Source organism: Magnolia sinica, chromosome 6 (assembly GCF_029962835.1).
Source record: "Magnolia sinica isolate HGM2019 chromosome 6, MsV1, whole genome shotgun sequence".
NCBI lineage: Eukaryota > Viridiplantae > Streptophyta > Magnoliopsida > Magnoliales > Magnoliaceae > Magnolia > Magnolia sinica.
The window spans coordinates 34049441-34121529 of NC_080578.1; the positions used below are offsets into that span (position 1 = coordinate 34049441).

General features: G+C 40.8%; 1 protein-coding gene across 2 annotated transcripts; it reads right to left on the reverse strand.

Annotated features, from left to right (window-relative positions):
* Positions 1-25162: 25162 nt before the first annotated feature.
* Positions 25163-52732, reverse strand: LOC131248639 (polyadenylate-binding protein-interacting protein 11-like). 2 transcript variants are annotated; one of them, XM_058249005.1, is made up of 11 exons: positions 52518-52730; positions 51806-52382; positions 51608-51718; positions 50422-50466; positions 50230-50302; positions 50013-50125; positions 49813-49872; positions 49687-49734; positions 49516-49584; positions 26028-26089; positions 25163-25711 (listed from the first exon to the last, which is right to left on the reverse strand). In XM_058249005.1, the coding sequence occupies exons 2-11, from the start codon at positions 52340-52342 to the stop codon at positions 25651-25653; spliced, it is 1179 nt and encodes a 392-aa protein (XP_058104988.1). In that variant the 5' UTR covers positions 52343-52382; positions 52518-52730; the 3' UTR covers positions 25163-25650. The 2 variants fall into 2 exon arrangements, with proteins under 2 accessions (XP_058104988.1, XP_058104989.1); XM_058249006.1 differs by lacking the exons at positions 25163-25711; positions 26028-26089 and adding an exon at positions 47524-47571 and having other exon boundaries at positions 52518-52732.
* Between the last annotated feature and the right edge of the window lie 19357 nt (positions 52733-72089).

Here is a 72089-nt window from a genome sequence, read left to right on the forward strand (position 1 = left end):
ACCGTGACATGGGTAGCAGTCCCTTAATGTGTGGCACCCACTACAGCGGGTTCAAATAGGATCCCAAATCCTTATGGTCAATCAAGGCCAAACACTTGTTACCGTTGTGACCAACCAAGCCACTTATAAACACCAGCCCTCAATGCCCTACATTCCATTTGGCCATTAACGAAGGGGGAACCGAAGGTGATGTAGTAGAAGAAGGCCCTTAATTTGATGAAGATGAATAAGCCGCTAAGGAAAGAGCTGATGATGAAGAATCATTAGCCATGGTAAATCCTTGGTCATGAGGTGACTATTATATACTCTAAGGAAGGAGATGCACCCACAGCGACACAATATATTATGTATGTGGTGTACCGTAAATGGTAAAGTCTGTAATGAAGTATAGACAGCGGCAGTAGCGAGAACATTGTCTCAAAGCTGATGGTGAACAAGTTGCGACTACCTATGACAAAACATCCTTTGTCGTACTCAATTGGCTAGATAAAAAAGGTATGAGACCAAGGTAACCGAATAATGCACTGTCTCATTTTTTATTAATAAAAATTATAAGGATTAAGTACTTTGTGACTTGGTCGACATGAAAGCATCTCATATGTTACTCAATCGACCATGGCAATCAGACCGTGATATGATCCACCGAGGACGAGACAATGTTTACGTCTTAAGGATGGTCGCAAGATGATTCTTGTCCCTATGGTACTAGAGAACCACCCTGAAGCTTCTAAAGTTAAGGGGAGCTCCATCTTGACCATTCGAGATTTCGTGGAGGAATCCAAGGAAACTAGCGAGGTGTATGTCGTGGTGGTAAAGGGCGAGGGATCATAGCCCTTAGACATTCCTCCAATTTTAAGGACATTGTTTAATGAATTCAAAAAAAATCTAGTCTGAATATTTACCCGATGGATGGATTACCCCCCATCAGGGACATCCAACATCACATAGCCTTGTCCCTGGGGCTAGCTTGCCCAACCACCCTCATTATCGAATGAATCCGAAACAGTGTGAGATACTTCAGGGACAAGTAGAGGAATTGATATGTAAGGGTCTTTTAAGAGAGAGCATGAGCCCATGTGTTGTGCTAGCATTTTTAACGCCTAAGAAAGATGAGAGCTGACGCATGTATGTTGACAGCCGAAAAATTAACAAGATTACCATCAAATATCGATTTTCAATTCCGCGGTTGGACGACATGCTTGATATGTTAAAAGGTGCCAATGTGTTCTCTAAACTAGATTTAAGGAGCGGGTACCATCAGATTCGTATTCGACTCGATGATGAGTGAAAAACAGCATTCAAGACCAAGGAATGGTTGTATGAGTAGCTAGTCATTCCCTTTGGTCTATCGAACGCACCAAGCACTTTTATCCGTTTGATGAATTAAGTGTTGAAGTCGTTAATTGGCCAATTTGCGGTAGTATATTTTGATGACATCCTGATATATAAATAGGGTGAGATGGAGCACATGGAACATCTCAAGCAAGTGTTACATGTCTTGTAAGTTAATAAGGTGTACCTCAACTTAAAGAAGTTCAGTTTTTAACGAACAGCCTATTATTCTTAGGATTTATTGTGACGCCCATGGGCATCCGTTTAGACGATGAAAAGGTGTGAGCCACTAGGGAGTGGTCGATCCCGATGAACATTTATAAAGTATGGAGTTTCCATAAGTTGGCAACCTTCTATTATTGATTCGTGCAAAATTTTAGCACGATAGTCGCACCTATTAAAGATTGCATGAAAGTGTGTCGTTTTAGTGGATCGATAATGCTGACAAGAGCTTTGCTGAAATCAAGCAGTAATTGTCCACAACAACGATCTTAGTTCTTCCCAATTTCGACAAGATATTTAAGGTTGAGTGTGACGCCTCATATGTTAGAATTGAAGGAGTCTTATCACAGGAAAGTAGACCGGTAGCCTTCTATAACAAAAAGTTTAGCGAAGCCTGAAAGAAGTGATCAACATATGAGCTTGAGCTATACGTAATTGTTCAAGTGCTACAATATTGGCGGCATTATCTTATTAAGAAAGAGTTTGTTCTCTACATTGACCATCAAGTCTCAAAGTTTATTAATAGTCAGCCTAACGTGAATCGTGTGTATGCTAGATAGGTTACATTTTTGCAAGAATTCATATTCTTTATGAAGCACAATTTAGGACAGCAGAACAAGGCGGTTGAGGCACTTACACGTCGTGCATCACTACTTATTACAATGAGCAATGAGGTGGTCATCTTCGATTGTCTCAAGAAGTTATATGTCAAAGACGAGGACTTCAAGGATGCATGGATGAGGTGTCAAGAAGGTCATCCTAGTGACCTACATATGCAAGAGGTTTCTTCTTCAAAGAGAATCGACCATACATCCCCCAAAGTTCTCTGAGGGAATATTTTATTCAAGAGCTACATGGAGGTGGCCTTGGTGGACACCTTGGGCGAGACAAGTCACGGACTCTTGTGGAGGAGTGGTGTTACTAGCCACAATTGGTACGTTACGTGGATAAAGCAGTGTAATGCTGTCATGTTTTTCAGACCTCTAAGGGGAAGTCTTAGAATATAAGCCTCTACATCCTGTTATATGTGCTTGATGACCCTTGAGATGATTTATCTATGGACTTTGTACTTGATCTCCCACAAACACAACAAGGCATGTATTTAGTGTTTGTAGTGGTAGATCATTTCACAAACATGGCGCACTTTATCCCATGCAAGAAGACTCTTAACGCAACACACATGGTAAACCTATTCTTCAAAGAGGTCGTGCGGCTACACGGGGTTTCTAAGACCATTACTTCTAACCATAACATGAAGTTCATTAGCCACTTTTGGTAGACTTTGTAGAGACGGTTTGGTATACAACTTCAGTTTAGCAACACCTACCACCCACAGACCGATGGATAAATTAATTATAACACCCCATACTTTTCCGTACTCGGGTGTTACCAGGTAAATCAAATTTAGCACGAGCGTGTGTGAGAACACATATAATCTATAACTAACACATCACTTAATCTCTCACGATTCACCCATCTTAACCTGCTCATTCGAGATCAATCTACCCTAGATCGACTCTTGACTTCTCAACGTGGGATTACACCATCAATAATTATTCAACTCACAATCGAGGCGTGTGATATCGCACCTAAACACCTCAGATCAATTTTAGCCCTAAATCAACATGAACAATCTTCATTATAACCATGAAATAAGGCCAACCATGTAATCAACGTCACGATCAGTCTATAAACCTAATCATGCATCAATCTAACCATCAAGAACACTTTTCATCCATAGGTCAAGTCATCCAATAGATTGATTTTCAAGATGGATCCCCACATTAACGGTGAAACCTACTTTCAGATTTTCATCTCCTTGATAGATAAATCTAATCATTCATCTTAGATTTAGAAGTCTGAACCACGAGATCCACCATTCATTAAATCCACAATGTTTCATTGATCATTCCAACACTTGATTTCCCTAATTCAACCATCGGGTTTATAAAATCAACTTTTAGGTTTCAATTACATAACCCTAGAAATCATTAAAACCGTTCAATGTGAACTATGGAAGGCCCTGACCTTAAATCACCTTAAAATTGGGATTCAATTCACCAAATCCACCGTTTATCAGGCCTACAACACTCAAGCTCACGACCCACTATTTGATCATCCTTATCCCATACTAAATATATCATTGAAACTCACTTTAATAGGCCCTGAGACCCTTTGGATATGAGTGGATTAAGATCAGAGGAAATTCAACCGTTAAGTCATTAGAAAATGCTCTTTATCACACAAATCAAGTTGTGGGCCCACCTGGGATATGGATTTGCCTCATCTTTGGTTAGAGGCCCTGACTGAAACCATAAAAGTGAATGGATGGAGTGGATTTCTTTAAACATCTCGATGGATCCCACATCTGGGCAGTGTATGCATAAATTTTACATGCACCCGCTCTGCACCAGACTAGGAATTGGGTCAAATAGGGTTTGACCCAAACTCTTTTAGAAAAAGAAAGATTTCTCTCTTGTTCATTCTGTTTTCCCACCAGTGGACAGACAACGTCTATTTATTTGAAATCAAGTCCACCTCCTTCGACCATCCAGATGATCAGAACCATCCATCTCATTAACCACTCAAACCCGACTAAGACCCGAAAAGAGAGAGAGAGAGAGAGAGAGAGAGAGAGAGATTTCTCTCTCTTTCTCCCTTTTTTCCAATGCACATTGTTTAAACGGGTAGCACCCATTTGGGTTGATTGAGGCCCACCATCTAGAGTCGTCGAGGAGATCCAAACTATTCATCTTGTAGAGAATCAAAATCCAACCAAACCCCACCTAGTTCTGCACTATGGAACACGTGTGCATGCACACATTTCTGCAAGCAAGTGTTGTGCACGGTTGAAATTCTGAAAATAGAAACTATTTCGGTTCCACACTTGCAGTCTGCGTGCTCTCTCACCTTTCCATCTTAACCATCCACCTCGACACATCACAACCCTCAATTTTAGGGTTCCCACAGCTAAAGATAGGCACAAAAAGAATCTTTCTATTTCATTCGCTAACTTGATCCCAGCCGTTAGTGTGCTTCTAAAAACTCCTCCAAATCAATCTAGATCATCTGAAATAGGATATTTTATCTATGAAAATCCCAAAACCCTAGCTTCGAGGAGAGAACTCGTAGGGGTTGTTGTTCCTTCCCGATTTTATGAAATCTGATGTTTTCCTTCAACTCACGAAACCACTAAGAATTGCTCATCCGAGCTTCGATTTTGGGTTCCCACAAGCTTTAAAGGATTCATCCTCACCATCCAATAGCTTTGGTTCGGAGAAATCTCCCTCGGATCGTAATATGTCATTATCGGAGATCTTCATCCTCGTTAAGCTACACCAGCTGCTGATCTCAATTCGGTCATCAGTCTCACATCTAAAACACTAATCAGGTGGCCCAATCTCAGCAATCCAATCCTCGTTGTATCAAGATTCTGAAAAGAGAGGAGAGTTAGGGAGAGAGACCAGTTGCAGTGGCCGTTTAGTTAATTTGTCTCACACCATGCCGTGCAACTCGATTCGAGTTAGGACAAGTCTATCATCCATTGCTGGACCAGCCAAATCAAAATCAAAAGTAAGAAAAGAAAAAGAAGGGAAGAAGGAAGATAGAGAGATAAAGAGGCCAAGAGAGAGTAAGAGAGAGATCTGTCCGTCCTGCATCGGGTCGTTGGGAATTAGTTCGTTGACTCGGTCCAAGTTGAATGAGTAGCTGACCAGCTGACTCTTTTAGTTTGGAATTTGGTAGAGTCCAGCAAGCAGCTGGTCGCAACTGTGTTGAGGAAAGAAAGAAAAAGGAAAGAAGAGTAGAAGGTAGAAGAAGTGGAGGAAGACGTATCACTAGGTTGCAGCCGAGTTTTCAGGCAAGTCAACTCAGTCCTCAATAGTCGGATTCAACCCGGGCTAGCTCAAGCATAATTCTAGCCCAGTCAGATAGGTCGAATCGACCTTTTTCAGCACCAGCGGTTTGAGTCAAAAAGCTAATGGGTTGCGATCGAGTTCGTGGCTAAGTGGATCAAGTTGTGTGATGGGATGCTGAGTTAACTCAGTAGATACACTGAGATGGTTGTCACGCCCCAAAATCGGAAAACAGGCTCACAAAATTCTCGGTCCCCAAATCCGGCATCGACAGCCTCCATAGTGCCCCATTCTCGGCTCCCGGCACTCATATGCAAGATTCTGATCCTGGGATCCTACAAGGAGGATTTTCAATAAGAATTTTTTTTTGTAATGGAGCATAACGAAGTCACAAAACAACATCACCACAATCCACTATATCAAAAACTTTTAAGTGGAATGTGAAAAGAGAAATACAAGGTGATCAAAAGGCTTCAAAATAAACTGATGCGCACTCCTGCCTCAGCGCTGCTGCAATCCAACGTCACGTACACGCAACGGTCATGCATACGCTTACAAAAGCTTAGAGGGTAGTGTAAGTGTATGCGCAAGGCAAGTACCAAGTATGCAGTATCAGAATAACGTGAAAATATGCTGGTAAGTCTATGAATACTATCGGTCGTACCAAGGCTATGCGATGTAAGACATGAATGTTATTGGCCATACCAAGGCCATGCGATGCAAGGCCTACGTAGCCGAATGTGATATGCGAGATGTAATACAAGCATATCAGTCCTCATCAAGTACATATATCAGTATAGTTCCCCTCTGGGATATCACTGAAGTCTAATATACTCCACACTGACTGCCGCCTCCCTAGCCGCACAGCCCACCAAGTGGAAGAGACCACACTATCCGCCTGACCAGTAGTCTGCCAATACCTACCCGGCTCATTGATAATGGACTCATTTGCGAGCTGGTCAAACTCAGCCTAGCTTACAACCCCCTTACTCGGGTGGATAAGGCCAAACTCCCTTCCAACCAACCACGATACAGTGGGAGACGCGGCCTACTGGTATTCAGCACTCGTGCGCTCGTATATCCACTTAGTCTAGATATTGGAGCATCTCCTGCTACCAAAAAGGTTCTGAGATTTTCACCCAAGGACATCCTATGTGCCCACAGTACTAGAGCCAATATTTTCGGTATCCAATCTGGCCATCGACGATGTGCCTGTGGAGGCCACAGCCCTAAAGTTGTTAGGGCGTACAATGATCATGTCACACATATGCGAGATGCATGAGTCACACCCTCAGTCATGTGGTAATCTTGCGTGTACCACGCACTCATGTGGGTAACTCCTATCAACGAGTCTCATAAATAATCTGCCCAATGGCATGTGCTATAATCAGTCACTACTCATATCAAGCATACATATGATGCGTATGGCATGAGTCATGGAATTATACTAAGCATGTTATAAAGTGATGAACTATCCTCACAATGAAGATGGGCCTAAACGGCCTACTCACAACAAGTATGGGCCTATCAATGGGCCCTAGGGAGAGTTACAATGCAGACATTTAACCAATATAATACTTATAATGTGGACGTCAAACCATCATTGCTCCTAAGGTATGGCCCGCCATAAACATCATTACATAAACCATTGTGGAATCACACATTACAATGGACCTGATATACATCTCATTGGGCCTCAACCCATGGGCCTCATATATCACATCGGACCTTATCAAATGGGCCTAATCAAATGGGCCAAGTTGAATGGGCTAAGTTGAATGGGCCAAGTCGAATAGGCCGAGTTGAATGGGTCAATTCAAATAGGTCGAACCCAACTCATCTATTTTTAGAAATCAATATACATACATACATACATATATATATATATATAATGAATCATATCAAAAGATCAACTGGACCATACCATATCTAACCGTGGTGATAATGATTTCCACGGTAAAATCCCAGTGGGCCCCATCATAGGGTTTATTTCCCATCCAGCTTATTCACAAGGTTACAAAGACCTAGATTTAGAGGAAAAATAAATATCATATTGGTCCAAACTTTGAAGCCCAAGGGTTTAATGTTAGATGTTCAAATCCACTGTTTCCTGTAATGTGGTCCACCTGATCCTAGATCTGTCTCATTTTTCTTTTATCACAAGCCTTAAAATTATCTTTAAAAATGGTTGGACGGTTTGGATGCAACACCTGCATCAGCGGGCCCTATAAAGATAGACGGCATAGATAAAGCACATACCTCATGGTGGGGTCCACACATGTGGAATACAATATATACATCAGTGGGTCCCATGTGGTGCCCACCATAACGTTGATCTTCCATCCAATCTGTTGATAGGGTCACACAGACTCATCAAAATAAATAAATTTATATTCATCCAAAACCTCTGGGAATCCAAGGGATTTCAATGACAGATGTTCAATCCCTCACTGTTTCCTATGACGTGGGCCACTTAAGCTGCCACGTGAGGCAGATCATTAGGGGGCTCACTGCCCTAAAGGGGGCCCACCAAATGCATGGTGTTATGTCCACACACATCACGATGGGGCCCATGGTTGGGACCCATGGTCCCTGCCTCCAGTGCCCTACGCAGCAAGATGCTGTTGCAATGTCCTCTGGACGCCAGCAGCAGCAGCGTCTGCTACTTATATTATTTTTTTATTTTTTTCTTGGGGTTTTTCCTAGGTGGGGCCTGCATCAGATGGATCCACTCCACCTATTGGATTCTATGGCTCAAGACAATCCAAACGAGCCCAATATTCGGCATGTTTTGGCATGTAGAAACATCAAGGTGACCCTAATAGATTACAATGGTAGAAATCACTGTTTTCTATGCTATGGCCCGCCAGAAAATCGGATTAGCTTCATTTTTCAGCTCAACACCTAAAATGGGCTGAGAAATAGGATGGACAACATGGATTAGATTCATACATCAAAGTGAGGCCTGTATGAGCAGCCCACCCAAAGCCATTGAATCAAATTAATATATTTCTTTGTTAGCTGGTCAGTTCACGCTTCACTGTGTGGCCATGTCCAGTGTCCCTGGACACTGGACGGTTTGGATACAACACATATTTAAGGTGGGCCCCACCTACAGACATGCTACTAGGGGGTGGGCCCTGCCCAGGTGGGCCACCAAATGGCTAGATGGTGTGGATAAGACATACATCAAGGTGGGGTCCATCTGGGTGGGCCACACGACCACATCATCATAAAAAAGATGAAAGAGAGGGAGAGAGAGAGAGAGAAAGAAAGAGACACGTGCGATGGAGGGCTCCGCCACTATGAGCCCTCCCTTCCATGTATTCAATCATACATCAAGTGGGTCCCAATACATGTGGGCCCACCAAATTAAAAATCAATAGTGGAGATTCCTTCTCCACCAAAATGGAAGGTCTAGATGACCTCTTTCAAACTTAGAAAAGTAAACATCATGATGGGGTCCATGGAGAATGGCCCCATCATGGAATGATCATGTGAATCATGGAAGGCCATCGGCCACATCTAGGGTCCAAAGTGAGATCTATACCATCAATCGGTAGGCCCCACTTAGCCCATCATTAAAACATGAAATCTAGGCATATAAAACACCCACCGTTCGATCTTCTTGGTCCAATGGAATGCCAAACTCCTTATATCTCACTTTGATGGAAGATGATGAGAAATGAAGGGCTAGAATGATGGATCTTGGGATAGGGAGTGGGCCATATACAACACACTCTTTTTCTCTCCTTAGAAGTGCTTGGACGTGCACCTCTTTTTTTTCTATGTTGCTTGGAAATTGTGAAGAGAGAGAGAGAGAGAGAAAGGGTGGTTGTAAGAGAGGTGATGGGTGTGAGTGATGGATGTAAGTGATAGATGTACTTGACTTGAGAGTTGACTTAGGGTAGGTTGCTTGACTTGGAGAGAAAGAAAGCATGGGTTGTGTACTTTGATTGATTGATTGATTGATGGGATGGATTGTAGAGATTCTCTTAGGTTTGCAAAAGTGCGGCATTTTTCTTTGAGATAAATGCGGGCCCACATCTCCTGGCCAAGGTATCGAATCGGTGTGCAAGATGCGGCGTTGGAACCGCTACGACGGAGCGGTCGTAATGGTACAAGTCTCAGATTGAGCCGACTCGGATTTATGGGATACGACTTAGGGTCGCAGGCAAACATCGATTATAGGTCGCGGATTGCTAAAATTCGACGGTGAGGATCGCGGGAGTCTACGGAACGGTATGGATTAAGATATAGGCCTTATAATAGTAGTGGGTTAGATTTAGTTTAGGGTGCTCCATTCCTACAGGTAGCAAGTGAAAATTGTTTTGATCTAGTTGCAACAGATCGGTGTGTTTTAGTTAGTCAAGTGAGCTCGAGATCATGAACTAAGGTTACGTCATCCACTTCTGAGTTGTCGGGCTAGGTCTATCACTCTCAGGTCACCTGGTTACGTCTAGACCCTATTGAGCATCCCGAGCAGCGAAGGGGGAGAAAAGTCGAGCCCCTCTTCAACGGAAGTAGTCCGCTTACCTAGTCTAAGTCATGCGCAATCGAGTTAGGCATGACTCATCGCATCTAGTGGTTCTAGTTAAGTCCAAACTCCTCATGAGTTAAGCATAAAGAGAGAAGGAAAAAAGGGGGAAGAGGAAGTGATGATGCTGAGTTAACTCAATGAGTTCAACCAAGTTCAACTTAGTCCACCCAAGTTCAGCTTAGCCCAGCCAAGACCAACCGATTTCAGATTAGTCCAGCTGAGTTCAGCTAAGTCCAACTGAATTTAGCCAAGATCAACCAAGTTTAACTGAGTTCGGTCGAGTCAAGATCAGGTTAAGTCCCAAGTCGGATCGACTCGAGTGATCAAGGTATATTACTCTATTTGGAATTGTCACGCTTATTGATCTTTAGTGTTTGAGTTGTTATAATGAGGGAGATTGACAACTCTTAACCATCAGGTCTAGATTCACCACACTTGGACCTCATGCTGAGTCGAATTGGAAGTCAAGTCAACTTGAGGTCAACTATCTCTCTACCCTCTTATTTGGAAGCTTAAATTCGATTATATTACTTAGGTGTTATAGCTATGGAACTTATATTTCCCAAAACCCTAACCTTAGGTTAGATTGCAGGTCAAAGTTTACTAGATTACATAATTAAGACCCTACCATTGATCCTAACCATAGATTTTTTTTAGAACTTTGATCTACCCGTATAATTTCATAATTCATAGTAAGATTCGACTCTAAGGGCGCACACATTTCATAACAACATTGGTAGGCGATTCGACTCGTAAGGTGATGACTTTTTTCCGTTGCGCTTTCTTCTTTCATGTTAGCTTAAGTGATAGTTTCTATTTTAATTCTTAATTGACAAATTGATATCCTTATTTCATGATTACTTGTATTGCTATTGGAATAGATTCTTAAATTTTATGCCCAATATTTATCTTGTATAAACGCCTACATGTTGCACTTGAATATATTCTCATACTTGTGGATTGTTTGTGGAACTTGAATTGCTATATCTATTACTGAAAAACTCTACTTATATATGTACATCCAAACTTAGAATGTAACTTGATTGATTGTGATTATAATGGACCCTCGATCTAGTGGCCATTTCTGCTTAATAGATTAATTGGACTTTTACTGTGGACTTACTATCTTATGGATCATTTGTGCCTATGTGGCTTTTAGGGATAATCCATTTTTTTTTGCATCCTTAAATAGACTATTTTCCCTACATAGCTTTGATGAAATATTTTCCCTATGTGGCTTTGATGGATTATTTTCGTATAACCCTGCGATGATAAGTTCTACTTGTTAAACTATGATTGGTCACTAGTAGATGAGGTTACTATTAAACATTCTAATATTGGAGTCTTATGAGTTAGGGATGGTGGCATGGGACATTATATGCAAATTGTCGACCTGTGCTGGGTAACGAGCCCCCCATAGTGAATGATCGCTACATCCACTAAAGCTTTAACTTATAAAGCTTCATTGATATCTTTGTTACGATTTATGTCTTCAAAGAGATAAGTTTTTCAGTTTAGTAAATTACTTTCAATGTAAATTTGTTGAAACTGCCGGAAAATCTCATCTAGTTGACGAGTGATAATGTCACGCCCCAAAATCGGAAACTGAGGTCACAAAATTTTCGATTGTCGAATCCGGCGCGACAGCCTTCACAGTACCCCATTCTTGGCTCCCGGCACCCATACACCAGGTTCCGATCCTGGGATCCTACAAGGAGGATTTTTAACATCAATCTGATTTGTAATGAGCATAACCATAAGCATAACCCACAAACAATAACCACAAGAACACCATCACAAAATCCACTATGATCAAAAACTTTAAGTACAATGCGTCTAAAGGGAAAATATAAGATAATGCAAATAACAAAAACTCCTGAAGCTCAACTGAACGCTCCTACTGCAGCGAGGTTACGGCTGCGTCCTGGCATCACCTACACGCATCAATCGTGCATAAGCTTATAGAAAACTTAGAAGGTGGTGTAAGTGTGTGCGCAATATAAGCGTACTCAGAATGCAAGGTCAGAGAAAGCAGAATCATGCTGATGAGTACATGAATGCAATTAGCCGTACCAAGGCTATATGGTGCAAGATATGAATGTTATCGGCCATATTGAGACCATGCGATGCGAGATGCAACTCAAACATGCCAATCCTCATCCAAATCCTCATACAGCTCATCAGATATCAGTACAGTTCTCATTCTAAATAATCACCGGGGTTTAGTACACTCCAAATGGCACTGCCCCTCTCCCAGCCGCACACTCCAAGTGAGCGTAAGAAACCTCACTATCCGCCTGGCCAATAGTTTGTCAATACCTATCCGGCACGTCGATAGCGGACCCATTCACGAGCTGGTCAAACTCAGCCTAGTAATGCCTCCTACCCTCGGGCAAGTAAGGCCACACCCCTTTCCAACCGACTACGACATAGTGGGAGACATGGCCTCCTGGTATTCGGCTCTCCTATGCTCATATATCCACTCAGTCTCGACGTTGGAGTCATCCTCTAGTACCATTGGGTTTAGGGATTTTCACCCGGGGACATCTATGGCGCCCCGATGCTTAGTAACAATATTTTCGATGTCCGATCCTACCATTCACGATGTGTTTATGGAGGTCATAGCCCTGATGTTTCTAGGGCATAAAGAAATCATGTCATACAAATGTGAAGTGCATGAACCACACTATCAATCATGCAATAATCCTGCGCATACCGCGCGCTCATGAAGGGCAATTCCGCCTATTAGAGAGCCCATAAACAATCTGTCCGAAGGCATATGCTATGATCAGTCACTCCTTATATCAAGCATACATATGATGTGTATGAGCATGAATTATGGATCTATACTAAACATGTTATATAGTGCTGGGCTCTGTTCATAACGAAGATGGGCCTACACGGCCTACACAATACAAGTATAGGCCTATCAATGGGCCCTAAGGAGACTGACAATGTGGACATTTAACCAACATCATCCTTACAATGTGGACATCAAACCATAATTGCTCCCAAGGCATGGCCACCAAAAACATCATTACATAAACCATAGTGGAATCACACATTGCAATGGGCCTTTTGTACATCCCGTTGGGCCTTGACCTATGTGCCTTAGGTACATCAAATGGGCCGCATCACATGGGCCTCATTTATATCAAGGTGGGCCTCAACAATGTGTCTCATATATTACATCGGGCCTAGTCAAATGGGCCGAACCAATGGGCCGAATCATCTGGGTCAAATCAAATAGGCCGACCAAATCGGCCGAGTCAAATGGGCCAATTCACATCACCATTCATCTATTGTTAGACATCATGTTAGAGCATTATTACAAAAAAAAAAATGAATCATATCCAATGGATCATCTGGACCATACCACAAACAACATTGGTGATGATGATAAACATATCATTTGGACCGCATCACAATTAGCAGTGGAGATAGTGATTTTCATTGTTAGAAATTTCATAGAGGCCACCGTAACATTTTATTTTCTATGCAGACTATTCATACGGTCATGAAGACCTGAATAGGAGGAAAGACAAATTTCATATTGGTCCAAAACTTCTATGACCCAAAAGGCTCTAGTGCTGGACGTTCAATCCCCACTGTTATGGCAGTGTGGTCCACTTGATAGTTAGATCAGTCTTATTTTTGTCTCAAGCCTTAAAATTATCTTTCAAAGTGGTTGGACAGTTTGGGTGCAACACGTGCACATGGTGGGTCCCATAAGGATGGACGGCATGGGTAAAGTACATACCTCATGGTGAGATCCACACTAATGGAAGGTGTGGATTACATACATCAGTAGGTCCCACGTGGGCCCACCATAACATTTACTTACCATCAAATCTGTTAATAAGGTCATGGGGACCTGAATGGAGAGGAAAAACAAATTTCATATTGATTCAAAACTTCTGACCCAAAAGGGTTTCAATGACAGACGTGCAATCTTCACTGTTTATTGTAGTGTGGGCCACCTAAGTTTCAGGTATGGCTGATTTTTGTGGCAGCCCACAGCTAGAAGGAGGATCCACAAAATGCACAGTGTAGATGTTCTACACACATCACGGTGGGGCCCACAGCTAGGACCGTGGGTCCCTGCCTCTAGCGTCCACGCAGCAGCAGGACGCTGCTACGTCCTTTAGTGTTAGCGACAGTAGCCCTGTTGCATGCAATGTTTGTATTTTTTTATTTTTTTTAAAAATTGTTTCTTTTTGTGGTTTTTCCCAGGTGGGGCCCGCATCAGGGTGATCTAACCCATTAGTTGGGTCTCATGGCTCATGACGGACCAAACGAGCCCAATATGCAGCATATTTTGTGGGTAAAAACATCAAGGTGGATTTCAATGGTGAAATCCACTATTTTCTATACTATGGCTCACCAGATACTCGGATTAGCTCCATTCTTCAGCTCAACGCCTAAAACAAGCTAAGAAATATGATAAATGGTGTGGATTATATACATGCATCAAGGTGGGGCCTGTAGGAGCGGCCCACCCAAAACCTTTATATATATATATATATATATATATATATATATATATATATATATATATATATATATATATATATATATATATATATATATATATATATATTGTCGTTGCCTGCCTGCACACAACACCGTCAGTTCACACATTACTGTGGGGCCACGTCCAACGTCCAGGTGTGGGAATAACATGAGCATCATGGTGGGACCCACATGGACGTGGCCCACCATGCATGTATATATATATATATATATATATTAATTGATATAATATATTATATGTCATTTAGTCCAACAAGTGGGACCTCCCACCGTCCCAACAATGGACAGTGGATCTCGCCTCAAATGTGGTGGGCCACACCATCTGATGGATGGAGTAGGTTTAACACAAATGGGTGGGGCTCACTTCATTCAAGGGGGAGAATAGAGAGAGAGAGAGAGAGAGAGAGAGAGAGAGAGAGAAAAGATAACACATGAAGGGGAGGGACCCCGCCACTATTGGTCCCTCCCAAATGCAATGCATATATCAAGTGGGTCCCACAATAAATGGGCCCTTAGGAATTGAAAACAATGATGAATCACCCACCTATTGCACTCATCCTTGATCCCTTGGACTCTTATGCTCCTTGCTTTCACTTTTAATGGTGGTTAATGGAGTTTTAATGGTGGGGATGAGAGATGAGAGGGTGGGCCACACTTGAGTTGCTCTTGGAAACTTGGGGAGTTTGGACGTTAGATTGTTTTGTTGCTTGGTAGAGTGTTTTGAGAGATGAGAGAAAGAAGAAAATAATGAATAAAATGGATGGATGGAATGTGGGTGTAAGGAAAGGAGATGTGAGGTATGGGTGAGTTTGATTTTTTTGTAAAAAGAGGGATGGTTAGGGGAGAGAGGTTGACTTTGTGGAGAAAGAGGGATGAGTTGTTATACTTGGGGTATGGCTTGCACTTGACATTGATTGATTGATTGATTGATGGGACATGTTGTAGAGATTTTCTCAAAATTTGCAATGCGAGGCGTTTTTTCGAAATGAACGCGGGCCCACATCTCCTGGCCTGGGTATCGGTTCGATGCGTGAGTCACGGCGTTGGAACCGCGGCGACGGCGAGGTCGCTAAGGTGCAAATTTTGAGTCGAGCCGACTTTGGTAGTAGGACTTGGCTTAGGTTCGTGCGCAAACGTTGGATACATGTCGAGGGTTGCCAGAATTCGACCGGAAGGATCACAGAGGCTTACGAAATGGTACGGTCTAGGATACGTGTCTTACAGATAAGCTTATGAAAATTACTTGAAATTTTGTTGTGATTAGCCTATGAAAATTACATAAACTGTAAGATGTTATTGAGATTACCCTATGAAAATCTTAAAAATAGTGGAAAGCTAAAATTATGTGGAGTAGTAAGGTTAGGAGTGGATTAAATGTATGTTAAACATCGAACCATTATAACTTTATATATTGTGGTGCTTGATAATCTTATTCTTGTTTTTATTGTCTTGAAATAAAGTTGTCTCACTTAGATTTTAGTTGAAGGTTGTCTTATAACTCAATTGAAATCAAGATTTCAATAGTAATTATTGTTGTGAATTTATTTTCCGCCATTGATTATCAAAAATTGGTTAAGTCCAACCCCCCCCCCCCCCCCCCCCAGCTCAACTTACAATAAAGAATCGCGTGAATCTGATTAATTAGTCGTAGGAAGCTAACGAATCAGCCCAATCACTTAAACCTTGAGTCTAACCTCGTGATTTATTTATCTAATGCGCCAAATCTAGCTGACCTATCACTAACTAATCAAGACAGTCGTAACTAAATAAAGACCTACCTAAAGCTGAGATAATTAGGGGTCAGATCTTAATTAACAAACTAAACTGACCCGGTTACTCTTTTAACCTAAGAACCAATAGTTTAGGGTTATTCGAATTGGATCTCCATTTTTGCTAGTTGCGAATAGGCCACACAATAAACTTAGCAAATCCAAACCCTAATCATCACACACAAGAAATCTCGCTACCTAAATTATTTCAAAAATGCCCTGATTATCGGAACACGCTCAAGATCACTCGTTAGTGAGTCATTAAACCCGAGACTATAGAAAGACATTCGTCTTAGCGAGCTTGACGTCCATCATGGGACATCGAGTCGAGATCACGTCTCGAATCACTCAACTTAGACTTACAATGTCAGTGTAATGCCCTGAAAATCGAGGATCGAGTAGAAGTCCAATTCCCGAGTTCCAATGCATCACTTATGCAACATATTTAATGATGATTAAATGTTGTCTGTATTAGTGCATAAAACATGAATAAGATTAAGCCAAATCAGCAAAACATAATCCAGGGACAGTTGTAATATGCAAGTGGAAGACTGAAACGAATATGTATAACTTTATAAACCAGTATAAGTCCCCAAAGTATGTATGCATTGTCAGTTCAATAATTACATATGTTGTTTCAAATTACAAAATGTCAAAAATGTAATAGTCCACTACAAGTGCGACCCTGAAGCCCCGCAAATTAGAGCGGTCTATGTAAATCTGCCTGAATACTATATATATGAGAAAGCGTCCTCATTGTCTACGAAGTCCGCCTCTGCCTCATCAATCGGGTCTCCATCTACAGCTAAGACAAAGTATGACAGGTATTTAAAACATTGTCCCATAACGTGGGAGTGAGTGATCAACTCAGTGAAACAATAAAGCAAAGGTTAACATGTTATCAATTCAATCAAGCAGTAATGATAAAGTAATATAATCAAACATCCCTAAGTACTCTAATTAATGCAGGAATGGTATGTATAAATGATGCATGCCCTCGCCTGCACTCCATCTGCGATCTTCATCTAACGGTCATGTATGTCAGTCACTTCCTTAGTGCTCTGCCCAACGCCAAACGGCACATGCAGTGCGGTGCATGATCATGATTACCAAGTTCTTATTAGTTCTTTTCATACAGCAGGATTGGGAAGCCAAGGTACCTCTCTTATACCAATTCTCAAACGATGATCCATTCTAGGGTCGTCAATCCTAGTAAATCTCATACGATGTTACGGTTCTAGGTCACTGCAAAGGGCTCGTCACCTTATCAATACAGGTCTAGTATGTACTCTTGTTGCTACGTAAGGGCTCGTCGCCTCTACGCAGTCTTAGCGTACGCTCGAGGTCACTACAAAGAGTTCATCACCTTATCAGTGTAGGCCGACAGCTCGAATACAGTGTTTCATACCACCGTATTTGGCTCACGAGGCTGTGTTGCTCACTAGACACTACGGGGAGGCTCGTCACCCCAGTGTAGGCCGACAGCTCGACCACGGTGTCCCATACCACCATGCCCGGCTCATGAGTCTTAGCGGATCGAGGTACCAAGGTTAAAGGGATTTTCACTGGTGAATTTGGTACCCTAGATTCAAGCAGTAGCGTCCATACATGGTGAACATACATCGGGTCAATCGGGTTACTTGACGAGCTCGACTAGTATGAGCGCACATTGAGTTGACCGACATGAAGTGCGTAAGCACTCCGTGTGGCCTGACCACTGCCGACATCCCAAGTACGGCTCGAATTCATCGATCACGTCCTATGTGGTGAAACAACCTCAGCCACCTATTCAGTGCCTATTACCAATTGCCTAGACTATTCCGTAGTCCCAAACATATTCAATTATAACAGATAATCATACAAGATAATTATAACAGTAATGGATCAACAATTCTAATCATACAAGCATGTGAGCATTTGATGGATTTCAACTTAAACATAAATTCCAACATATGCAGTCCCTAAATAAAACAGACAAATAATGTAAGTTACATGGAGGAAATCATACACATCATTAAGGTAGTTGAGAATCTCATCTCAACACCCACTGCCTGAGGTGGTACTTGGGTCTTTGTACGGATTTTTTCGAGACGTTACAGTCAGTGTATGAGATGTATGAATATTCATAAAATTAATCAAAAACTTAAGTTAATTGTCTGTATCCGGTCTTTACCAAAGTTGTCGCTTTCGGATCGTTAGATCATAACCAAATTTAAGACAACAATATAAGTTAATACCTTGCACATATCCATATAGTCGCAGCCCTGATTGACCATCAGTGACCGTCAAACTGACTTCTAATTATACCCATCGATCGGTGCATCTAAATGGCGGATCGATTGTATCCATACATGAATCATCAGTAGGGCCAACTATCGTATGGTATATATCGACCCATATACCCTATAGTGGACCCCAAAGGTTAAAAACACCCTCCCATATGGTTGGTATAATGAAAACCTAGCCCTTAGGGCCATTTACACCATTTCTGATAGTATAATTAGGACATTTTAGGGTAACCCTTGCTCCCATCTGATTTTTTCCATAGAAAATGAGAGAATGAGAAAAAGGAGAAGAGAAAGAGCAAGTAAGGGGGAGATTAGTGTCTCCTTCATTGAATATTTCAATCAAAGCCCTAGCCTTGACCATTGTCCTCTGTCGAATCCATCTCACTCGCGATTGAGTGGTAAGAAATGAACCATACTTCCCAACCTAAGTTTTTCTAGGATAAATTGCATGAATATTACATAATTCCTTTGAATTTAGTGTAGGAAATATTTTTTTTTTCAAAATCTTAACCCTAAGAGCTCAAAAAATTAAAAATTCTTTCTTAAAGTGTGGACCATTATTCCTAGGTTACTATTAGCAACCTTGAGGGTCTCAATTAATGATCATTGTTGTAAATGGCTTGGAGTATGCTACTATGTTCATATTTTGATTTTGGTTGCAATGTATATTATTACTTGTTTATTGGTGCTCACATGTTCGATGAAATGCCTAAGTGATTCCGTTGTATTATTGATGATCACATGTTTGATGAAATGCATGAGTGGTTGTGTTGTTTTATTGATGCTCACATGTTCAATGAAATGCCTAAGTGATGATATTGTGTTATTGATGCTCACATGTTCGATGAAATGCTTAAGTGATTATGTTGTTAAATTTAAGCTTCATATGAAATCTTGTTATGATTGCCTAATGAATTATTAGCCCCTATTGATATTTAGAATTGCTTACGATGTTGGATTAGTCAGTAAATTGTTGAACTAAAGGGTGGTATGAGTTAGGTTAGCCATCCTAGGCTTGTTAGACCAATCTGGATTGAACACAAATGACCGACAGTAACTGAACTACACGGGATGCTTGCACCCAATGTCAGTTGTGCCGGAGTTCTCCCAAGTCGATCAAATTAGTCTAACGGCCGACTGATCATGTATGTTTATCATGTATAGTACGACCAAATTGAATCTAGGATACCCCATTCCCATGAATAAGTTCATTCATAACCGTTAGTACGTTACAATCCCAAAAAGACACATGAACCAAGCATGGTGATATGGGACACCGTGTCTAATTTATCAGCCTATGCCAGGGTGACGAGCATCTCCGTAATGACCACTAAGCACTGATAAAGGTGAAAGATTGTTGTTCGAACACCCCCCATCAAATATCTGGCCAATAGTTTCATATAAGAGTACCGTTCGAACAACTCGTGCGTGAATGGAATTGGGTGACGAGCCATTTCCTTTGTGTTAATTCAATTTTTATGTGACAATCTTGCACCTCTGAACTAAGTGGTCATACTTTGTATTTGGGTGATGACCCATCCCAGGTTGATCAACATACCTTTGGATATCATGTTGTACCTTTGGAATTATTGATTTGTGAGATATATTAGGTGATACCTAAATTTGTATCAAAGGACACTGGTGAGGAGTCGTTACATGCCGCAACGAGGCACGTGATCTGAATAAAGACCCGTGATATAATATTGGTATCCTAACTTCGTAAATCTTCTATATGAACAAATTGGAATTAATAACCACTATGCTAATTATACATATCAATCATATTGCATTAGATTAGATTGTTGTGATTTAACGTTAGAGTCGTGTAATGAGAGAGTGTTAGCATTTACAAAATAGGCGTTGAAGTCGCTTACGAGGGAGTATTGGATTGTAAGGCACATGCATTATTTCATAATCTTATTCGTGCATTTAACAAGAGTATTTAGAAAATATTTGTTTACCTACTTTATCATTATCTGTGCTAATTGAGTTGATAATATGTGTAACTTAGAATTAATGGAGCCGCTGAGTTAGCTACTTACTCCCACCTGGAAGGGTGTTTTAAAACACCAAATAGAAGATATAATTGATGCAGAGACTATCGAAATCTCAAATGGATAGGCTTAAATCGGCTTGCACCACCGCCATTATGTTTTGGAGGATTGGGCGAAAACTAAAAACTTTACACTTTAATTGTTTTTGGTATTTATATTGTGGCTTGTGTAGCTCCCATTTGGGCGAACACAATCTTTGTAACTATACATTTTGAATACTAACCATATATTTCTAAGTTTAATTATCTCTTTTTAACTTTTGATGCCATTGACTTAAAGCTACTCTAATTATTAATCATGTGTTAATATTAACCAAACTATGCAGGCACATGAGAACTCGCCCACATGCATTTTCACTAGGTTCACACCTGGGAACTCAGGATTAGAGTCTCTGTACTCGGGTGTCAATTTTCAGGGTATGACATTTTGTCTCTAAATTCATGAAAATATTCACAGCGGCATAGCTGGAGTAACTATAAAGGACCTCTAACCAAACTAAGACCTTCAGAAGAAAAAGTGTAAAAACCACGATATAACTATGAGAAAAGGAATGGAGCAAGTGCCACTTGTTCATTGGATGCGAGAAGATCTACTAGACAGACATATTCCTTAATTATTTTTCTACCTTAATACAAAGCAGAAACCGACAAATCCACATCAATAGGAAAGCACAATCGTCCTAATAGGTAACTTCTCCCTTTGTTTTGTGTTCTTGTCATAAAAAAAAAAAAAAAAGCATTATACAACTTTCAAACATCATAAATATTGAATGAAGGATTGTTGAAAATACACCCTTTGACATCTTGAGGAAAGAAGGGACGTCAAGGCATAAACATCCATAATGGTCGGATGCATTGGAAATGAAATGAATTAGTCGAGTGACTCTAAAAACAAGTTGTAGCGATAATAAGAGCTAGATTGGGCTCTATCTCGCAAGCTAAATAAATGTATACATTCAACAATCCCAATCTCAGTCCAACGAATGGAGAATCGACTCTTGATGCGTTGATACCATTCGACCCAATCCCGAGGAGGTTTCAGCCATAATCAAAGAGTTTTCCCTGGTTCTCAATATTTTCAATCAAAAGATTCACCACTAATTAAAAAGCTTTCTTCATAGTTGGCCGGTAAGAATGGTGTAATATCAAAAAGATTGAGAGAAGTAGGTTGGAAGGTGGGCCCAAGATACAAAATAAGGTCAAATTTGTCAAAATTAGGTGAAAAAATTACCTCTGTGGAAACATGAGGAAAAAGCGGCTCCAATAGTGTTTAAAGAAGAGGTCGGAGATGTTGGAAGATTAAAAAGCTTCGATTTCTTCGGTGCCATGGCGATAGGTAGTAGATAAAGACTTGAGTTTAAGAGAGCAAAAACGAAGAATCAATGAGTAAAAGAGATGAGATAACATATATGAGGCCACCGCATGTGCAACATTAAGTGCCGTGTGATGATTTGAATGAATTCCAAGGTAAAAGTTGTTTTAGAGATATGGATGTAAGTTCTCCGTGTGACACATGGCAAGTATACGGCAAAAAGAATAGAAGACATAGAAGCCGTTTAATTTTTAGGAAGCGAAGAGCACCGCGTGGCCACCTCATTAATGCGTTATCACATTTCTAACTTTTCTTTATCGAATAGCTAAAAATGTGAGGGCGGTATTTGTACCAAAATCCATCCGGATCAAGTAAATAGTGCAGATTAAGCCATGTGGCATAAAAGATATTTGAAAAGCATGTGCAAAGATTTGAAGAACAGGTCATCTCTTTAGGGTTGAGTAAACAATTGTTCTACCCACATCAGCCCTAGAGGACGTTCCGGATGTCCAACAAAGATAATCATAGTCAATGAATGTAACCGTTCTTTCCCAACTAGTTACACATGAAAGCACCGTGTGGATGTTTGGTTGACCCCTCATCTCTTCCTCAAAGCTATAAATAGCATAAGCAGATCCAGAGTAAATAACCCCTCTGAATCCAAAACCCGCATACAAATCTAGCGCAACGTTGTTTATTTAGGTTTAGTTCTCCCATGCTTTGTAGTAGCGAACCCTTAATGTAGATCTAGTTCCATTCTGTCTGTGTGTATGCACGGGACCGACTCTTAGCTATCATCAAGTTGCTAAAATTTCCTTCCATCTGTGCCTACGAGCGAGATCTAAAAGAAGACTTTAGCTTATGAATCTGTCCGCTACACTCAAACGATGGTCTGACCTTAGATAATCTCATGCATTGTCCTTTGCATCACTCATCAGCACGCTGCTGAGTGTAGAATCAATATTTTCTCATGTTAGTGTGGGCCACACATGTAGCTTGAATTTGGATTGTCTGTTGCACTTCTTTTCTTGCCGCCCATATATTTCTCACACAAGTTTGACCTGTAAGACTGGTGTGATCAGCAGCAGGGCAGTCAACAAGCTGGGCCTGGGGTTCGCTTCTGCTGGTCAGCGCTTAATCAAAATGCTATTTTTTATTTTTATTTTTACTTGGCCCATTAACAGCCCTTTAGCGGACCAGCATTATTTTTTGGTGCATCGCATGTTCAGTGCTGCATTTAAACTAATCATCATCAAAGCACCTAGCTACTGACAGGCTGGAGTAGCGAGACTCACTACTGAAGTGACGTCACCAAGTTCTGTGGGGCCTGCCATGATGTACGTTTTGTATCCATACCGTCCATCCATTTAGAGAGATTATATTAAGGCATGAACCAAAGAATGAGTCAGATCCAACGCTCAAGTGGACCCCACCACAGAAAACAGCGTGGAGAGAGACCCCCACCATTAAAAACTTCTAAGGGCCACAAAAGTTTTCTCGATCAAGCTGATATTTGTGTTTTCCCTTCTTTCATGTGTGCGTTAACGCATGAACAGGTTGGATCTCAAATAAACATCATGGTGGACCTTGAAGAAGAGATATTTGTGTTTTCCCTTCTTAGGAAGGTTCCAATGGTGGGCGTCATTCTCCCCACTGTTTTCTGTGGTGGGTCCACTTTAGCTTTGGATCTGCCTCATTGGATCATGCCCTAACATGATATCTCCAGATAGATGAACGGTGTGGATATAACACATACATCATAGTGGGCCCCACAACGTCTTATCTAGTAGAAAGGTGGACGTGCACCTAGAATGGTCAGCCATCCATCATCATCTACACGTGAATGCATCAACAAATAAAGCATATGGACATGCCAACGAGAGCCACATTCCAAAATCATGATCAGCGGATTACCATGTCATGTCAAGAGCGTTCTCAACCATCCATTCAACGGTAACCAAATCAGACCCATATGATGAACAATGCCGATCGCCTAGGTTCACATCCTATGTTACAAAGTGTGGATATAGGATTTTTAGGATTTGCGGACTTTTCAAGAAGAATTTTTTATTGAAAATAAAAAAAACAACAAAATAAAATATTCATGTGCTCTTTGTTCAAGATGGTGAGCTATTCACCAACAATTCAGGTAGAATTGACTTCTTTTTTTTCTTCTCTTTTGCATATACAAGTTGCAAGCAAGGATTGAAGCATCAGCGGAAGCCAGTTCGTATTAAAAAATGACGCGGCTGTATCAGAGCCCAAAAGAGGACCAAAACAGACCAACACAGGGCGATAGGACCCAGTTTCGGTTTTCAATCTTTGGTGGCAGGTAACGCGTAAGTCGGGCATTATTCAAATTTTTGCATAATAGACGGAGAATTTCTTTTTTTTCTCTCTGAAAAACATTCACGAATAATTCACGATTTTCCCAAATACTCGTTTTATAACAAGTGGCAGATGGGACTAATAGTAGACTGCCTCAAAATCATCTTAGGGATCGCATTTGGGAGCATGTGATCAGTGGTAATTGGTGCATTTAGGAGAACCTGCTTGACGTGAATAGAAATTCAATTCACATCAAATACACCAAAAGAGCATGTTTTTCAAACCATGGCAAATGTAATTTCATTTCACATTAATTCCAATTACCACCAATTCACAAATCACAATCCTCTCTCACTCTATTTCCCCTTATGCATTCCAAATGCAGGCTTGGCAAATACATTTATATGGATTCTAAATTCTGATTACAAGCTGCCAAAGGCAACTGTCAATTCCAATTCACATGAAGTCCATGGTAATTGCCGATACATATCAAATACCAATATCCAAACCATCCCTTGAATTCAAGTATTCCATTTTCGGAGATGATTTCAAGGGAAGGAGTCTTTGTTAGTTTTGTACCATTTATAATAAAATAAAAAATGGCAGCGACTCTTCAACAGTACACATGGTGCAGTTGTACCTAGATGGTAAAAACCACTGCCAACTGTGCATGGAGCCTAACCAAAAACATTGCACCCAGAAGATAATATTGACCATCGAAATTTTCACCTTGTGCATAGAACATTCACTTTTTTACTTTCAACCATCCGTTTGATAGAGACTAGCAGGATGGATAGGAACAACTGCTCGATTAATATGCTCCATCCAAAATAGGACCCACAATTTGGATGGTCTGTAGTATCAATGGCAATGTGATGAGGATGAGTCACACAAGGACAGCACAATTTTAAAAAATGATGCTAAACTAACATAGTAGTCTAACCCAATTTTCAAATTTCAAAACAAATTAGAGTAGAATGGCAAATAAGTCATTGCATAGCAAAGGACTCCTAACTGAAATATACACAGCCATTGATCTATTAAACTCAAAACCAAAATGAGTGCATGATAAAAACAACCGACCAACGATTGGATTAGTCGCCGAAATTAACTTAGTAAATGAAAACAGCATCCAAACAGTTGTTTGTTTTCTGTTCTTTCCCGTCCCCTCCAGTTCTCTTCAGACATCCCCAAACAAGTTCATCTGATGAACTTGCACTAGAAGATGAACTTCCAAAGCCTCAAAGTTCCAACCAACTCTACATGTTTCCGCCTAGCTTTCAGGACTCACCCCATGATGATGCAACCAAAAACTAAAATGCAATGGCTAGACCAGAAGAAATATGCCTTAAAATCTATGTGCATATATATGTATATAGAGGGAGATAAACATTAGCAGCCTCACATGACCAGCAAGATTTAATGCATGGGTGGCGGGCGGGGCGCACGTGGGCGGACTGGTGTCTTTGATGGGCTTACCCTGTATGCATTGCCAACAAAAAGAAATTTCAAAACAGATGGCTGATAAGCTGGAATATTGTCCACCCTACAGGAATTTGCTAGAAGCATAGCTATGTTTGGCATAACCCGCTCCATGCAGATAGCAGGAGGGCTAAACACCCACATCCGTTAAATCCACCCCAACACAAGAATGTGACGAGCAGGTTCGATCAGTTATCACGCATTTTCATTAGGAGCGGTGGAAATGCCCCTGTACACATTTCAGGGGACCATTCCTAACAGGCCCTACACAATTAGGAATTCTAGAAAGATGTAGATCCTGTCTAACAACATACCTTATCGGCAAGGATCCCAGAATCGCACCGCTACAGTTGAGAGCAGCAATTGCACTTTCAGCCTGCAAGAAGATATTCCACTTGAGATTCAGAAGATCAGGATATATATAAATATAAATAAGCATATAAACATAGAGGAGAAAATGTTTTAACTGCCCTTCCCTTCATATGTGTGCATCTGTGTCAAAAACAAGGGAAAGCAAGTGACTTCAGAATTCTTCCATCGGTCTCTCAAAGCAAGTGATTTCATAATTTGATGAGATTGAAATTGCACCAGAAAGTAATGTTCCAAACCACAACATACCCACTTTCCTAATAACAATCCTTGCCAGGCCTAATTCGCACAGAAAAACAAAAGATGAGAGAAAGGATCTGCAAGAAGCTCATCTCCAATCCAGATATTTTCCCAGAATGACACCATCACCAACTTAGTACTCCATTTTCCACAACATTGCCAACCCAGCGAGGGATATTCAGATTATCATCTCCATATCATTGCCCCATTTGCTAATTGCTTTTCATAGTCAAAAGCACCACCATGCCCATTCAAATGCTCCATACTAGCTAGCTATAACATTCACCAGAAGCATGTCTAGCTCCTCTCTGAACCTTTACCATCATTTGCTAAGCACCACCCAGTTTCTTTTACAATATTTCCAATTCTCTCCTCTTTTTTTTACTTTCTAACCTCCTCCCAACTAATGATATGGAACTTGTGCATATCGTCATTGCCACAAGAAGTTGCCTTGAATGCTCAATCTTGCTAGCCCCCATCACCGTCGAATTAAAGAGAAATAAACCGTACCACAGAATTCATTATTTGATCAACGTAATTCCATCACCAAAAGAAAGGGACCTTCTCTTCCAAGCCGCTAACTATTTTCCATTTGCTATGGAACCAGATCCCAAAGGATGCCACAATTGCATTTCCCCCCGGTCCCAACCGAAAGTATAGTCGCATAAAGCATGAAAAAAGCGGCAACAAATTCAGGTGTGAAAGTGGGGAAGAATATTTTCTTCAAAAGGTTTGAAAATATAAACGGTTGGAGAGTGAGAGTAGGAGCATGAGTCCGAAGCGTGATTCGAAGTAAGAGGGTCAGCTAGGTGGAAGGTCACGTGCAACTAGGATTGGAAAAGCAAGATATTTAAAAAGGAATCGCCATTCTTTTGCAGCCTATCCAATCATCCAAAACCAGCACTTCTCCATCCATTGTTGCTATTCCAACCATCGTAATTCTGACAACACTAACCCTTCGACCAGATATTGCTTCGAAACACTAGAGAATATCATTGAGGTACTTCACTTTCACAATTGAGTAGGGCTGTTAATGGGTCGGGTTCAGGTGGGTTGGGCCCTATAGTTCTGCATGGCTGTACCCATTTTGATCGGGTTCAGATCATGCCAGGTTCAGGTCTCTTTTTCGAGGACCTAGATCCAATCAGGTTAGGGTTAGGTTTGGGTCAAATATGAGCATTTAACACCCAGCAACCAATGAATGGATCAGATTACACATACGTATGTACCTTTCAAAAAAGATTACACACACCGTGTGCCGCTTTGACACATGCATGGTGTGTGAATGGGCTCTTTCACATGCGTATTGGCTTAGCAAACCTTATTCCATTACTAGAATATATAATACATGTTTATTGTTATCTATATATATATATATATATATATATATATATATATAGAAGATGAGGCATGCTCCAATGGTACCAGTACCACCCTAAGCTACAGTGTTACAGGAAAAATGTGGGACCCACGCGATGCATTCACAAAATATGACCATCCATCGGATGAGTCGTCTCACATTACCCCATGGTCCCAAAATCAGCCCAACAAAACCTCAGGTGGGTCACAGAACAAGGGACAAGTTGAGAGGGGATGTAATGCAGGGGCATTTTCACACCGGGCTTGAGTGGGGTCGCTTGTGGGATGCAGGGGCAAACTCGGAGTGGGTGCGGCCTACGGAGGAGGTATCGTGTTCGAGACTCCTCACCAGGGGTGATTAATGCGCATTTCACACCAGACTCGAGTGGGGTGCCCGTGAGATGCGGGGACACACTCGGGGTGGGCGGCCCATGTGATTTGGGGCCCACGTAGGGGGTTCGGCCAAGGTCCTAACCCATGCGAAGTGGGGCTTGGGCTATGAGATAAATGGATTAATTCGCCATACTCTAACAGTTCGAGCTTTTAGAGTAAATGGTTAATTATCCTGCATCAAATTGGTATCAGAGCAGGAGGTCTCGTGTTCGAGACTCCTCACTGGAGGTGATTAATGCAGGGGCATTTTCACACCGGGCTTGAGTGGGGTCGTTTGTGGGATGCAGGGGCACACTCGGAGTGGGTGCCGCCTACGGAGGAGGTATCGTGTTCGAGACTCCTCACCAGGGGTGATTAATGCGCATTTCACACCAGACTCGTGTAGTAGCCCGTGAGATGCGGGGACACACTCGGGGTGGCGGCCCATGTGATTTGGGGCCCACGTAGGGGGTTCGGCCGAGGTCCTAACCCATGCGATGTGGGGCCTGGGCTATGAGATAAATGGATTAATTCGCCATACTCTAACAGTTCGAGCTTTTAGAGCAAGTGGTTAATTGTCCTGCATCAGGAAGCCCACCGTTGATTCGAGTGGAAGGCCCACCATGTTGTTTACTGGGGATCCAGGACCTTCATCTGCCCTGGATGAAGAGTGAGGACAAAAATCAGGTTGTTCTTCAACTCAGCTGGACCATGGTGAAAATCAGTGGTGTGTCCACTCCCACCTTGTTCCCTATGTTATGGCCCACCAAAGTTTTGGATCGAAATGATTTTCAAAACCTAGAGGTAACATGTGGGGATGCATCTGATGGACAATGTTGGATGTGATACATTGACTACATGGCAAGGTATTTTGTAATGATAATAGTGGCCGTAACGGCCACCACCGTTACCTTTAGAATATGGGCCGTAACGGCCATTACGGGTCTCTTTTTTATTGTATTTAAAATAAAATAAATAAATAAAACCTTGTATCAGCCTCGTAATGGACCGTTATGGCATTTACAGCCATTATGACTAGCATGCACAGAAAGACCAATGAGTCACAAAAACGAAGCCTGCGAAAGAAGGATGACCAACCAAAAAGCCCAATGAGAGCCAGATCCGAAGCCCACAAAAGATTGAAGTTAAGGCTTTCAGAAACCAGCGAGGAAACGAATGGCAAAGAATCACCTTGTCTCAAGCCCTTGTGCCTCTTAAAGAATCTAGGCAGACACCAATTCACTAGAATTGAGTTTTCTAAAGCCTTTGTGCCTCTTAAAGAATCCAACCAGAGACAAATTCACAAGAATCACTCTCTCAAACCCCCTAGCTGCATTTTCCCATACCTCCGATAAAATTTTATCATTGATCACCTCTGATTTTGATCCTACAACTTTAAACCTACTCTTCTTCTATACAAAAGGTCTCTAATAGCGTCTCCTATCAAGATCCACACGACCCTGCATGTTCCACCTTTCAGTGCTCTAAGGTCTCAACATCCCAAGCATGGGGCGCACCCCCAAATCTTAAGCCATAAATTGTACTTAAAAATCTCAATTTCTATCCCCATCGACAATCTCAAACAATAAGCCTTCTCCAACGTCTCAACTTCATGAAGCACTCAATCTACCTCCACTTCTTATGGGAGCATTAACAGCACTTAGAATTTCTCACCCCATCTAGAATAGCCATTCCACACTTTTAATTCACCCATCTGGCAATTCTTTAACTAATTGAGAGAATATATCAGCAATAGTGCCATGCTAACCAAGTAGACCTTTAACAACTCCTTTTTCTCAAGGACCATGGCATCATTCACTATAACCCTCTCCATTCTAAAGTTCTTTCCAAGACAAAGCTTTCCTTGCCAATCAACATTGAGGCCTCCCAGTAAGGACACCCAAGCCCAAAGAATACTCTAGGATTTCCTTACTTCATATCAAAACCTTGGTGAGCATCCATCAAGTTCCTTCCCACTTGTCCCCTTCCATATTTTGCAAGTGGACTATATATCAAATTCCACATTTTGGCCATCCAACACACCAGTGGACTTTCAAGCCATGTGTTCATACCATCATTAAACAAAACTAACCTCCGCAACTCACCTGTCTCTATTTCTCGAAATCACAAATTTCTCAAGTCTTTCGTACTTGAAAATGGTCACAACAAAACCAGCTCCCCATTCTTTTAATATTGAACAAGGTAAATCCTTCTTCAGGCCCTTCCTCGCCCACCGTCCTCATATTTCTTTGAGAGGTTACCATAGTCCAACCTCCTCCACCTGCAATCCAAAAATGGATTTATAGAACATGTATGTGAGAGCTTCCATCTCCCCACAATTTTCCCCATTATACACAAAGACCTATTCTAGCATTCCAACTCTATAAAGATCATACATTGTGACATCAGAAAACTCCTTACGCAGCAACACAACACATGATATGATGGGGATTTGATCCTCCAAGACCAACAATATTCTTGGTTATATCACTTAAAGGCACAATATTTCCCATAACCTTAATATCCAACTTGCCATAAACAACCAGAGGCATACATGAATCAGTACCAAAATACGGCGAGAATCCCAGGTTAACCATTTAAAGGAGCAATGAAAGGTGATTGGTTTATAACAAATGAATAAATGGCACATCTAGCCAAGAACCAAAGACATGCATGTTAAAGGGGATTCAATCATAACAGTTCTCCTTCCTCCCTCTCCCCAATCCTAAGAGGCCTTGGGATCGGCCTCAACTAGTAATAGATATCATTAGCCCTTAACTGCAACCAACCATTGAAGAAAATGGGATCATGTCCGCCTTCTCTGGTACCATTTCCAAAGAATATACATCCTATCTAGAATAATTAACAACTCTAACAAGGACCAAAATAAGAGGCCCAAGAATAGCCTACAACTTCTAATAGAAATAATTCAACCAACATGTTGAAGATGGTATAATAAAATGCTACTCCAGTCCCATTTTCAAACCCTACAACCATTAGCATTTTTTGGAAGGTTTTTTTAATGTTTGGCTGAAGGTAGAACTGTTATGAATGGGACCAATCGCCTCCATCAGGCTCCTATACTTAGCATATTTAATAAGGATCAATTGACTCGATCAAACTCCTAAACTTCACACCCCATATAGGATCCAACCAAAAGTATCAAAAAGAATTCCTTGGCACTAACAATTTGAATTGATGGTACCCTCCAAAGCACAAGCGAAAAATTAAGCACCACCACTTAAGATTCTGCCCAAACCTGATCCTAGTTGCCTCATTTTCCCCATCAATTCGCTTTATACAATAACAAATGGGATTTTTTTTCAGAAGTTCATTAGATTATGCATCTAAAGAAAACATATATCATTAAGATTTTTAGGTCTTTAACAAGTACGAATGACACTAGGAACTCCTTTTACTTTTAGAATTTCTTTTCCGTAGTTGAGCAGACAAATTATCTATAGCCAAAACTGATGGATCATAAAACTATTTGATTATCACACACATGCATGTACACATATATAAAAGAAATGGTCACACAACTAGTACGTCCAACTAATTCACCCAACTTAGGGATTAATTCATGTTAATAAATGTTCGGAGAGGAGTTATTTCACGTCACTTTGGAAAAGGGGTCGGTAGCTTGGGTGGGCCCCACTGCGGTGTTAATGTGAAATCCACCCTAACCATCGGGTGCATCACCCCATGTTAGACCCAGGGCTAAAAAATTAGCCCCATCCGTGGTTCAAGTGGACGGCACAATTGGAAACAGTATGCCGGGAAAAGATCACCCTCCAAACCATATCCCTTAGTGTGGCCCATTTAGATCACGTATGGGCCTGTTTTTGGGCCCCATGCCTAACTTTGGATGTAGCATCTAATGGTTGGAGTGGATTTCACATACTCATCATGGTGGGCCCTATAAAAATCAAGGGTTGATGTCTCTCTCCCAACTGTTTCCATGGGCGTGGCCCACCTAAATCATAGGTCAACCTGATTTTTTTGGCTCTTGGCCCAGCATGGGATTACACATCTAATGGTCAGAGTGGATCTCACATACACATCACGGTGGCCCCATCGAAAATCAAGGATGGACGTTCGTCTCCCACGCGTTCCCAAAAAATAATGATATATCCTAAAAAGAGTTCTTAAGTCCAATTCGTTGGACCACAAACCACAGTCCACCCATATGATAACTTCTAAAGTATTAAGTGCATGAGACATCCAGCCCTTCCAACAAGTTGGCCCCACCACAAGGATCACCTAATACAATGGTCAATAGTATTCACACATCAAGTGGTCCAAACCATATAAAACAACATTTAGCCAATGGTAAACACACAAGTCTAGTCCACTCAATGAGTGGTTATTGCGGAGTTTTCCAAAAGGTGATGCTCCTGATCGACCAACCTATTGGAGGGGTTGGATGTCTTATACACACGAAAGGTTGGAAATTATTTGTAGGTTGGATCTTAACCTATAGTCTAGCCCATTGGACTTAAGACCTCATTAAAAATAATAATAATAATAATAATAATAATAATAATAATAATAAAAAATAAAAATCCTACCGAATGCCCGCCCTTGATTTTTTATTGCTACCCCCCATGTGTATGTGAGATCCACTTTGATCATTAGATGTGTAATCACATGTTGGGCCCAGAGCCCAAAAATCGGGCTGACCTCTGTGATTCAAGCAGGCCGCACCAAGGGAAATAGTTGGAAGAGAGCAAGGCCCATGGTGATGATTATATGAAATCCACTCCAACCATTGGCGGGCACACTAAAACTTAGGCTTGAGGCCCAAAAGTCAGGCCCATCCGTGATTCAAGTGGACTACACCAAGGGAAACAATTTAGAGAATGAGCTTTCACTTGTACACTATTTCCAATCATGAGGTCCACCTAAATCACGGATGGGGCTGATTTTTGGGCCCCGACTCTAACATAGGGTGATGCACCTGATGGTCTAGGTGGATTTAACATTAACAACACAGTGGGGCCCACCCAAGTTGTCCGCCTCTTTTACAAAGTGACCTTAAATAACTCCTTTCCAAACATTTTTTTAAGATTGAAATTTTATTAAAGAAAAATGTCAAGGCAAAGAAAATGCACAAAAATACATACAGGAAAAACAAAAGAAAGAAGCAAAACTAAAAAAGCAAGACAGCAATCACACACAAGAACCAAAGCCCAAACAAGCCAGGCATACTACAACCGAAAGATAGAAGAAAGAATACAACGATCCAAGATTGAAAAACATAACGACCACTCCAAGACGTCCCTAGAAATCAAGGCCGCCACCCTAGGGATTGAGGGGGTATTCCAGAAACAATGGTCATTCCTCTCTCTCTAGATGGCGCAAAGAACCACAACGATAGTCAAGCGCCAAATCAATTTGAGATCCTTTCTAACGCCCTCACTATGCCAAGAAAAGAATAGATCCACCGCACTAGGAGGCATGATCCAAGGAGTGTTGAAGAAGGCTAAGACAACAAACCACATCCCATGAGCAAAGGGGCAATGGAGGAAGAAACGGTTGATAAATTCTGCATTGTCCATACAAAGCAAGCAAAAGTTCAGCAAAAACCATCCCTTGCTTTCAAAGATTGTCAATGGTGAGGATTCTCACCCTAGCGAGAAGCCAAACAAATGTAGCTACTTTCAAGGGAGCTCCATAAGACCAAAGCGAAGAAGGGGAAGGACCTCCTACTGGCCGAGGGGGAGGCATTGAGGTGCCTAAATAACGAGCAAATCAAGAATCTATTAGAACTATTCAGGGACCAAGATAGTGAAACGTCGACCCTCAGGAATGGCCGAACACCTTGCAAGAGTTACAAAAGACTGAGGAAGTCCCCCATCTCCGAATTAGATAGATTTCTTCTACAATGAGGGCACAAAATTCCAAAACCCACATCAGAGACAATTGACAATAGAAATGAACCCATCCACAACAACTTGAGCCAAGCTAGGAAAGAGAGTGGAGAAACCTATCTGAGATCCAACAATCCAACAAGAAACGTATGCAGGATCCATTGCCAAGAGAAAAGGATAGCCCTTCCTGCACTTGAGGCCCGAGATAGCTATAGCCTTTCACACACCAAAGGCTCCATAGAGGGAGGAATATTTGGAAAAACCAACCACCATCATGAATACCATACTTACTAGTAATGATATCTCTCCACTAGCATCTTGGCTCTAAACCAAATTGCTAGATCCAATTGCCAAGAAGGGTTGAGTTTATCACAGCCGAGTCCTGGATACCAACAACCCCTTCCACAAAAGGCTTACAAACCTCGGCAACTCAAAAGGTGGAATTTACGGATATCAGAGGACCTATTTTAGAGAAAATCTAAACTAAGTCTATCAAGCCTAATCAAAACCAACTTCAGGCAATAAAAACAGGGAGAGGAAGTAGGAGGGGAGGTTTGAAAGAGTTGCTTCGATAGGGTCAAACAACCCCTATAGAGAGTGTGCAACACTTCCAGGAGGCCAACTTCCTCTCGACACACTCAATGACTACATCCCACAAATATTTGGCAAGCTTCCCAATGCAAAGAGAACGACCACAAAATGACGGGAAGGTGCATGCTTTGCAATCGAAAATATCTGCGAAACAACACAAGGTAGGGGAGGAAATATTGATACCAAGCATCTCGCTTTTAAAGACATTAATCTTAAGGCTAGAGATAACCTCAAAGCAGTGGACAATTTTTTAAAGGTTTTCAATGGACTCCTCAACCTCGCAAAAGAAAAGAGTATCATTCAAGAACTATGGGCAAAATTTTGCCACCTCAAACCCATTGAAAAGACCGGCCAACTAACCTTTACCCAGCATCCTACTAAGCCCTCTAGCAACGACGACGAACAAGAAAGGAGATAGTGGGCCACCCTACCTCAATCCTCTAGAAGAAGGGAAACAGCCTTTGGGAGAAGAAAACCATTAACTAGAATAGAGAACTTAACGGAGAAAATGCAAACATGAATCCAAGTGTGTCATCTCGACCCAAAGCCAAGACAACCTAGCATATAATCCAAATAATTCCAATCAACATGGTCAAAAGTTTCCTCCATGTCAAGCTTACAGACAACCCTGCTACTACCCGACCAATGGACATACATTTATTAACATTAATTAATCCCTATATTAGGCGAACTAGTTGGATGTACAAGTAGTTGTGAGAGAGTGAGACTCTCTCTCTCTCTCTCTCTCTCTCTCTCTCTCTCTCTCTCTCATATGTGTGTGTGTGGGTTGGGCAAGCCATGAGGATCATCATTTTGTGCAAAAATCAGCCCTATCCATTCATCAGGTGGATTGTGCCATAGAAAACAATTTCTAACCATTGATGAATAACAAAATACAAGTGTGGTCCACACATTGAGTGGATGTGGCTCATTTTTATGCAAGTTGATCCTCATGGCCAGCACAACCTACTGGAAGGGTTGGATGTCACATGCACATGATAGAATAGAAGTTATGCTGGATGGACTATAAATTGTAGTCCAACCAGTTGGATGTCACATGCACATGATAGAATAGAAGTTATTTGCTGGGTGGACTAAAATTTATGGTCCAACCACTTAGATGTCGCATGCACATGATAGAATCAAAGTTATTTGTTGGGTAGACAATAAATTGTAGACCAATCGGTTGGACTTGAGACATATATATATATATATAGGGAAATGGTACTATGAGGTCGAGCTGTGTGGGCCCCACCATGATGTGTATCGAACATCAACCCCATCAGTCAAATACATCATTCCATGGTGGGCCATGGGCTTAAAAATCAAGTAAATCCATGACTTGGGTGGGCCACACCACATATAACAGTTGAGAGAGGTTACCCTCCTATTAAAACATTCATGATCATTTATTGGGCCCACCAAGATGTGGTTCACAAATCCAGCCCATCCATTATGTGTGTTCCACTTGGATGAGGGGTCAGACCAAGTTTCAGTTGCATCCAAAACTCAGATGGACCCCACCAGGTGCTTTGATATGTTTTAGGCATGTCTTCACATGATTTTAGATGATGTCCTACTTGAGTTCTATATACGGCTGATTTTTGGGATATCCCATAACCTTAAGGGGACCCATCAAATTCAAGGTGCTAATGTTCGGCACGCATCACGGTGGGGCCCACACAGCTGACCTCATGGGAAGTTCCCATGAGCTCAACCTCATAATACCATTTCCCATATATATATATATATATATATATATATATATATATATATATATATATATATATATATATATATATATATATATATATATTCCCTCTTTTTTTCAACTTAATCAACAAATTTCAACATATCCCTTTTAGAACGATATTTATTCACTAAAAGGATTCAATCTTCCACAATACAAAATTGAACATATGGAGTGGAGGATCTATCTACCCACGTATTAAATATCTTTTTCTTCTTTCCTTCCGTTTTCTTTCCTTTCTTAGAAATAATGGTGATTGTAAAAATCAAAAGATTACGAAAAGGGAAGAATTCCTAATGCAAAGTGAAGACCAAAGGACACATTCTGTAGCCAACAAGTCAGACCAAATCATTAGCCTCTCTTTTCACATACGTAAACGAAATGTTTAGCGGCTTTAGCCTAGCCATGGTATCACCTATGTCACAAAAATTTGAAGATAATTTACATGGCCTTGAAGACCCTTAGCTACCAAAAGATTACATTGCTAATTCCCCATTCATCATTAAAGGCCCAAAGAACTCTTTTTGAGAGATTCATATGCCCTCTCTTAGGACCTTCTCCACATCCAATGAGTCCCACACCCCAGTAGTTCTGTTGGAAACATGAATTTGACTTTCATCATCATGAATAATTATGTCGATGCCACCTAGCCCCGGTTACCCGAGCAAGGACCATCAAAATTCAATTACACCACCCAATTGGTGGGTTCTTCCTCTTCGAAACCACCTTGCCCCTTTACTTTTTCAAATTTACCACCAGTAACCAACTGAAGGACAAGTCAAACCAAGCAAGCCCCCCAAAATCAGGACCCAATATGAGCCCATTTTATTTTGTTGCACTTGGTTCTCTCTACTACCATGTGAACCAGTTCAATCACATTGTTAAAGATCTTATTGCACTCTTCCCAAATTTCCCAACAAAGAGTAATGGCAACATTCATCATAAGATTCTTCCCCTTCCTACATTATATCGAATCCCAATTTTGAATTCCACCACCCACTAACATCCTCCACTTCTTGGATCCAACAAATTCAAGATGCGCCTCTAACATCCCACACTTTATGAAACCCAAACCAAATTCTCCCTCTCCAAATTACTTATTCAAAAGAGCCCCACCCACCATTTTTAATCATTGGATTCACAAACCTCCAAATCTTCTTGGCTTAAAACCATCATCTTGGTTTACGAAACAAAATTTCCAATCATCCTAGTTCCCATTCCAAGGAATCCTCTTGAAGATACTTTAAATGATCCACTACACTCCAACGAACTAAAGGCACAAAATAGGTTGGAAATACAATAAAAGTCCGAATAAGCATGTTATGACTTGTGACACTGAAAGAAATAGATTTACCTCTCCACGGCAAAAGCTTATTTTCAATCTTTCAACCACAAAATCCCATAAGAACCGAAAGTCTTTGCAACACAAAAAGGAGCCAAGCAAGAGTTTGGAAGGGATTCCACCTACACCAATAAAACATCCAAATCTCCTCAAGAATATCCGAATCCACACTCCCACCCACAACACAACCTTCCCCATGTTCACCTGCTATTCCCAAGCGATCTCTTAAGCCTCTAAATACCTCTAAAATGCATAACTACAACTACTCAAGGAATGCACCCATGAAATGTAATGAATCATCAGAAAACTGCAAATTGACCATCTTGAAACCAGAGTTGAAACCTTCAATCAGCTGAAAGCAAATCCTTATGCAGATTGGGCAACCAATATAACAGGTGAGATCAACTTAAAGATTAGAGTTTCAAAAGGAACTTTAGGTGCATCATTCACAGTAAAGAATGACCATGTAGAAAAAATGCATATCACATCCACCTCCACTACTTACCAAAGCTCATCTTTCTTGCACGGGGCTCACAAATTTTAATCAATGTAGTCAAAATTCACAAGCTTTTTCGCATCCACCTTAAACACCACAGCAAAATCCACTGGCTATGCTGAACATCCACAAACTAATACATACACGAAGCACCATTAAGAATTTGCCAACTGCTCATGAACCGTAAATCAGATGGCATTATCCAAATACCTATAGATGATAAAGGATACACCTTAGCTAGAACCAGTGTTCGAAATATCGGTATCGCACAATGTATCGCACCCTTGGGATACAGATACGTATCGGTTATCGCACGGGATATATCGTTTGTATCGCATAGTTTATCGCACTTTTTGGGAAACATGGGGAAACATTGGGAAAATGGTTGAATTTTTTAATGAAACTTTGGGGATTGTTAAAAAAGCCCTTAATACACACTTTTAAATCATAAAGTTTCAAAAAAGAAGTGTACATAATAAATTTCCTTTGTATAAGGTCCCAAGCTGTGCGCTGTCCGATTGAACTAAGACAACTATATTCAGTATCAACCCCGTTCATCCGTTTTTCCATATCATTTCAGGACATTATCTAAAAAATAAAACAGATCCAATAATTAGGTAGACCATACCATAGGAAACAATGGTGATTGACCATTAGTGGGCCACAAAAGTTTTGGTTCAGGCTAATAATAGTTTTTTCTCTTCATTCAAACCATAAATTTATCTGGTAAAATGGATAGACGGAGTGAATAAAATACATGAATTATAGTTGGCCCACAAAGTTTACAAAGTACACTGCTCACTAGGGGATCCACTTCCCACCACACTGGGGGTGGGGTGCTGCTACCAAGTTCCTTCGCTCAAAACCTATGTGGGGTCCACTATGATGTTTGTAAGAAATCCACCTCGTCCATTCATTTTTTGAGATCATTTTAGCACTTGAGAGCAAAAATGAGCAAAATCCAAGACTAAAGTGGGCCACACTAAAGGAAAAGGTGGGTAAGAAAATTCCTACTGTTGAAACCTCCCTGGGTCGTAGGGCCCACGATAATGTTTATTTTCTATCCAATCCGTTAATTAGGTCACACAAACCTGACCTGAATGAAGAGGAAAAATAAATATCATATTGATCCAAAACTTCCGTGACCCTTAAAAGGGTTTCAATGGTAAACATTCAATCTACCACTGCTGTTTGCAGTGTGGTCGAGTTGATCTTTGGATCTGTCTTATTTTTCGGCTCAAGCCTTACAAAGAGCTTGCCAAATGGACGAACGGCCTGGATATAACACATACCTCATGCTGAGACCCACAGAACTTGGTGACGTCAACACAGTTCGGTGGTGCGCCGTGCGCGCGTACTCAACTACAATAAAAAAAAAAGGGGCAGGATTAGCTGAGTAGCGAGACTCGCTACTGAATTGACGTCACCAAGTTCCGTGGGCCCCACCATGATGTATGTTTTGTATCCACACCGTCCATTAATTTGGAGAGAACATTTTATGCCATTAGCCTAAGAATGACTAAGATTCAAAGCTCCAATGGACCCCACCACAGAAAGTAGTAGAGAGAGTGACGCCCACCATTAAAAACTTCTGAGGGCCACAAAAGTTTTCGATTAAGCTGATATATTTTTTCCCCTTTTATAATGCCTTTTTTAACTTATTAACGGGTCGGATCTCAAATAAACATCACGGTGGACCTTAGGAAGGTTTCAACGGTGTATGTCACTTTCTCCACTGTTTTCTGTAGTGGGGTCCATTACAGAATTTTATCTCCCTCGTTATTTGACTTATGTCCTAAAATGATATCTCCAAATGGATGGACCGTGTGGATATAACACATTCATCATGGTGGGACCCACGTAACTTGGTGACGTCACTTCAGTAGCGATCTCGCTACTCAACCTGTCAGTAGCTAATCCGCGTCCGAGAAAAAAGGCTCGAACGACCTTTGGTTTTCAAACAGAGAGGGTTCCGGAAACCAGAACCCTAAAATATCTCCCAAATCTCATCGGATGTCTCCGGATTTCTCTCCAAAATCGGAGATGTAATTTGCGGTAACCTAGGAATGGCGCTTCAATTCGAATGGCCCACCAAATGGAAGCTTCCGATCATGGCGATCTCTTCTACAGGTACCGAAATCCACCCTCTATTTTTTTTCCCGATTTTTTCGGATGATAACGTCGATGTCCGACAATAATGGAGAGGAAATCGTGTGATATAGTCAAATATCGTGCGATATCGACGATATATTAGCCGATATCTGGATTTTGAGTTTTTTGGTATCTTCCGGGGGTTATCGTGACTGTATCGTCTCGCAGGGGTGCGATAACGATAATATCGGCCGATAGTATCAATATTTCGAACACTGGCTAGAACTTTGTCAAAACTCCTCACAAGGATAACGGGCCTAGAGTCCTTAGATGCTTCAATACGTTTTCTAAAATTAAGGGGTACGCAAGATCTTTGCAATATAAGCTTCATACTTCTTGAAAATTCCAATCACTCCACTTTAATTATGCCCAAACAAACCAAGGAGAACACCACAGAAAAACCAAAGGACTGAGAGCATTGAGTCAGATGTCTCTTATAAAAATTGAATTATGCTTTGCAATAAAAGCACCATTTCAATTGTTTTTTCTCCAAGGCAATTGCTTCTTTGAGGGATTTTGAATCTAATCTAGATTTCATCCGATGATCCCATGGAACGAAACCATCTTTTCTTTAAACTCCTTCATAACTTCATTTGAAAACGCCAACCAATAAACTATTGAACAGACACCCTTGACTTTCTACTCACTAATGATACAACCTGCCCCTTCCTGTCCAAAGCATGAATCTCTTTTTCTTATTTTTTTCAGCAACAAAAGTTCTATTTAAAAAAGAAGGCAAAAGCTTGCAAATATCCATCTAGGCATTTGATAGCAATCCACCAATACAAAGTGAAAATCTAGAAACCCTTGGCATTGGCAATGCAAGTTGAGATACCCATGGATGTAGCGCACATAATAGCTCCCACGGAACTGTGCATTTTTTGGAAGGCCAAGCAATTGCATTGCATGAGTCAACTTCCCAGACAAACGACTCCCAATCCAAAGAGATAATATCTACCTGCAATGCCAGATGCACTGGAACTACACCATCAATATTGAGCATCCACCATTCCCTCAATACATAAGGGGGAGGGGCTGTTGGTCTCTTTGGGGAATTCTAATAATCCTCGATAAGCATTACCAACTCATGAAGAAGATCATGGTGGAGATCCACTTGAAAATTTCCAAAGAGATCAATTGATAAGATGGATCATGATTTTTCTCTTTGTAAGGGAAAAATTTTGATGGAGGCTAATGAATATTCTGTTTTCCTTCCAAAATTCCATGTGATTACATGCGGGAGTGTATTCCACAACATTTTACCTCTTGAATAGCCTCACAAAAACTCGTATCTCAAATCAGCAGGAAAACAGAAGACCAAATAGCCCAAGAAGCTTCCAACTGAATAAAAAGATAATCCACTGCAATCAAGCCCAATGAGGTAATAGATCTATCAAATGAATGCCCTCCAGTCATGCAGACAATCAAGGTGGATATTCCCCCAAAAACTTCTAAAGAGAAGACCAAATTTGGAAGATGGATCTTGATTTTCTCTTTCACATGAAATAAATTTGATGGTGGCTACCAAATATTCTTTTGTTCTATTCCTTCTGCAATCAACTCTAATCAAGAAATTGACCTACCAAACAAGTTCTTCACCTACAAGAAACCACATCCATAATTAGCATATCCCAATTATCTTTTTAACGACATTTGCCTACAAGAAACCACATCCATAATTAGCATATCCCAATTATCTTTTTAACAACATTTGGCCTATCCAAAGATTCCAAACATTCCAAGCAATCGCACTCACATCTGCTATAGTCAATCTCCACCATGTAAGAATCAAACCGCTTATACCACTGCCTCAGAGACTACTTCAACCCATACAATAACTTCTTCAACCTACATATGGAATCTTCCTTACCAAGCTCCTTGAATCCTTTTGGTTGCTTCATGTAAATAACTTCCTCCAAGTTCCCATGAAGGAATGCCATCTTCACATCAAGTTGCTCCAATTCCACATTGGATTCCGCTACCATAGCCAGTAGCATCCTGATTGACATATGTTTCACAACCGGAGAGAAAACTTCATTATAATCTACTCATAACCTCTACTAGTACTATTTTGCTACAAGTTATGCCTTGAACTCTTCGCCATCTTTTTCTGTTAGTGCCTTCTTCTTTATAAACACCCACTTGCACCCTATAGCCCTTTGACGTTTTGAAAGTTCCACCAAGTTCCATGTCTAATTCCTAAGTAAAGATTCCATCTCCTCCACCATAACCGACATCAACTTGTCACCATCATTTCCAAACTTAGCCTCTTAAAAGGTGGAGGGAACTCCACGCTCTGTGAACAATGCAAAAGAAACCATATCATCGAACCCATATTGAACTGGGGCTCTAATGGTTTGCCTCTCCATGTTCCTAGCTATATTCTTTTAGGTATCATGCTGATTGTTTTGGTCAGTTTCTTGCTCATGTTGAATTTCACCTTTAGTAACCGGCTCGATTGGCTCCACCTATACCGACAATCTCTCTGCCTCACCATGTATTTCTGATTTCTTTGCAGCATCCTTGTTGGCCTTCTACATAGATGCCTCATCAAAGATATTATCTCTACTAATGACCACCTTTTAAGAAATTGTATCCTAAAGATTGTAATCCTTAACACATTTCTCATTCTCGATAAAGATGCACTTGGTAGATTTGGGATCCGATTTTGTACTTCATCCACTCTGCATGTGGAAGTATGCTGGACACCCGAAGATCCTCCTCAACCTTGAGTAATCAACATCGTTGTCTGTCCAGACTTCCTCTGCCACTTTGAAGTCCAACGCTGTCGATGGTGAACGATTCGCAATAAAGCATGCCATGTTAACCGCTTCTGCTTAAAAGCTTTTAGGCAGCCTCGTATGCAACCACATACTCCTTGCCCTCTCCAATAGAGTTCTATACATCCTCTCTACCACCTCGTTCTACTATGGGGTCCCTGAAATTGAGAAGTGCCTTGTGATGGCTTGTTCCTTGCAAGATTCCATGAATTCTACCTCTCTATGCTATGTACTTTATCTAACCTAAGACACTTCACATGTTTCCCAATTTGTTTCTCTACTTCCGCCTTCCATTCATTGAAGTTGGTGAACACCTCAGACAAGTGCTTCAAGAAATAGACTCAAACCTTCCTTAAGTAATCATCTATGAAGCTCACGAAGTATTGTGCTCCACCCTTAGATGGTACTGTCACTGGCACACAGACAATGAAATATATGTAATCAAGCACCCCGGTGATAGAATGTGTAGTAGTCTTGAACCTTACCTTGCACTACTTTCCATAGATGCAATGCTCACAGAAATCCACCTTGCACGCCTTAAATCCCTTCAACGGTTTTTGTTTATGGAGTTTCATCATGCCCATCTTACTCATATGCCCTAGATGCATATGCCACAAATTTGTGTCATCTGTATCAGATTCTGTGGGTGAAGTGGTAGTAGTCTCACCTATAATCGTGCTCCCAACCAACTTGTACAGATTCATTGTCTCATGTCCTTCATTAACACCATTGCACCTATGGTGACCTTGATTACACCGCCAAATGCAATGAGTGTGCACCCGTTTGTATCTAGAACGCCTAAGGATATCAAATTCTTTCTCATATCCGAGACATGCCTAACATCACCTAGAGTTCGTACGACTCCATCGAACATCTTTCTCTTAATGGTCCCTATTCTAATGGCCTTACATGCAGCGTCATTCCCCATTAGAACACTCCCACTATCATAGGACTTGTAGATATCGAACCAAGTCCTATTCAGGCACATATGATACGAACATCCTGAATCAAGTATCTACATACCTGTAAGATGACTTGTACGGTCGTACCTGAGGAGACCAAAAGGAGGTCCTTCTGAGCTTGCGCTACGCTAGTTGATTCGCATGTGTTCTTGTTATTCTTGCTTTCTAGGGCATCCTTCCATTAAGAGCAGTCTCTCTTGAAGTGCCCTTTCATACCACAGTAGAAACATCCATACTTTGCCTTCAATTTTGAGCTAGACTTCTTCCTGTCATACCGAGATCGCTCCACGGATCTCCCGCGTCCCTGACCCCCTTGCGCAACCCCCCCCCCCCCAAAAAAAAAAAAAAGAGAATCCTCATAACTTGATTTCTTACTCAACTCGTTAGACACGAGAGCCGCGGTGACTTCCTCCTTTTTCAGAGTACTCTTCCCATATAGCAGAGTAGTAATGAGATGGTTGTATGACGAGGGAAGCGATATTAGAAGTAGCAATGCTTTATCTCATCCTTAATCGTCTCTCCGAGCCTTAACAACTCGTTGCATATCTTTGTAAATGAGTTCATATGATCCAGAAGATCGGATCCTTCATCCGTAGCCCGCAAAAGTTGTTTCTTCACAAACAACTTGTTAGTGAGGGGCTTCGCAATGTATTGATTTTCTAGTTTCTTCCACATATCCAAGGTTGATTCCTCTTTAACAACGTTGTACATAACTTCAACCGATAGGCACAAACAGATGACGCTCATAGCCTTCTCCCCGAGTTCGCTCCAGTCGTCTTTCAACATCTTCTCCGGTTTAGTCTCCAACAACGTCTTGCCATCGAATTTCTGTATATCGAACTTCGACCCTAGAATCTTCGTTGAATTCCCAAACGTCCTTGAGCCTAACACTCCGATACCACTTTGTTGTAATTCTGAACCCACAACAAACCTGGATCAACCCTGGGGATTAGAAATACAGATCTAATATCATTGTCAATCATGTGCTTAGCAGAAGCACGCTCAACGAAGATAGAACAATCAAAATAGAAAACAACCAAACAAGCAATCACAAACACGATTTTACGTGGACAACTCTTGTGGGGAAAAAAACTACGGCACAAAGCGACAGAGATCTTCACTATAATTGAAACCTTAAAGTTACACCACTTAGCTTCTCCAATTATAGGAGCAACCCGATCTCCCCTTGCAATGCACACCGTAAGAAAAATCCTAGCCCTTGAGAAAAGTCCCTTCCCATGCCCTTACAAGTGTAGAAAACCCTCTCACCCAACAAAACCCTTGTGCTATGGGAGAAAACACTCGTCTCTTCAGCCCTAATCAAAATAGGACTTAAATACTCCGACTTTCACAAAACCATGAAAGTAAAATAGCATCCATCAGTCAAACCGACCACACTGTTGATCGGGCCAATAGACACCTTCAATCGAACCGACTCCGACCAATAGAACCTGCTCTGTTCCTGAGAAAACCAATACTCTGTCGGTCAAACCGACACCCAATTCAGCCAAGCCGACAGAGCCCTACTTCACCTCCCAGATTGCGCAAAATCCAAGGCATTCGCACAACAGTTCAAGTGGCTCTTGGTGACAAAGAAAGTTCACACGGTGGATAATCTTCGGAAAAGAGGTATGGTGATTCCAAATGTCTGCTCTTTGTGCATGCAAAACGAAGAGACGGTCAATCATCTTTTCCTACATTGTCCCTGATTAAGCGAGATATGGGCTGGTATCTTGGAGCGTTTTGAAGAGAAGTGGAGCCATCCTAGATCGGTTGATCACTGCTTGTTGGCTTGGCATGGGGTTAGTCTTAGTTGTTAGAAGATTGCTCCTTGGAGAATATCTTTGTTGGCGATTTGGCGGGCTGTTTAGGATGAAAGAAATGCAAGGTGCTTTAATAACTCCAACAGGGCAGTAACTTCTATCTCCCAAAGGTTAGATCATTGGTTACAGAATGGGCTTCCTCGGCTTCTAAGTTGAAGGGTTGTAATCCGGAGTTTATGGGGCTTTAGCTGAGTCGTCATCTCGGCGTCTCGCTTTTTGTTTTCTGTGTTTCTTTTTTAATAAATTTCAGTTATCTTTTAAAACAATGGAAAATATGTGTTTTGATATTGATTTCGTGTTTTTGATATATCCTTATGTATGCATCGGTCTGTTTTGTGGTACAGTTGGTGCTGCCTATCAAATGTTGAATGATAAGTTTTGCCTTATACAACGGCCCCTTTTTCTCAATAAGTCAAAATTTACTATGAAGGAAGGAGTTGCAACAAAAACAGAAACAACATGGTACGTATAAGTGTCTAACAACAGGAAGCAACGGCAGTTAACCCTTGTAAAGCTAATGAATCCGTTTACATCATTTGTCACTTGCCTAACATGATGACAAGAAGCATTGTGTGAATGTAGTTTATTAATTTTTCAGTTTTAAGGTTTATAATAGTTTGTAAATCAATAATCTTCAATGACCATTATCTACTCTCCATTCACAAAGAAGATCAGGCAGAGATCCCCTTGAAATTTCCCAAGAGAGACCCAACTTCCTAGGATGAATCTTAATGATGCAGGACAGGCGACCCCACTCGAGCCCAGTGTGAAAATGCCCCTGCATTACTTAATTTTCTCTTCTGTGTTCTATTGTTTTGTCCTTCCAACATTCCCCATATGCAGGAGCATACTCCACAAGATTTTACCTCTTGGTTAACATCTGCAAGCTCCACAATCGAACTCAGGATGACCCAATCTTATCTCAATAAGCTGGGGAAAAAGACTAAAAACCCAAGCCACTTCATACCAAATGAAATGATGATCCAAATCAATCAAACATCATCTTGTAATTGATCTATTAAACAAGTTCTTCACCTACAAGAAACCACATTCTGCACCCTAATTAAGGCATTAACATCCAAACAATCTATGATATCCTTTCTTGTCATAATTAATACATGATATCAGACTACGAAGCTTGTGAGTGCCATTAATGTTCTTTCCAACATGCTTCCTACACCCTTCAACAACCCTTCCCTCTCCTCCTCATCAAGGAACCAAGTAGCTCCCTCCAATTTACCTCAATGGGCTCAAATACTTCAAAATATAACCCTAATAGTGCACCCACTTCCTCAATTTTCAATGCAACCGAGGGGTTTATTTAAATATCAATATCAGCGCCTATAAGTATCAGATGGCTCAGAAACCAATATGAATCGGTGTGCATCAAACATGTCAGTGTCCATATCAGTTGTATCATAGTTATTTTTTAAGCCAAAAAATCCATAAAAATCAAATAATCAAATAATTGGAAAAATGCCTATTTTGATATTTATGTTGTGCTTCAATATGTTCTTAAGCATGCATCAGCCATCTTCGTGGCATGGTTGTTCTATCTGACCAGTGTTGAATGCTGAGTTCTGCCTTTCCAAATGGCCCTTTTTGTCGATAACTCAAAACTCATTAAGAATGAAGAAAAGGAGATAAAAACAAAACAGTTATTACATAGGATAAGAGTTTGACACAGGAGGGAGCTGCGGTTATAACCCTTCCCAAGCTAATGAATCCCGCTAAATCTTTTGCCCCTCACCTAACATGATGAAAAGAAAAACCATGAGAAGTTAGCATTTAGAAATTATATAGAGCCCTCATAGCACTGTAAGTTGGAGTGCTCGTAGTTGCATCGGGACACCTGGGCAGTCCAAAAGATTGATTTGGACCGTTCATTAGGTCATGCACCCAATTCATGTGCTACCATGAAAAATCATAGTGGTTAGATGATTAAATCCACCCATAAGATGGCCTTCTTTTTTATAGTCATCCATTTTCCCCATCATAGAAGGGATGATTAGTATGACCTGACAAGAGCGAAGCTTTAAAACTGTTAGAGAATAATTTCTTTCTTTCTTAGGTTTGATTATGTTAGCCCTTATTTCAAGTTGGGCCTCACTGAGATCATCTTGGCAAAAGGGCTAACATAATCAAACCTAAGAAAGAAAGAAATTCTTCTCTAACAAAAACCATGAGTAATACATATCAAATTCAAATTGTAATTTGCACATATTTTTACATAAATGATCTTGACTGTCCATTTTATTGGTGCTGTTTCATGTGGTTAGAATCGTCCTATCAGTGACAATTGGGCATTCCATCCCATGGAATAAGTGATGGACCTAATGGAAACTTCAGATCAATTGTTTTGAGCACTGTAACTAGTCTTCTAAGAGTGGATCACTTCTCTAGTAGTTTGTTTGGTGACATTTGTTTAGAAGAAACCTTTGGAATTATGAAATACCAATGGTTGAGGAGCTTCTAAGTGCTCAAAAGAGCATCCTTGCTGGTGAATGATGCAGATAAACACACTTGGGGCCCCTTACCAAATGTAACCTTCTCTTCTAGAGTTTTCTTCATCGCTTTATGCCCAAAAAATCTACCTTGCCCTATGTGCACCAAAGTGTGGGGTTTTTCCACGCCTCCCAAAGTCAAAGCCTTTTGTTAAAGATAATAAAATTCTCAATCTTGATAGTATTCGGAAAGAAACTGTCTCTGCAGAATATCCATTTCCTGTTGGAAATATGATGAAGAGACAAATGACCACCTTTTCTTTTTTGCAAGACAGCTCACGATATTTGGCAATTCTTCCTTAATCTGTTCGGATTTGTTGGCTCAGCTGAGTTTGGATGCTGATCTCTTCAAAGGGTGGGGAGCCGGTCACTCCAAGGCTAGAGAAAAAATCCTTTGGAAGTGCTCTCCTATGCAATTCATTGGATTATCTAAAAAGAATGAACCAGATGAACGCCCAAGGATATGGTGATGCCTGTAAATATCCTTCGGAAAATTAAATTTCTTTTCATGGATTGGGATCACATGATGAAAGAAGTCAAAGTCATATATGTCGAGTCTCAAGACTTGAATAGAAGTTGCAGTGACAATGAGCATAGTGAGCTGCCAAAACGACCGTCAAATAAGCCCCAACAACATTAGGCGAATGGAATATTAATGTGGACAGGCGCTCTAGTGTAGGAGAGGGGGTACTCTTGAGCCGATTGTTTGGCAAAAGATGGTATACCAAGACAATCTTTGTATGTTGGCTACAATTGTCCATTACCTTAATGACAGTCTCTGACTCTCCATTCTTTTCTTTTGATGGCTAGTTGGTATTTATCAGAATATGGTATCTTCAAATCATGTGCTTACGCCACAGTAAAGGCAACAACAATAGTCAAAATACCATGACTAAAAGTAAGGACCATTACATCAAAAAACTAAGTGACATTTAGATCTTGTAGACATCATCATCATTGCCATCATCATCTAAGCCTTATCCCAACTAATTGGGATCGGCTACACAAATACCATTCCGCCATTCCAGATCTTGTAGACATAACCCTCAAAAAAATGCAGGCATTTAGTGATGCCCCTCTATAATTAGCTCGGACACAATTTCCCATATACCAACACGAGTTTTTTCAAGCCAATGATATATATGGACAGCAATATTAAGAATGTATATATAGAGAGCTGGATAAATTACCATGACAAACTCAACAAAAGCAATACGGGTTGAATGATGGTAGTCTCCTAGTAGTCTCAAGCGATAAACCTACACAATACAAGATGTGCCTCATCAGTTATTTCTGTGATCAAACTACACAATTCATAACGAAAGCAAACTCTCAAGTTTGTTAAAATAGCAATTACAAACCTCTCCACATATAGTCTCAAAGAAGAGTTTAACATCTGCTTGTGTAACCTACACCAAAAGAATATACAAATTAAAAGACTTAACTTACGCATCCAATTGCAGAACAATGTATCATTTTGCATTTACCTTTTTATCAATATTTGTACAATAAATAGTTCTTGCGCACATTTCGCGTTCATCTTCAGACTAAAGGAACAGTGACAGTTAGCCATCAACTTATCAGAACCACTGACCTCTAATAATTCTTTTTCTAATAGGGAAAATGCATTAGCTACCACCTTTATGTAGAACAACAGATGTGATCATAGATCACAGGACTTTCTTACCCTTGGCAAAAATGTTGGGTTAACTGGTGCAATTGCAGTTTTTGAAGGCAGAACCCTTACTGGGTAGTACCCAAGCATCGTTCCAGCTAGACTCAAAGCAGCCCTTGCACCTTCTGAAAACACAACAACCAATAAAGACATAAACATTGTTACAAAATATACAGTAGAAGATTTAGCAAAATTCACAATGTTATTCTAAGTGAGAAGTGAAAATTACCCTCATCAGTAAACTCTATAAAAGCAAAACGAAGAACAGAATTCGGATCACCACAAATGCGACAGTCAACAACCTTCACTCCAATGAACGAAAATTCATTGAGATACATAAATACTTGGCTAACAAACCAAAAGAAGCAAAAATGAAACAGAAGAAAAAATAAATAAAAGAATATTCATAAATATGAATTGCCTGTCCACAACTTTGGAAGAGCCCTGCAAGCTGTTCTTCAGTGACCTAAATACCCAAAGAAATGCATTGAATGTCAGCACTTTTCAGCTATAAGATACTGAAATTAGAAAAGAAAAAGAAAAAAAAAAAATCAACAAAAATAAAATTAGACAAAGGAAGAATGCAACAAAGATAGACGCCATTGAGTTTCATCGGGTACACAATGAAAAGCCTTTCTTGTACGTGTGTTACATGTGTACAGTAATCAGGACAATTGCTTTGTGGTCACCAGGTGGACTGACCATACCCAAAATGCAAGTCAATCCAATTGGGTGGCCATCCAGTCAGTGGGCTGAAAAGGTACAGTTAACTCAAAATACAAACATCCATCCACATTCAACAAGCGAAACTTGCCATAAATTGGTGATCAGAGCAGTCCAATCTCTGTCATTTTTGGCTCATTGCTCACCAATGTAGTGACAACCGGCACACAATCCCAATCACCATATATACTTGCCACGTGGAGGATATATTTCATATAACTTCTATGAAGCAGGTAACATGATAGCATTTCCTAACGGAAGAAAATTGAAGTCATAACATTAATTATGCAAGGTGATCATATGTAAGTATTTGTGCTACGATAAACATATTTTAAATCAAGTTAAAAGGTTGCATTGGGATGCTCAATTCAAATGAACTGCAATAATCTAACTCAATATGGAAGAAATGACCAAGGCAGGAGTGGCGCCATTTTTAGTTCATAATTTCACAGTGACAGATAGCTGTGAGTCCATGCATTTGAAGCTGAACAGGAAACTATTATAATCTCAATTTGGGACTAGACACAGATCAATAATGGAATGGGACTAACCCCACTTTGGTCCAAATCCGCTTTGGAACACATTTGGGAGTTCTAAAATAGCAGCTGGGCAGAACTGATTGCTGCAAAAAGACCACATAAAACTGACTGGCAGCTTGATCTGAGTGGAATCTATGTCTCATGCCAGTTTGACAGAAAACAAGCAGCCCATACAATGCGGAATCTTTTTCCATCATTTCCAAACAAGACCTTTTTTCCACTTGCGTGTAACCTCAAAATGTTGAGGGTACTCCCAAACACAGTGCAGTTGAATCGCCATACACATATTGCAATTCAACCAAATCGAGCATTCACAGACGGTCTAAAGAAGCCAATGTTATGTACCTGTTGATCGATGTCACAAACATAAACAGTCCTCCTAATTATCTCTTCCCGCTGGGCCATACTTGTTCGGCTGTTCATACGCCGCTTCCCTTGACCATACCCATTCTTCCTCTGATCATGGCATCATATCAGGAATGAGAGCATAAATCTAATTTGTATAAAGGAACAGAAGCAGAAGGGAAACGTGATGGGCCCCACCCGTCTACCATTGTTTACATTCCCAGGCCCCACGCCATTGGCACCGTTGGGGTGCATCATCGCAAACCCGTTAGAGTACAGCCCGCCAACGGATACATGGCCATGGCCCACGAGAGACGGCGGGACAAACTCCTCTGCCATAGGATTCAGCTTCGAAAGGAGCTCCTCCAAAGCCCTCATATCCTGCTTGAACCCCTTGCCGCCAACCTCTCCATTCCTCTGCAAATCCACGCCATTCGATCGGGCAACCGCGTCCACCTGCTGCATCCCCTGCTCGATGTTCTGCTGCTGCACCTGTTGGGGCTTGTGGTTGCTAACGTGAGCCGGGGGTGTTGCCAGCTGCTGCAATTGCTGGACCATATGGAAGCTCGGATGCATGTTGGGGTCAACGATCCTGACACCACCACCTAGATGGTTCGGCTTCGGCTGATCAACGTCAGCAGGTCCATGGGCATTTGGAGCTGCCGCCTCGAAATTCCGACTCGACGATCCAACGTTCATCGCTCGATCGATGCCGGCATTATCAACCACGGCCATGATCGGAGCTCGCAGCGAGAACGATTCCTCTTCAAATTATCTGTATTTCGAGTTTTTGCCACTTCTTTCAGATCGATGAAGGAAATCCGGCCGTTGAATTAAAACGAAAAAACCAAAAAAAGAATAAAAGAAACAAGAAAGAAAAAGAAGAACGGAAGAACGGAAGGGACTGTACCTGCAGGCTAAATGATGTCCATCGATCATGAATGGAAGGTCAAGATCGCTGCGGAGAAGATGAAAGAAGAGGAAGATCTCCGCAAATGGGAAGAGGAAAAAGGGAGTTTGGATTTTTCTTTTATATATATATTTATTTGGAGATAGTTCTTGGGATCGTCCGTTTTCTCTCTTTTACACCTTTTTGGACCTTCCCAGCCAACGTCCTGAAATGGAAGAAGGCCCCAATATTTTCACAATGAGAAAAGAGGAATGCTACTCGCGACAGTAGCATTTCGGATCCTACTCTCGCGCGCGTGTGCCTATCTGCACGTGCGTTCGTCAGGTGGACCCCATCGCTTACGCGCCGTGGTCCCGGAATCAGGCTGCTTCGGTCATCAAGTAGACGGACTGTTGAAAGAAATGGCCAGCGATCTACGGTTAAAATACACCTGCAGACCACCGTATGATTCCATCCGGCCTTATTCTTTGGGGCCACAGGCACATGAACGGTGTGCCCCACCTGGCAGCGAGCAGGAACTGAGGGACCAGAATTTCCCGGGTAACGAGACCTCCGTCCCACCGTGATGTATGCGTAACATCCCCTCCATCCATCGTTCATGCCAGTTCATGTAAGGATGTCCAAAAACCAAGTGGGCCACACTACAGGACAAGTGGGGACGGTAATGCCTACCATTGAAACAATCGCTGGACCCATTGAAGTTTTGGATTAAGGTGATATTTGATTTCCCTTCACGTAGGCATCCAATCCCAAGTAGTGTGGCCCACTTGAGTATTGGATGAGCTTGATTTTTTGGGTATCTGCCAAACGTGGCCTGGTGCAAATGATGAGCGGAACGGATGACGCACAGGCATCACGGTTTGCACCATAGAGCTTGGGTTGCACAGGCTCCTAGCTTTTGTTGCATGGGCTCCTACAACCGTTGCACGAAGTTCGCGTGCGGAAATGAGACCCTTCTATTTCATGCAGCGAAGGTCGCGATAGAATCCGAAACATTTAACATCCGAGGGTGACATTGGAGTGCGGGATCGTGTCCATCCATCAAGTGGGCCCAACGGTTTATATCATCCGGCCCAACAATCAGGTTCATTCGATCAACGGATGGGCACACTTGAATGTCGCGTGCAGACAAATGGGAGGCCTTTTCATTTTATTTTTTTAAAGTTGGGCTGCACCTGGCAGCGGCCCGCCAGGCAGAGTCACACCGGTGGCCGTCACCCGGCACATATCTGGGAAGCGGATAGCGTAGTAACCCACTATTCTTACGTATTTCATCCTCTCCATCGTCTACTTTACCGTATAATTTTAAGGCTTGAGCATAAAAATTAAATATATAAAATGTTCAGATGGACCACACTACAGGAAGCAGTCTAATTCAATGTCCACTGTTAAAAAAATTTTAGGGACGACGTAAGTTTTGAATCAAACTTATATTTGTTTTTTCCCTTCATCTGCCTGTATAATCTCATTAACAGGTTGGATACAAACAAACATCACTGTGGAGCCCAGGAAGGTTCCAATGATGGAAGTCATTATCCCCCAATGTTACCTGTGGTATGATCTACTTGGTTTTTGGATATATTTTAATTTTGAGCTCAACCACTTAAATTAGATGAAAAAATAGATGAACGGAGTGGATAGACCACGTACATTCAATGGGAGCCCAACTGAGTTTACTCGTGTACCGAGTAACTTAGTATGCAATCTGAATTCAAATATCTGAGACGTCCCTAGTCTCCCGCATGGCGCAAGTGACGGGGATTGAATACTGACACTGCCAGGGGCTACATCGCTGCTGGACGGTTCTCTGGGGGCCACGATGATGTATATGTTATTCATTCCGTCCATCCAAATCTCAGGTGAGCCACATCACGAAAAAAGGTAATTGAATGTCCATTATTAAAAACTTCGTAAGGTCCACTGTAATGTTTATTTTCCATCCAACCTGTTGATACTGTCACACAGATACTATTGAGAGGAAAACACAAATATCAACTTGGTCCCAAACTTTGTTGATGTCCAAGAAGTTTTTAACGGTGAGTATTCAATCACCGCTGTTTCTTATGGTGGTCCACTTGATTTTTTGATCTATCTCATTTTCGGGCTTACTCCTTACAATGATCTAGAAAAATGGATGGACAGTGTGGATAAGACACACAGATCATGATGGGCCCACAGAGCACCGCCGAGTCGCTACTGGAAGGCTCAGTATGCAATCCGCGTCCCGGCGCGAGTGCCGATTTTCTGGCACATGCGCTACACGCGCGACTAGTCCCAAACACGTTATACCAGTTGTAATTGGGTTTTGAGATACAACATTGTAGTTAAGATTCGTATGACACTCGTGTACAGACACGTGGCACGTACTTCAAATCCAAACCGTCAAAATAGCAGGACCCACTGTACATTGATCATTCACTGATAATTAAATTGATTGGACATTTCTTAGCTCTGATTAGCGGGCATTTTATTGAATTTAGATAGTTTATCATTAACAGTTGATTAAATGTGCATCATTCGATCATTTAAGAGTGGTTCTTTCATTCTAATTTTTACGCTATGACTGATATAAAGTGGACCTGACTTCTGGGCTGTTTGGATTTGATGAAATGCAACGTGGACATAGAGGAACCCTTACATTCGAGCTGGCGCATTTGTGTGAGCTGCAACAAGCCTCTTGTTGCCACAAGCTGACTTACGTTAGTTTTGAACCATTAGAAAGATGGTGTTGACTCATCCTTCTCTGACGTATCATTGATGTAGCAGGTGTCCAGATCATTCAAATTGGGGGTGCCAATGTCGATGGAGTATGTCTCTAAAATTGCCTTGAATAAGAAATTCTAACTATTGTTAACGCCAAGCAGCTACAATAGCTGAGAATAAGAGAATAAGTTAGGCTTACATTGGAAGGAAAAAATGATTACTAACGTTTATCTACCAAACTTTTGGGCTATCAATCATTTGTTGGTTCTCTTGAGGCCTGTTTGGGAGCGTTGATTTTGAACCCCTAGATTTGGAACCTTCCGGATTTGAAACCCCGTGATTTGAAATTCTCTTGTTGTGTTTGACATCCTGGACTCGGAGTCTAAGGTATTCCAAAAGTAGTTATGTATAATGTATTCATAGGAGTCTGAAGTTAATTACTAAATCAACTTTTATATCTCTAATTAGTGTAAGTGGGGGTGGACATCAAGTCGAATCGAGTCGAGCTGGCCTCGGCACAACTTGGCTTGAATACTAGCTAACCTCAACTTGAACTCGGCTTGGCTCAGTCCTTTAGCTTGACTAGCCAGCTTGGCTTAGTTCGGTCAACAGCTCGGGCAGCTCAGGCTGAGTTCGTCATTGAGACATTTCCACAAATGTCTAAACTGCGACTTCACAATCCCACTATTTGTAAAATAGAAGCAATGGTTTTATAGGTGTTTTATCAAACACCTTCTGAGTAACATAAAAACCAAAAAGAAAAAAAAAAAAGTATTTGTTTAATGTACATACCTTGCTTGCCACTGGACAAACCTTCCTTGCCACTAGCCAAACCTTCCTTGCCAACAGCCACATTTGGTTGAGTCATTTTATCAAACAATTAGTGAGCAACATCAATGGCAAAGTAACCGAGTCACCAAACTTGTTCGATCCGAGTTTGATTCGAGCTGGATTTGACCCGAGTCAAGTCGAGCTGGGGCCTACTCGAACTCGGCTCGAACTCATTTTCAAGCTCAAAAAATCAACTCGACTTGGCTCGAACTTAGTTTCGAATCGAGCTATTTCGAGTCGAGTCGAGCGAGCTAACCGAGCTAGCTCGGTTCATGTACACCCCTAAGCGTATGTCTATAACATTAGAAATAATAGTTGTAATAAGCCTGTTGAAATATATACTTTGCCTGACAATGTTGAAATTCCAAGTCCCAAATGGGCCACAAGTAAAAGGTTATATTCGAGTGATTAACAAAAAAAATTTAACCATTGATTTACATGGGCAAAGTTTGGATGGTGTAGATCATCATATTAAAATAATTATAATGATACAATTGATAATCTAATTATTTTGAGATATCCAATGAATTAATAACCTAGTGACACACATGTTACACATGCAACTCTTGAAAGACTTTTAGATGTAATTTAAGATTTTGCCTTGGATTTCAAACCCCCTCTCGTGGGGGATTTCGGATTTGAAATCCCCTATTACTTTATGGTGCCAAACATATTAGGGGATTTGAAATACCCTCAAACCCCCCAAAACGTATATTGCCAAATGACCCCTTAGACACATGTTCGTTTTATCTATTACCATAGCAATTAAAGAAAAAGTGTAATCGTTATGATTTTATCATCACTCATTTTAACATGGATTAATACAGATGTAACGAGGAGATAGGTTAAGAAATTTGTAATTATTATACTTAAATATGTAATAAAGCATTCAAATGCATATATTGTTAGGGGATTAGTAATTTGTTGTCATTACACAATTTTATACACTATTACACTAATTGGTGAAATAAAAAAGTTTTGAGAGCAAGTTAAGGTAATATATTTCATCTTTTAATAATGTATATTTAAATCATGTATGCATTAGAAGTTGCCTTTGTTATGGAAAATGATACAAAACAAAATTGGAAGACTAGCACTAGGAAGTCACAAATTTTGCATTGATCGCCTGACTAGATTAGGTACAACCCCAACCTCACCCAAGACGCGCAGCTTATGCAGTTATAGCCCACCTTGATATATAAATTGTACATCCATATAAATTGTACATCCATGCCATCCATTTGTTTTGAAATATCATTTTAGAACATGAACCTAAAAATAAAAATAAAAATAAAAATCTAAATCTAATGTGGACCATACTATAGGAAACAATGGTAATTTAACATCAAAATTTTTCATGAGCCACCAAAATTTTAAATCAAGCTGGTATTTGTTTTTTTTTTTTCTTCCCTTCATTCATGGTTCTTCTTGCCTTATTAATAGATTGGATGGCAAATAAACATTACAATAGGCCCTAATGAGTTTTTAACATTGAAATGTTCAATTGCTTCTGTTTCCTTTAATATGTTTCACCCACGATCAAGATTTACTTTATTTTTGGGCTCATACTCTAAGTGGATCTGCCAAAACAGATGGATGACATGGATGTACAGTTCATACATCAAGGTGGGCCCCACAGTAAGTGCCGCACCGTACATCTTGGGTGAGGCCAAGGCCACACCTAATCCCCTCCTTGATCACCCACCTTGCTGGTGGTAAGTAAACTAGAGCTGTACATGAACCGAATTAGCTCAGTTAACTCGCTTGACTCAACTCAAAAAAGCTCGATTTAACTCAGTTCAAAATTGAGTTTGAGCCAAGTCAAGTTGATTTTTGGAGCTCGAAAAAATTTCGAGCTAAGTTTGAGCTTGTCTGAGCTCAAATTGACTCGGATCGAACCTCAACTCGAATCGAATTCGGATCGAACTAGTTCTGTGACTCAGTTATTTTGATATTGATGTTGCTCACCAAGTGTTTGATGAAATGATTCAATAAAGTGTTGTTTCGGGTGCATACATTCTCCGCGGGATCAGCTGGTGGCACGGAAGATATGAATATGAAACAAATTACTAAAAAAAAATATTACATTGTAAAGCCACCCTTGTATCTTGGTTTTGATGTTGCGTACCGAGTGTTTGATGAAATATCTGTAAACTGCTACTGTTGTTTTGCATACTATGAAAAATTAAAGGTGCTCTTCATGTGTTTGAGAAAATATTGTACTTGCTCGAAACTCGGCTTGCTGCTGACCAAATCGAGTCGAGCTGGCCAGTTAGGCTTAAGGACCGAGCCTAGCTGAATTCAAGCCAGGATCAGCTGGTGGCAGAGCCAAGTCGAACTGTGCCAAGCTCAACTCGGTTCGACTCGTGTATAACTTAAAGTGAATTTGACCCGATGAGATGGTCAGATGGTCTTTGTGGAATACGTGGCAAAATGGAAAAATTGTGATAGATCTTGACCATTCATGTAAGGGGGGACACACTTGAGTACCACTTGCCTCAGACACTATTCATTTTGTTATTAAGGAGAGCTAAAGAAAAAAAATCAACAGCGAAAAAATGGCCAACCATGAGTGTTCAGCAAATAAGTGTGACCGCTGTTACTTTTGGCCTTCTGAATTTTGGGATAGATATACATATAATTTACTGCAAGATGAACAATCCTGACGTTATATATTTGTGCTGAGTTTGCAGTTGTGCCGCGCAGAACCTGGTTCATTCTCAAGGGCATGTAACATAGCATCATACACATGGACGGGCATGCATAACATGTGCATGCGTGGCAAGTAATGAGTGGCTGGCATGTATTGAATGGGCTTACAAGTAGGGGTGTACATCGAGTCGAATTGAGTCGAGCTGGCCTCAGCTCGACTCAGCTCAGCCATTGGCTGACCTCAGATCAAACTCCAACTTGGCCCAGCTTGGGCCGAGTTCGCCATTGAGGCATTTTCACAAACACCTGAACTGCAACTTCAAAACTCCACTTTTTTTACAAACAGAAGTAATGGTTTTACAAATATTTTATCAAACACCTTCTAAACAACATAAAAAAAAAATAAAAAATAAATAAAAAGAAAAAAAGAAAAAGGGCATTTCCGCATTATGAAGCGATCCTGGTCATCTAATGAGTCATCATATGGCTCCAGCGCTATGACGAAATCCTGCGTCTGTACTCCTGTCACGCACGCTGGATCTTTCAAATGTAGGCTCCATAGGGTAAATTCTCAAGCCCCCTCATCTCCTCCAGCTCCGCAGCCTATTGTCTCGTCGTCTTCCACAAGGACTGTTGAGGCGCAATAAAATGGACAATGACAATGTTACTATTACGAAAATGCCCATTGCTTCTCTTCTTATTAATGACAAAGTAATGAGTAATCCGAGTTCGATTCGAGCTGATTCTGAGTCGAGCTGGGGCTGGTACAAACTCATTTTCAAGCTCAATAAACTTAGCTTGACTTGGCTCGAACTCAACTTCAAATCAAGTTGAATCGAGCTTTTTCTAGTCGAGTGGAGCGAGCTAACCGAGCTAGCTCGGTTCATGTACACCCGTGCTTACGAGAGAAGGAAGTGACATTCACTGGTGTTTCTATTCTCCTCGTGCGAAGAAAAGCTCCAACGTGCTGCCACGTGTGCCCATCGCACCCGCCCAAGCTATACGGGCCCACCATGATTTGTAAGTGCCATCCACTCCGTCCATAAGTTTTAAAACTCTATTTTCACAGTGCACATTAAAGATAAGCTCGATCTAAACGAGACTTGGCCACACGGCTTAAATAATGTAAAATCATGACTTCAAATCTAAATTCTATGTGTGGCCTATCTAGTTGGGATCACCTTAATAGCGTGTACACAACACGTTAGCCCCAGAAAAGCTTGTATGGTGGGCGTCACATACCCACTAATTCCTGTGGTGTGACGCACCTGACTCTTAGATCGGGCTAGTTTTTAAGTTAATCACATAAATTGCGGTGAATAAAATGATGGACGGAGTGGATGTTATAAAAAAAAATCACAATGGACCTACAGATCTCAAGTGTTGAACGATACTCCTACAGTGAGGCTGCCGGCCCCGTGACATCCAGTGCAATTGATGCACTTCTCGTAACATCACCATCTTCGGCCGAGGTGGTACGAGTTGTCCCGAGCAGCAGTGACACGTATTGTAAATGCTCAGTTTGTGCGCATCGTCACTGTACACGTAGCTAGACGTAGGGCCATCCAGATCCTCCGTCCCGTGCACCACATTGGGCGTTTACACGGTAAAAAAAGAGAAATTTTCTACTGTACGACCCATTTATGGCCCAGTAACTTTTTTAAGGCCACTTATTTTTACATCTCGAGAATAAGCGCCTGCTGTACGGATGACTTTTCACTGGTCAAAAATGGCCTTGCTTTATCAATTTCACTCCGTTAACTCCCTTACACTCAAATACACATCTAAACTCATCTTTGCCATCTTTGTTCATTCTTTTTACCTATTTTCTTTATTAAATCTCTAGAGAATCTCCATCCTATTATTACATTACATCTTCCATGTTGCATTCTACTTAGCATTCTTTTTCTGAAAGGACGGATGCATTGATAAAAGTGAAAATTTGAAGACTTTTATTGAAGAATGTGTTTCACATCAACGTACTCTTATTCTTTTTTTCGAACACAGATATCACTGAGTGTAAGGGAGTGAATGGAGTTCGCGGTCAATTACCTAGAAGTTTAAATTTTAGGTAAATTTTAAGAAATTACTTAGAAGTTTGTGGTCAATTTCAAGTGGTCAATTTCATGCATTGCTAAGTCAATTTTATGTGATTATCTAATATACTTTAAGAAGTTCATGGTCAATTTCACTTAGTTCCCGGTTAATTTATTGAATTGATCGGTCAACTTGATGTACTACTTGGTCAATTTCACGCATTTTACCATCAAATTGTAGTGCATTTTTCTAATACGATTATGAATTTGTATTGCATTTTTTGTAATACGACTATGAATGTTATATATTGAATACATTTGTTGCTTTATTTGAAATTGTGAATTTTTTACCACCACGATTCAAATTCTAATAAGACATTCATTTCACGGTCAATTCCCTTCACTTCACGGTTAATTCCATGCATTTTACGGTTAATTCCATGCGATTTCCCCTCACTTCATGGTCAATTCAATTCATTTCGCGGTCAATTCCCTTCACGGTCAATTCCATGCATTTCACTATCATTTCCCTTCACTTCATGGTCAATGCCATGTATTTCATGGTCGATTCCGGCGATTCCCCTTCACTTCATGGTTAATTCAATTCACTTCACGGTCAATTCCCTTCACTTCATGGTCAATTCCATGCATTTCACGGTCAATTCGCTTCACTTTACGGTCATTTCCATTCATTTCGCAGTCATTTCCCTTCACTTCATAGGTCAATTCAATTCATTTCACGGTCAATCCCCTTCACTTCACGGTCAATTCCCTTCACCTCATGGTCAATTCCCTTCATTTCACGGTCAATCCCCCTCCCTTTACGGTCAATTCCATGCATTTTATGGTCAATTCCCCCTTCACTTCACGGTCAATTCCATGCATTTCACGATGAATTCCCTTCACTTCACAGTCAATTCCCTTCACGTCTTACGGTCAATCTCACTATTTCCCCTTCACTTCATGGTCAATTCAATACCCTTAGGGCCTATTTGATTTTCTATGATACATGTAAATCATGGTAAATAAGTAATTATTACTTTTTCACCTAGTTTGAAAAGGTGAGAGTAGTTCCACCTCAAAAAGCGATACAAAAATGTTGACTTAAATATGTGGACCCCACTGTAATGTATATATGATATATCCACACCATCCATCTATTTTATCATAACACTTTGGGGCATCAGACCAAAAATGAGGCTGATCCAACACTCAAATGGCTCACACGAAAGGAAATAATTACCTTAATTCTTATAACATTGAAAGTTATTTCCTTAATTGGGCCCACATTGAGGTTTTTCCATTATCTAACTCGTTCATAAGGTCACATAGACACGGAATTTGAGAAAACACAAATATCAGCTTTATTCAAAACTTTCAAAGGCCCCAAAAAGTTTTTAATGGTAGGTGTTCAATTCTCGTTGTTTCTTATGGTGTGGTCCACTTGAGCTTTGGATCTGCCCTATGTTTTAGCTCATGCCCTAAATTCAGCTAACATAACAAATGAGCAGTGTGGATACATCACATACATCACGGTGGGCCCCACATTGAATTTATAAATTGCTCGATTTAAGTGTTAAAAAAGTAAGTTGTCACATCTACATTGGGAAAGATGTGGTAATTACCTAGGTAAATAATTATTACCCATTTACACGGTAATTACAGTTGAGCCCAAAAATCAAATAGGCCCTTAAGTTCACTCACTTTGCAGTCATTTTTAATCGCTTCAGGACCGAGATGTAAGTGAAATTCATCGCGAAGTGAGTGAACCTGCTCTAAAAGTGAGTGAAATTGACTGCGAAGTGAGTGAAAATCATCGCGAACTGAGTATCATACATCCCTGCAATTTAGAACTTTAAATATCTGACCGATAAGTCAGTCATATTTGAGCTAGTATGATGGTGGATTTCCTACTACTCGGTCAAATCCACCTTATACATTTGAATACTAAACGAGTTATATTATTGTGTTTGTTTTCAAAAAATGGCTTCGGTAATCATCCTATGCTCATATGGTGGGGAGTTAGTAAGCGAAAACAATCAATACACGTACAAGGGTGGAGACTCAAAACCTACTGTTGTGAGCGTTGACACTATAAATGAACAACTTCTATAAAAAATGTATAAAATTATGAAGAGTAGACCTGAGGATTACAATATTAGGTTGAAAGCATTGTATCCTTGCACAAACGAATCAGTCCCTTCATCTGTAATTGAAGACGATGAAGATGTGAGAATGTTCTTGGTAGCATAGTTGAAGCATCCGGATCACTACATCCCTTTATTTATCAAGACAATGTAGTGCATTAATGAGGTAGTACTCGAAGACCTAGTGGCTTATAGTGATTTCGAACATGACGCCCCAGCTGTTGGAAGTTTGGGTGAGGAACATGTCTTGAAATATGGATATATGACATCACCTTTACACGTTCCTCCAAGCAACACTCCAGTACCCGAGCCGGCTGAGCCATCAAACTTCATGACAAGTCAAGTGAGCGCATCGGCTGACTTCAAGCTCAAAAGTGAATATACAACGTCACCTTTATTTACACGAGTAGATTTGCCCTCAACATCCAATGCCAAAAACGTAAGTGGAAGCGGCATTCCATTACCCGAGCATGCTCGAACATCAGACTTCCCTACCGGCCTTCCCATTGTGCCTTTTGAGCATGTTGTTTCACCAATGCAGACCTGTCACTATATTCGTATCCACTTAATGACCTGATTGATATAGCCGTTGGCCAAACGTTTAAGGATAAGAGACGGTGTAAGTATGTTTTGAGCCAATTTGCAATTTGCAACAACTTTCAATACAAGGTCCTGTATTCTACATCCAAGAAATTCATCGTGGCATGTATGGAAGATATGTGTGAATGGAGGGTACACACATCTAGGGTGAATGATGCGGGGATATTCAAGATTAAGACTTACAGGTCCATACATACATGTGGAATGTCATGAATGAAGAGCGATCATCGGCAAGCAAGCAGTAAGTTCGCCAGTGAACTGGTTGCCAATCGCATTGAACAACACCTGAGATTAAGGCTGAAGGACATTTTATTCGCAATGCAAGAGAAGTATAATATTCTTATTAGTTATAAGAAGGCATAACACGTTAAAGAGATTGCAATCGATCGCGTAATGGGGTCTTATGAAGATTCTTACAAAGAATTCCCGATATACTTACATGAGTTGAAGATGGCGAACCCGGGGACAATGACTGCTCTGCTTGTGAATCAACAGATGATGAGGTTCGAGAGATGTTTTGTTGCGCTCGGACAATGCGTCAGAAGTTTTTAAACATCTCTGCGAAGGTTCTTGGTCGTTGACGAGATGTATCTAAAAGGTAAGTACAAGGGTGTTCTTGAAAAGGCCGAGTTAAGAGTCCTAGAGGGGGGTGAATAGGACTATACCAAATTAAAAATTAAATGTAGAATTTAAACAAATATAAATAAAGATAGCAAATAAACAATCCCACAATGCAGAAATATAAAACAACCTCAAGTATACAAGTATTGAGAGGTTGATACAGATGTTATTTTAAGGACAACCTTACACCAAAAACTAATGGCTTATGGTTGGATAACCTGATTCCTAGAACGGTCTGTGTATCAAAATCTCAAACCGATACAGAGGAATAAAGAAATAAATAGTAAAGAAAATAACTAAGCTATTACAACATTCTCACACTTGCATAAAAGAAATTACAACATTCTCCACAAATGCATAAAGGAAAATTTCAACATCCATAAAATGAAATAATCAATCAATCACCACAAGACCAGTAATTATAGTGGTTCGCTTGTGTGTACACCAACTATTTAGAAAAACAACTACATAATTACTCCACTCATAATATCCTCACATAGTAGATATTAGCGTTCACTATAAAAATAGGTTTTTTAAGGTTCACCTAAAACCCTCATAATTGTCTTTCAAGTGGGCTTACACAATTCAAAAACCCCACACTCTGAGTTTTCTGGATCACCTCAGACAAACCAAAAGAAAGAGATTTTTCTGGCACAATCTCAATGAAACCAAAAGAATGAATTTACAAAACTATAAAATACTTATCTGGATATTCTCCTTTTGATGCAGCCCGGAAGAACCAATTCGAAGTAAAAGTTTAACGTAGAAGTTCACTGTTCACACTCACTTGTGAAAAGGTTCCAAGTTCTAAATTGATTTTAAATTAAATCACCTTGGGCTAGCTTGATTTGATTTTGATTCCAAGAAATGGGAATACTTCAATCCCTCTTTCAAATAAAATTGGAATGCAGAATACAAAATCAAATGCAAAAAGCTAATTAAAGAGAGTATGAAATGAGCATTAAATAGCTTAAGAATACCACTAACTTATCTCTCAGAGCGACATATTGATTTTGCTTGAATTGGATATCAAACTTTGAAATTCGTGCTCTATTTATAAGTGTAGAAATCACATCTACGACTGGTCCTTAGGTCAACTGGTCAAAGGACCAATAAACTTTTGAAAATTTGGGCACGATAAGATCAAACCGTTCCACAACTGGTTGAAGGACCCGCTTGACTGGTCGAGTGGCCTCCATGACCGGTCAAGTCCTGTCCACGACTGGTCATGTGGAACTTAAATTAGTTGCTGAACTTTGAGTCGAGCCTGCAGGACTGGTCGAGCACTGTTCACATGACCAGTCGAGTAGTCTCTAGGACTAGTTGAGGCTTTAACAAAAAATCCCGAAATTAAGTAACAACCTTAGGACTGGTCAAGGATTTCTTGGACTTGTCAAGCCAGTGTTAGGACTAGTCGAACTTAGTCTAAGACTAGTCGAAAAACTGACTATGCACTTATAAAATGACTCAATTAAATTATGTATTCAAAATGACCTATCTTATGGTCAATTTAGGGTCATTCATACCTTGTAAGCAATGTACGAACATTGAATCTTCTTTTGCTTTAGTTGATAGTTGATCTTTGAAGTTCACGAAGCTTGAGATCTTAACATATGATGAAGCTTGAGCTTGAGACCTTTTGAGGCTTGAAATTGAAGTACTTATCTTGTATTCCAACTTAAGTTTTGAGTACCAAAGTGAAGACTATTGTCTTGCCTTTAGATGAAGCTTTGAAACCTAGAACTTTGAAGCTTGAAGGAGTGAACTATGTACTTGAACTTGTATATCTCTTATTCTTGTATTTGAAGTTCTTGAGATAAAGACCTTTGATCTTGTACATGAGATGCACAGTTCTTGAATATGTAGATGTGCTACACAAGACATAGATTCCAAGAGGTTTTGGCACTACAAAATTTGACAATCATAGGAGCCAGAAAACATAGCACTTACAGTTCTATTCGTTGCTACGGCTTTAAATGACGACAATAATATCTTTCCAGTTGTTTTTGGTATTGGAAAATTAGAGAACAACAATAGTTGGAACTGGTTCCTTACCTACCTCAGCGAGTCATTAGGGGATCTACCTGGTCTTGTGATCATATTAAACCGACATATAGGTCTAATGAAAGAAGTTCCTCATGTCTTTCAAGCAGCAATCCATGGCTACTGTGCGCACCATATATACCGAAACTTAGTGGACACGTTTAAAGACAAGTTGTTAGAAATCAACTACTGGCATGCTGTAAAGACTTGTACGAGGGCTAAGTTTGAAAAGTTAATGTATGATATCGAACTTGCCAACTCCCCGGTATAAACATGGCTGAAGAAATAGAGTATGAAAAGTGAGCATCTTTGCACTTCCCAGGAAAAAGATTCAATTTGGTCACTACAAACATAGTTGAGTGTGTCAATCTTTTATTAAATGAGCACAAGAATATTCCGTGACTATGCTGATAGAGACGGTCAGAATGAAAATTCAAGCGATGTTCTATAAGAGAAGAGAATCAGCATCATTATTCGTTAGACCGTTGACACCATGGGTTGAGAAACAGTTAAAGGATCTCATACTGAAGGCATGAGATGTTCGTTACCACGTAATTTCTTGGGATGAATACTATATTGTGGGAGACTATAATGATACTATCAAGCTCAATGAGCTTTCATGTATATGTTGCGAATTTGAAGTAAAGGGATTCCCTTATTTTCATGTTCTTTCAGTATGTATAAACTATAATCTTCTTCATTATTCATATTGCTCCTCGTTGTACATGGTGAGGAATTACCAGATCGCGTATGAAGATTCCATGTACCCACTACGGGACAAGAGTCAATGGAAAATTTCTTCTGGATTTAAGGAATATTGTTCAAGTATCAAGCCCCCGCTATAGAGGAGGTCAGCTGGAAGACCGAAGAAGGCACGGATACTTTCCCATGGAGAGGAACGAACAACAAAAATATGCGGATGTTGCAAACAAATAGAGCATAATTGTCGGAGTTGCAAATTTTCAATACCTCTGCAATAATGTAATTTGTAGTGCATTTTTTGTAATACAACTGTGAATGTTATATATTTTTTGTAATACGATTGTCAATGTTATACATTTCTTGTAATACATATGTTGCTTTCTTTGAAATCGTGAATTTCTTATCACTACGATTCAAATTTCCAATAAGACTGTAACGCCCTGAAATTCGGGGGTCGAGCATAACTCAGCTCCCGAGTTTCAAAACATCACTTATGCAACATATTTAATGATGGATGTATGTTGCCTGTATTAGTGCATAAAACATGGAATAGATTAATCCAAATAGCAAATATAATTCAGGGATAAGTGAAGAAAGCAAGCGGAAGACTTATAGAAATATATGTGTACAAGTGCAAATCCCTGAAGTACATACACATACCAGGTCGTAATGTAAGTATTGCTATCAAAATTACAAGTATCAAGTTACATCATTTAATTCCCAAAAATAATCCCAGAATCCCGTGCATCAGAACAAGGCTCACTAGAACCCGTCTGAAAACTGCATAAAAGAGAAAGCAGCCTTATCATCATCCATCTCCCGCTCTACCTCAGAGGTCGCCTCAACATTTGCAACATCATCAGCTAAGACAGAGTCTGGTGGATGTTTAACACCGCCCCAGAATGTGGGAGTGAGTGATCAACTCAGTGGAACAATAAAGCACAGGTTAACGTGTTATCAGTTCAATCAAGCAGTAATGATAAAGCAGAACAAGTAAACAAGTCCTAAGTACTCTTGTTAATGTAAGGATGTATGCAAAATGATGCGTGCCCTCACGCGTACACCCTCAGCGTCTTCATCTTGCGTTACACATGACACCACCTCAAAGTGCGCCACATCTACAAAGCACATGCAAATGCAGTGCATGAATATGATTGCCAAGTTGTTATTAGTCCTTTTCATACAGCAGGATTGAAAAGCTAAGATACCTTCCTCATATCACCATCCAAACAGTGATCCATTCTAGGGTCGTCAATCCTAGGTATCTCATACGATCATATGGTTTCAGGTCACAGCAAAGGACTCGTCACCAATCAATGCACGCCTATCATACCTTTGTTACTACACTAAGGCTCGTCACCTCAATGCGGTATCCAGGCATGCTCGAGGTCACTACAAAGGGCTTGTCACCAATCAATGTAGGCCGACAGCACGAATATAGTGTCCCATACCACCATAATCGGCTCACGAGTTTGGTTGCTCACTGGTCACTACGGGGAGGCTCGTCACCCTAGCGTAGGCCGACAGCTCGACCACGGTGTCCCATACCACCATGTCCAGCTCATGAGTCTTAGCGGATCAAGTACCATGGTTAATAGAATTTCATTGGTAAGTTCGGTACTCTAGATTCAAATAGTAGCGTCCATACATGGTGAACATACATCGGACAATCGGGTTACTTGACGAACTCGACTAGCACGAGCGCACGTTGGGTTGAACGACATAGAGTGCGCAAACACTCCGCGTGGCCAAACCACTGCCGCCAACTCTAATGCGGCTCGGGTTCATCTAATTACGTCCGTTGTGGCGAAAGCAATCTCAGCCACAACCTTAAGGCCGATTACCGATTTCCTGTACTAATGCATAGTCCCACACACATTACACTACAATAGATATTCGTATTGAATGTAGAACAGTAAAGGAACAACAACTCAAATCATGTGGTACACAAGCATTTGAAGAATATCAACTTAACATAAATGTAAGCATAAGTAATGCTTGAACTTAAACAACAAGGGATGTAACTAGCAAGAAGGAAATCACACACACTAGTGGGAGAGTTGAGAATCGCTTCTCAACGCCCATATTAGGTTGAAATATCACACTTTAGATCATTCAGACATTTCTACAAACACTTAGAATACATAATACAACATATATGACGCATGTTGAAATACACACATTTGGACAATTCCTTTTATCAAGGAGTTGTCGCACATACATCTAGCATACATACATGACAAATAATCATGGCAATCACACGTTCATATTTTATACGCATACGGTACTTTATTCATACACATAGAACACACAAATCTCAATATAACACATGCATATCAAGAACGCAACATAAACATAACATTTGGCATGTGAAATCTCATCCATAACAAGAATAAATCATTAACTGGCATTGAAAGCCTTGAAAACCATAACCTATACACTTAAAGTCCGCACCTTAAGCCAGAAAAGAACACCGAATTGATTTCAGACGAGTTGTCTTCGTCAATGGCGATAGAATACCCTAAAGCAAGAATAGAAATGAGATACAACAACACTAAGACTATTCTAAGCTCTAACACAGATTAGGGTTAGGTTAACTTACCCCAAGATGAACTCAGAATCGTCAGAATAACGATTCAAAGTGAAGGTTCAAGGATGAAGAAGAACCGGAAAGAATCTAAGATCATTCACCAACTTCTCTCTCACTTTCTCTCTCTTTTCCACTCTCTTTCTTAGGTAGGGTTAGAGAAAATTCGTATGGAAAAGAGAGCTAGGGTTTCAGGACTATAAATAGGCCTAAAATTGTTGAAAATAATCCCAGGGCCAAGGTATACCTAGGGTATAAACAAAACCTTCCTCTCGCAATCCAACGAAGCACTTCTGGTGGGCCTATTACCACGAAAGGTCGGACTTAAGCTCACTGACCATGGATCTAAGTCAGGCTGAGTTTTCGTACCGACCGGCTCTTCAAATCAGCCGTGGCGGACCATACTCAATTCAACGGTCACTGAATCTCGATCAGGTCCACAAGAACAAGGACATGCCTGGGCCACCTTCCCTGATCAGAGGGTGAAATTGGGTTAGAATCCAACGGTCAGATTGCTTAAAATTATCGCGCAAGCGACACGACTCAGATTTCATAAAAGCTTAATAAATTTCCAACCGTTCTCACACTCTTCACTCCGAACTCAAACAAATCGACCCAGAACATCAAATGGACTTGATTTTCGAGGTGATAACCAAGTCCAACATGGTGACCGCAACAGCCTAAGATCATCGCCATCAGACTTTCGACGCGCGGTCCAGGTCCGATCCAGAACTTTCAAAAAATCCCAAGAACAACTGGATTTAACGATGGATCCTAGATTTCAGAGTAACATAGCGCTAACTAATCTACAAGTTTTGAGTCATGCAGATACAATTTAAAGTGATTGATGCAGATTTCACAAGCAATCAAGTATAGCGCTAATTACCCCAAAAACAACTACTAAGGAAAGAAAAGCACAAAATTTTTCAGGGTCATTACAATCTACCCCCCTTAAAGAAAATTTCGTCCTCGAAATTCATACCTTCTCATATTCCTCAAGGATCTGAGGGTAGCTCTTTCTGACCTCAGCTTCAGATTCCCAAGTAGCCTCTTTAACACTATGATGCATCCATAGCACCTTCACAAGAGGGATAACCTTACTACGCAATACTTGTTCCTTCCTGTCGAGAATACGCGTCGGTCGCAGTACATAAGTGGCATCCTCACTTAACTGCACTTGCTCCTAACTGATAATATGCGAAGGATTATGAACGTACTTCTTCAGCATAGAAACATGAAATACGTTATGCACGCCCGCAAGAGGTGTGGGCAAAGCAAGGCGGTATGCTACCGCTCCCACTCGATCCAGAACTTGAAATGGACTAATAAATCTCGGCGTCAGCTTCCCCTTCTTACCGAACTGCAGAACTCCCTTCATAGGAGAGACTTTTAGAAATACATGGTCTCCAACCTCAAACTCAAGCGGTCGACGCCTCGTATCAGCATAACTCTTCTGCCTACTTTGGGCTGTCAGAAGTCGACGTCGAATGATGTCAACTTTCTCTGAAGCCACCTGCACTAACTCCGGGCCAAGCAAACTACGCTCACCAATTTCTGCTCAGCAATGTGGTGCTCTGCACGGGTGACCATACAATGCCTCATAGGGAGCCATGCTGATACTCGCCTGAAAACTGTTATTATACGCGAACTTTGCATACTGAAGACAATCATCCCAACTGTCCTTGAAATCCAAAACACAAGCTCGCAACATATCTTCCAGGACCTGATTCACGCGCTCCATCTGCCTATCTATTTGCGGATGAAACGCGGTGTTGAACTTCAGTTTCACACCCATCGCTTCTTGAATACGAGTCCAGAAGATAGATGTGAAACGCGTGTCTCTATTAGACACAATCTCCAGGAGAACTCTATGCAGACGTACAATCTCCTTGATATATAACCTAACCAACTCGTCTGCAGAGTTAGTGACTCTGATCGGTAAGAAATGAGCCGACTTCGTTAATCGGTCGACTATCACCCAAATAGAGTCATATCCCTTCCTCGTTCTCGGCAACCCAGAGATAAAATCCATAGAGATGAAGTCCCACTTTCATTCTGCTATGGGCATGGGCTGCAGCAACCCAGGAGGTTGGCGATGCTCTACCTTGACCTGCTGGCACGTGAGACAACGAGAAATAAATTCAGCAATCTGGACCTTCATATTGTCCCACCAATAAGATCTTCTCATATCCTAATATATCTTCGTACTACCTGGATGCATCGCAAGTTTAGAACTATGGGCTAACTCGAGAACCTCCCGTCTCATGTCAGGGATGTCAGGAACACATAACCGGCCACGAAATCGTAGGCCCCTATCAGAACTAACACTCCAGTCGGAGTCCTTATCTGTACCAACCCGCTTCCTCATCTTCACGAAAAGCTCATCATCTGCCTGAGCTGCAACGATCTTCTCGTCGATAAGGGGCTGTACACGAATGTGTGCGATAACCTCATACGGCTCAACAACCGTAAGCTTCTGCTCAAAATCTCGCACAAACTCCAACATATCCCACTCTGCTATCATCAGCGGAGCCACAAACTTAAGAGCCTTCTTGCGACTCAACGCATCTGCCACAAGGTTCGCCTTTCCCGGATGGTAAGAAACATCGAACTTAAAATCTTTCAATGTTTCCATCCATCGGCGCTGCCT

Coding starts and splice junctions, on each gene's coding strand:
- LOC131248639 (XM_058249005.1), bottom strand. CDS start 52,342: ATGGCCGTGGTTGATAATGCCGGCATCGATCGAGCGATGAACGTTGGA. Junction 49,585..49,686: donor TTGAGACTATATGTGGAGAG/GTTTGTAATTGC, acceptor TGTATTGTGTAG/GTTTATCGCTTGAGACTACT. Junction 26,090..49,515: donor CTTTTGTTGAGTTTGTCATG/GTAATTTATCCA, acceptor ATCTTCTTGCAG/GCTGAAAGTGCAATTGCTGC.